At 40.5% G+C, this 71,782-nt stretch overlaps 6 protein-coding genes across 6 annotated transcripts; 2 read left to right on the top strand and 4 right to left on the bottom strand.

The window, feature by feature from the left end:
* Positions 1-5,565: 5,565 nt before the first annotated feature.
* Positions 5,566-12,351, bottom strand: pcyox1 (prenylcysteine oxidase 1). Its single transcript, XM_080742987.1, has 7 exons — positions 12,170-12,351; positions 11,456-11,600; positions 10,840-11,046; positions 10,389-10,563; positions 9,349-9,560; positions 9,037-9,189; positions 5,566-8,203 (listed from the first exon to the last, which is right to left on the bottom strand). The coding sequence occupies exons 2-7, from the start codon at positions 11,574-11,576 to the stop codon at positions 7,533-7,535; spliced, it is 1,539 nt and encodes a 512-aa protein (XP_080599113.1). The 5' UTR covers positions 11,577-11,600; positions 12,170-12,351; the 3' UTR covers positions 5,566-7,532.
* Positions 12,352-12,842: 491 nt separating this feature from the next.
* Positions 12,843-15,076, top strand: fam136a (family with sequence similarity 136 member A). The gene is made up of 3 exons (XM_080743164.1): positions 12,843-13,094; positions 13,541-13,681; positions 14,224-15,076. The coding sequence occupies exons 1-3, from the start codon at positions 13,008-13,010 to the stop codon at positions 14,410-14,412; spliced, it is 417 nt and encodes a 138-aa protein (XP_080599290.1). The 5' UTR covers positions 12,843-13,007; the 3' UTR covers positions 14,413-15,076.
* A 13,376-nt stretch (positions 15,077-28,452) lies between these two features.
* On the bottom strand, positions 28,453-41,546 carry gmcl1 (germ cell-less, spermatogenesis associated). Its single transcript, XM_080742985.1, has 14 exons — positions 39,370-41,546; positions 38,738-38,861; positions 38,440-38,536; positions 38,259-38,356; positions 37,841-37,953; positions 37,671-37,736; positions 35,638-35,722; positions 35,246-35,336; positions 33,544-33,684; positions 32,863-32,932; positions 32,449-32,524; positions 32,180-32,325; positions 30,116-30,203; positions 28,453-30,005 (listed from the first exon to the last, which is right to left on the bottom strand). Exons 1-14 carry the CDS (start codon positions 39,543-39,545, stop codon positions 29,865-29,867), a joined length of 1,512 nt encoding a protein of 503 aa, XP_080599111.1. The 5' UTR covers positions 39,546-41,546; the 3' UTR covers positions 28,453-29,864.
* Positions 41,547-42,410: 864 nt separating this feature from the next.
* Positions 42,411-52,008, top strand: ggcx (gamma-glutamyl carboxylase). Its single transcript, XM_080743218.1, has 15 exons — positions 42,411-42,586; positions 43,452-43,691; positions 43,911-44,069; positions 46,008-46,173; positions 46,265-46,343; positions 46,456-46,562; positions 47,142-47,305; positions 47,749-48,050; positions 48,880-49,011; positions 49,197-49,348; positions 49,524-49,693; positions 49,896-50,026; positions 50,265-50,412; positions 50,995-51,199; positions 51,370-52,008. Exons 1-15 carry the CDS (start codon positions 42,562-42,564, stop codon positions 51,527-51,529), a joined length of 2,340 nt encoding a protein of 779 aa, XP_080599344.1. The 5' UTR covers positions 42,411-42,561; the 3' UTR covers positions 51,530-52,008.
* Positions 52,009-52,159: 151 nt separating this feature from the next.
* On the bottom strand, positions 52,160-61,524 carry snx24 (sorting nexin 24). The gene is made up of 7 exons (XM_080743219.1): positions 61,369-61,524; positions 59,932-60,015; positions 59,715-59,819; positions 58,346-58,440; positions 58,170-58,199; positions 57,896-57,960; positions 52,160-57,532 (listed from the first exon to the last, which is right to left on the bottom strand). Exons 1-7 carry the CDS (start codon positions 61,435-61,437, stop codon positions 57,462-57,464), a joined length of 519 nt encoding a protein of 172 aa, XP_080599345.1. The 5' UTR covers positions 61,438-61,524; the 3' UTR covers positions 52,160-57,461.
* Positions 61,525-63,637: 2,113 nt separating this feature from the next.
* loxa (lysyl oxidase a) lies at positions 63,638-71,039 on the bottom strand (the record flags this gene model as incomplete). Its single annotated transcript, XM_080742529.1, has 6 exons — positions 63,638-63,757; positions 64,341-64,436; positions 65,334-65,490; positions 68,966-69,103; positions 70,142-70,250; positions 70,355-71,039. 6 exons carry the CDS (start codon positions 71,037-71,039, stop codon positions 63,638-63,640), a joined length of 1,305 nt encoding a protein of 434 aa, XP_080598655.1.
* Between the last annotated feature and the right edge of the window lie 743 nt (positions 71,040-71,782).

The raw sequence follows: 71,782 nt of genomic DNA, 5'->3' as shown, positions 1-71,782 counted from the left end.
AACTTAAGCTTTTTTTAATGAAAAGGTGTCACACCAACAGACATCCAAAGTGGTGAGTTTGTCAAAGTTTCAACAAGATGGCATTTCATGAAAATGTTAAAATCATAACTCACCTCAGACACCTGTCTTGCAGTTGTGCTGGGAGTGCTGAATAGCCTTACAGAAGAAGGACCTCTCTAGCCAATAGGTGTCCAAATAATTGCCTGTTTAATTTGTCCAAACTAGTGTCACACCAAATGATTTTGGTTTGGGGGACAAAATGTTTTTGATCAGAAATGACTGAAAACATTATGCTTTGACTTTGAAAAGATATAGGCTCACAAATATAATTTTTTTTTTAGCCTAAATTCATTTTCAAATGATTTTTAGCAATTCTTTTTCTTAGTTTTATTCAAGTTCCCACTTTGAGAAACAGGGTCAGGACAGTCACACCATATGAGTTTTGCCATGTTTGGTTGAAAATTCTGAAGAAATGAGGAATGAAATGTTTTAATCTTGAGTAAGTTCACATAAAGCTTAATGTCCTGCACAATATTCAGAAGGTTTTTGACAAATATATTTTTTATTTATACATGTTTGACACCGAGGACAGCGAAAACGTTACGTCACGTCACCCACCCACACACACACACACACACACACACACACACACATCTGGGTGCGGCGCAAATGGCGTGAACAGGTATCTTCTTTATCTTCGCATCATTTGCATATTACATAGTAGATATAATTTCCTGTTTTTTGGTGAATTTGGGGAGTTTGATTCCAAATTCAGGAGAAATGACAATTCAGATGCACCACAGGAGATGGTGTCAAAATTCGTGAGAGTACTGCTGATTCAGGAGGGTTGGCAACCCTGTGTGAGAGATGGTGTAGTTGTATAGAGAGCAAACTCTCAATGCAGAGGTCCGATGTTCAAATCTCAGTCCTCCCACATTGCTGTAATACATTTTCAACATTAAAATACAAAAGAACATGTCAAAATATCTGTATTGGCATATGGTTTAGCGGCCTGGTGATTGGACTCTCAGTTCAAAGGATCCATGTTCTAATCCGAGTCCACCTAGGAATAAAGTTAATACCTCTGATGAGAGATGGTCTACTCTAGTGGTCTAAAGATCAGCCTCTCAGTGCTGAGGTTCCAGGTTCAAATCTCAGTCCTCCTGCGTTGCTGTATTACTTGGACCTTTTTCAAAGCTAAAATACAAAAGAATTACTCAAAAGCACCAGGAGCTATTTATGTTGAGAGATGGTGTAGTGGTCTAAAGATTAGACTCTCAGTGCAGAGCTTCTGTGTTCAAAGCTCACTCCTCCTATGTTGCTGTTTTACTTTAACATTTCTTTCAAGGTTAAAATATAAAAGAGTTAGTCAAAAGCACTGGAAAATGCGTCTAGTGGTCTAAAGATCAGACCCTCATTTTCAAATCCGAGTTCTCGTACAGATCATTGTTGTGTTTCTTGTAAGGTTAAAATACAAAAGAAGTATTCAAAAGCACCAGATAAAGTCTGCTGTGGGAGATGGTGTAGTGGTTGAACGCAGTGGTCGCATGTTCAAATCCGTTCCTATACTGCTTTGACCTTTTCAAGGCTAAAATTGAAGAGAACAACTCAAAAGCACCGGGAGATACCTGTTGAGGGCCCAAATGTGCCTTGGCTCAATGGTATGGTCGCTTGATCGGTTGTCCCTGCTTCAGGCAGGTTTCAGACAGGTTCAAGTCCCATGCCCAAGGTACATGGAGGACCATCGTGGAGGGGTGTCCCTCCCCCTGTTTCCTGAGAGCTAAAGGTGGGGGGTTATATCTGAAAGACCTCTGTCCAACAAACATTTTACAGAAAAAAATCTTAGTAACATGCCTTCAGAGCACTGGAAGAAGTTGAGAAAATTGAGACAATTTTAGCCTAAAAAAGGTCAATGTACTCCAGAGATGGACTGTAGGTCGAGTGAGATTTGAACATGTAACCTCTTATCTGAGAGTCTGAGCATTAGACCATTGGGCCATCTCTCGTTGTAAATGCATTCTGGTGCTTCTGAGTAGTTATCTTGTATTTTAACCTTGAAAAGATCCAAGTAATAGAGCAGCAGTTCGAAGGGTGACTGGGTTTTGAACACAGAACCTCTGCACCTTAAGTCTGATCTTTAGACCACTACACCATCTCCAACCTTAAAAAACATCAGGTTCTTTCGAGTAATTATTTTGTACTTTACCCATGAAAATGTCAAAGTAAAACAGCAATGTAGGAGGATTGAGATTTGTACATGGAACATCAGCAATGAGAGTTTGATCTTTAGACCACTACTCCGTCTCTCACTAACTTTTGAGTGCTCTTGAGTTATTCTTTTGTATTTGAACCTTGAAAAGGTCCAAGTAAAAGAGCAGTGACCTATGGGAGGACTGGGATTTGAACATGGCTGCTCTGAACTGAGAGACCAATCATCAGTCCACTAGACCAAATGCAGGGTTGGCAACATTGGAACGTCAGAACCAATAAGATTCCTATTTCTATTTTTTTAAGGGGGTAGGGGGGAGATTCCCTAAACGGGGTCTGAGGGTCCTCCCCCAAGAACTTAATCTTAACATATTTATGTTTTCCTGTGTTTTATTGAATTGAATTGAATTTTACACTAATGATTCACCATGCAACTCCTTGCAACAAAACTGTTCTAAGCTCAACCTCACCAAAGCAACTCTTTGCAACTGCCATAATGGTTGCATGATGTTGCAATTCAGTGGTGTGTCAGGGCATAATATTAAGAGATGGCCTGTTGTCCAGGACAACTAATACATACCGGTATCTAAACGTAGCCTACTGGCTTGTGGTTTCATCTCTACTGTGAAGCTCCTAGCAGCTTTGTGATGTGCAGACTATGGACTGAAAAATATACATATTTATAGGTGTGCCCTGAGACAAAAAAAAAAAAAAAGAAAAAGAAAACGTTTGGGAACCACTGGTCTACATAAATGTTCAAGTCCTGGTTGTCCTGTGGTTCAATGCTTTAGTGTTTAACTTTACTTTAGCAACTCAAAGCTAACATATTAAAGAACACTTCAACATTACTAAGAGACGTCTGATAGGTGTATGCTACAAACACAAACATAGCATGCTACTAGGAGCGATGCATACACCGATCAAAAATGATGTCATGTCAGAATCAAGGCGAAACACCTGGAAAAAAGTGAGTCCCAAAATCAAATCCCCAAAACATTCTGGGCCCTATTATGATCCAGGTCTTATGCCTTATGCCTTAACTTCTTTACCTTTTTTTCACTATTTTGAAAAACATTTTTAAATACTTCAAATGCTGATCTACATCTGCACGTTGTCAACTTGCAGATCAGCTATTTGAAATATTTAAAAAACTAAAACAAAATAGTAAAAAAAGGCAAAGAAGTTAAGGCATAGGGCATAAGACCTGGATCATAATAGGGCGTGTCTGCGGACAACATCGACGCTGATTGGCCGCTTCTTTCCTTGATTCCTCGCTTCCTCCTCTGTTGAAAGCCTGTGCCATTTCCTCAGAGGAGGCAAACTGTCTCCCTCCCAAATTATCGCTGTTTCCTTGGCTTCATAGCTGAGAAAATGAACTTGAAGCCGAGCTGAATGAATGAGAAGACACCGCTGAGTACCGAAATTAAGTCGGGAGTTCACAACATTTCGGCAGCACCGTGGAGCCGAGTTTAGTCGGTTGACCGCCCCCCCCCCCCCCCCCCCCCCCCCGAACCAGGGACGTCAGTGCCAAACCGAAATTAGTTAGGCTCCTTATTACAGTGTGAATCGACACTTAGTAGTGTTGAAATGTTCTTTAATTGTTTTTGTTTTTTTTGTTTCGACTTGAAAACGTTGAACTGTAGGAGAACAGGGATTTGAACATTTAATCTCTGAGAGTCTGATAATAGATCAAGTGCTGTTGACCTCAAAATACTCTTGTTGCAAGGAGTTGCATGACAAAGCATTGGTGTGGTTTGCACCACCACACCATCACTACACCACTTTGCAACTATGGCCAACACCAACCAATCAAAATACCACACTGCACCACACTCCCAAGCCCCAACTTCTGAGTAGGGTAGGTGAGTGCGTGCACTCAGCGACAACGCACCATGTGCACCGAATAAACGAACGACAACATGGCACACTAGTGCATTGAGTGCGCATTTCCGAACGCACCCAATATATCCTCTCCCTTATTATCTTTTTGTATAATTTCTTTTTTCCTCCTTTTTAGGAATTGTATTAGAGCTAACCAGTCCAGGATCATTCTATGCTGGCTCCTTCTATGTCTGTGAGAAAGTTTTGGTTAAAAACACATTTGGAAGGGGAATAATAATATCAGATAATACTATCATTATATGATCTGTCAATGTCATTTCTCCAGAGTTCCATGAATATGGACACACACACACACACACACACACACACACACACACACACACACACACACACACACACACACACACACAGCTGGTTAAACATGTTGCCTCATGCTAGATGCAGAATAGATATGCCTCATGCTAGATGCAGAATAGATAGTAGATACACCATAAAAATGCTAATATACAGCATATGATTTGTGAAAGTGACAAACGGGCTTCACAGTTATGTCAGGTGTGTTCATATGCTAATGGTGATGCGATTTCAGATCTATTGCTCCAGCCACTGAGGAGAAACGCTGTTTCAGACAGACAGACAGACAGACAGACATTCGGAAAATTATATGTTTCATATACTAGCCCTTACCCGTTCAAGTATATGAGGGATGGAAAGTAACTTTAACTGGTGCTTGCATGATATGTAGGAGCATCAATGTAAGAAATACCGAATGGCTACAGAGATACTGTGTCCCCCCCCCCCCCCCCCCCCCCTGCACACACACACCCACCCGCCTGCCTGCCTGCGCACACACACACACACACACACACACACACACACACACACAGCTGGTTAAACATGTTGCCTCATGCTAGATGCAGAATAGATATGCCTCATGCTAGATGCAGAATAGATAGTAGATACACCATAAAAATGCTAATATACAGCATATGATTTGTGAAAGTGACAAACGGGCTTCACAGTTATGTCAGGTGTGTTCATATGCTAATGGTGATGCGATTTCAGATCAATTGCTCCAGCCACTGAGGAGAAACGCTGTTTCAGACAGACACTCAGACATTTGGAAAATTATATGTTAGATTGTACTTGTAGTTGTAATGTAATGTGGTTTGGGAAAAACAAAACAATTGAATTAATATATTGTTGGGGAAAAAAGGTGGTTTGTGTGTTTTGTAATAATGAAATCTACAAAGTAACTAGTAACAAGTTTTCATATAGGAGTAAAAGTACAATATTTACCTCTGAGGTGTAGTGGGTTAGAAGTGTTGAAAATTGTAAAAGAAAGTAAAAATACCTCACAATTCCTTACACCACTGCCCTTCAGACTTGAGACTTGGTGTAAACAAGAGGGATCAAATTACTCTAATGCAATCTTTGTCAACACTTTATTGCAATTGTAAACAATTTCTAAACGTATTTGAAATGATGGAAGATAGTACACGACATTGCTTGAAATCACCAATAAATATCAAATTGAGAATTACACAATTTTAAGCTAATTAAAATTGTGCTTTTAGCCTATCTAAAAACAAAACTTCTACAGCCAATTTCAGTGTTTATAAAGGGACTATGCTTGCTGTATAACCCACTCGGTTGCATGGATTAAAGTGCAGTTTTGGATCTTGCTACAGTATTTCTGTCTCAACATAAAGCCTTTAGCTAAAGATCTCATAAAACCTATGTTAGAAATAATGTGGGGCAATGCAACTATGAACAAAATTACATTTGAAAACCTGTAGAATGGTAAATGATAACACTAAAGAGGAAAGAAAAGTATTCCCCATATGCCACAACAGTACAGTAAAGCATAAAGCATATTGCTTTGGCCCCACTGAAGCCACCACCAATTTTAAAGTGATTTAAACATACACACAGACATATTTCTTAAGTTATGGGGGAGATAAGCAATTAGACAAATACAAAGGCCAATTCGCTTGACATCTCTAAGGCACCACAACAGTCTCAAACAGTACATAGAATTACACTAACGCATATTGAAATGACATTAGGTGGCAAGTGCGATTAGGCTTCTTTAATGGCCTTCTATAATTAACCTTTATTATTATTATTATTAAAGGCTTGGATTCATCATTTATATTCAAATTGCATATTCTAATCATAGTTTTTTGTCACAACTCTTTTGATGACAATTGCCTACAGTAATCAACTAAAAACATACAGTGTTCTACTATAACCTTACGAGGTAGGTATAGAGCTTGGTATAATGTGAATCGATCAGCATGGGGACATGATCAGTTTGCTAAACATTCTAGAAAGGATTAGCCACAAGGTAAGGTTGACTAGTCTATTGGTAAAAATGAACTGATTTCTTGGAGTTATCAAGTCTATAACGGGAGAGTGTTTTCTGCAGGTCGTTCAGTCCGAGTGTATCAAAGGGTGCGTTCGGAAATGCGCACCGGGTGTGTGCTCAGTGTAGTGAGTGCCTAAACCCAACCCTAATCCTAACCTCAGTAAAAGTATGCCTAAACCTAACCCTAGCCCTAACCTTAACCTCAATAAAACTATGCCTAAACCTAACCCTAACCACACCCGGTGCGCATTTCTGAATGCACCCTTTGATACGCTCGGACTGAACAACCTGCAAAAAAGGCTCTCTCGTCTATAACACATAACACTATTTAATAGTACATTTGTACAATACCCATATAAATAAAACATTTCCACATCTGTCCTGCAATTAAGCATATCGCTCACAATGCATACAGTAATTCAATGTCATCACAGTAATAAGAATAAAGAACAGTGCATTGTTATTTACATATTATGTTACTGTTGCTGCCTGGTACTGTCAGTGGTTACTGTAAGTGTGTGTTTATGCTTGATGGATATTACTTTTGCTATCTCAACATAAAAGCCCTGCCTCTAAAACACATAAGGGGAAATAATCCATGGTGTGTCAAAACAAGCAAGCTCTCCCCCCCTCACCATCACATGTGCCCAATGGACTCGAGAGAAACTTAATCTGTGGCCCTCTATACTGCATCAAGCTAGCAGTTAGTGTTAGTTACTCAAATAGCTACTGTTAGGCACTTTGTGCTCTTATGTTCAACAAATTATAATTTAGTGCAGAATATTTCAGAATCAGAATCAGTACAAGAAGGGCATACTTGTTCCCGACGAGTGAATACTACAGTGTGCTGTGGACTGCTGCTCACAATATGATCCATGTACTATACATCATCTGTACTTAGTTTTGGTAAGAGCACTAAAATGAGTTTTGGTAAGAGCACTAAATTAGTTTCCCCAAAAGACAGATGCGGAAGGAATCAGACTAACGCTATTTCTGAAATTAAGAAGAGGGTCAATGGCATTTACCTGCATCTACCCCACAAGACGTACAACCCTACTTGAGACTGTCAAACATATCACACAATATTATGTACACTCTTCCTTCTCACATATCAAAGTTCCCCTCTTAGTCTGGTATGTAGGTCCTCCTGGTCTACCTTTGCTTTCTGCCCATGCCAACGGTGGTGCGCCAGCAGGGCCACGTTCCGGGCTGAGATTGCGCTCATCTCCATGGCACTGGCTGCCCACTCAATAGCGTTAACATAGTAGAGCCGGTCGTGCAAGATGAAGGGAGGGGTCCTGCGGTGAGGTGGCCGATAAGCAGGGTAAGCCAACCACCGTGTCTCTGACACTGAATCCCAGGACAGGAACATCTGATGCATCTGCTCCTGGGACAGAGGCTGCGGAGAGAACACCTTCCACACCTTGGTGTGGCTGGCAGGGGGTCGCTTGTAGCCCTCGGGGATGTGGACAGGATCAAGGGAGCTCAGGCTGTTTATAACACAGCCCTTAGAGTCTGTGGTGAGGACATCAGACAATGTGACCTCTGAGGCTGGCTCTGTGGTCCCCAGGTAGGACACATTCAGCAGACCATGGACCAAAGTGGAGACAGTCTGGTGGAAACGCCCAGGGTAGTGAGAGGGGATTGGTGGAGAAAAGCCTGGAAAGGTGATGTCAGATTTGCCCTGGTGGAGGGGGGTGGCTATGACCACTATGTCATACAGGGAATGTGCAGAACCAGACTCCCCAACATAAGTGATCTCGTAGAAATTGGCCGTGGTGCCTGAGAATGTGAGAAGATAAGATGGGTTAGACTGCGAAGGATATGGTTTATATGGCAATATTTAACATTGACAAGAGTAGTGTGTACAGGGGAGAAAAATAAATAAACAGCCAAAATGACCAGCTCTATCAAACATATAATTCTCTGAATGTCTGTCTGTCTGTCTGTCTGTCTGTCTGTCTGTCTGTCTGTCCGACTGTATCTCCACGGTGGCTGGACCAATTGATCTGAATCTGCATGACCATTAGCATATGAACAGACCTGACATAACTGCAAAGCCCGTTTGTCACTTTCACAAATCGTATGCTGTATATCAATTTATCTATCTAATTTATCTATTCTGCATCTAGCATGAGGCATATCTATTCTGCATCTAGCATGAGGCAACATTTGTAACCAAAATCTTTGCTTCTGGGCCGGGGGTCCCCAGAAGAAAAAAATCAGATTGAGATGGGGTCTGCGGCCAAACAACACAATATCTTTTTGGGGGCCCTTGACATGACACAGTTGGAACCACTGATATATAGCATATGTTTTTCAGAAAACTTTTACAAGACCTGATTCAAGAATGCTGTGTCTGCTGGGAGGTGTATGTGCGTGTGTGTGTGTGTGTGTGTGTGCGCGCGCGCGCGTGCGTGCGTGCGTGCGTGTGTGTGTGTGTGCGTGCGTGTGTGTATGTACTTTCAACACATTTTCATGTTATATTGTTTTTATTATATTACAAATTGATGCTTTTTACATTTTGCTGGGTTCTCCAAAATGTCTTCTGTAATTTGAAGCACATCTTTGAACGGGTAGGACTAGTAAATTATATTTGAGAATCTCTTCCATACCTGACTTGGATGGCCTAACCTTGACGGTAATGGAAGTGACTTGGGCAGGGATGACCTCAGCTTTACTGTGGTATAGAAGTCCTGAGCACACCATTTTATTACCTCCATCCACAGCCCACAGACCTGGATCTGCTCCTGCCAGAGAGACAGCCCCTAGAGACAAGAAAACAAGACATTACAAGACAGTAATGAACAATCCAAATATTTGGGCTTAAATCAAATTAAAAACAAAAACAGAAATGAAAAACTTAGAAATAGAAACATTGCACACAGGATGAAGTAATCCAGTCTTGTTTATACTGTGAAACATACCCACAAACCCATTGATGCGGACACTCTGGCCATAGTTGACACGCATGACTGGGGCCACAATGTCATTGAGGAAAATCTGTGAAAAGCCCTCTGCCAACATGCTTTCTTCCACTGTCTGGTTTGCCAGGGTTAGAAAACCATCTCCACCCATAGCATGCAAGAGCTTCTCCACAGTGGAAAAGGAGTAGGAAAACTGCTGGTACTGGTAGATCCTGTGAAGAACAAACAAGATTGGGTCCATGTCCAACTAATGTCCAACAAACAGCATGGCTTCCATGTTGATCACAGACATCCCAGTTTACGATGTCACTAGGGCTGTCACAATTATTACTATAATCGTCTAATCGTGATTATTTGACATAATCGCGATTATTTTTCATAATCGTTTCCATGTTGAAAAACTTTCATATATTAAAAAAAAGAGTCAAAAATAGTGGAAATAGCAGATCTACAAGCTCACAACGCGTCGAGCTTGTAGATCGGCTATTTCCACTATCAATGTTCTTTTTTAAGTATAAAGTTGTCAAATATGTCAGTAATTTCTCTGTATATTTAGGTTATGTGTCATATCTATCATGTGCAACTTAAAAGCCTAAAAGCCAAACAGAAATGTAATTGTCATTGACAAAAACACAATTAAATCGTTAATCGCAATGATTTGAGGGACAAATAATCGTCATGTAAAATGTCATAATCGTGACAGCCCTAGATGTCAGAAATCTCTGAAGTCATTTACTATCACAAAAGTCTTCTCCACTTCACATTGGGCTACGTTTCAACTCACTTCACCCTCCACTGACTTCCAGTATAAAATAAATAATAAAGAGAAAGTATAAAATTCAGTGAGTTATTTCCTTGAAATGTAGCACTGACTGGGCAAGTGGCTTGTGGCAAGTGGCTTGTCAGATTAGCCACGGAAAGACACACAAACACTCTTGTAGACGGCCTGCCATTTCTAGGAGCCACGTCGTAAAAAATGAAAACCAAAATATTAAGATGGCCATCCAGAGTAAAAACGCTATGCTGTACTACAGCCTCACCTCATAAACTTGTCCAGAACACCCTCCACCCACATGTGCATGCGAAGGAAGTTGAATCCATAGCGCCAAAGCAGGCGCAAAAAGTTCACAATAAACCAGTCACTCTCTTCAAAGGTGATGGCCTTTCCATCAAAGATGGCCATTTTGGTAGGGACATCATTTCTCGGAGGAATTCCTTGTAAACAGAGGGAAGAGAGAGTGTTGAGCTCCACAAATAGGCCTACTACAGATTTGGCACATACATACAGTATGTCCCTATTTTCGGCCATGCCCCTTATCCTTAAACTTCTTTGCCTTTTTTTTACTATTTTGAAAAAACATTTTTACATACATAAAATAGCTGATCTACATAGACACGTAAGCTTGTAGATCAGCTATTTGAACTAATTAAAAACAATATATATATCATAGTAAATAAAATTAAAAAAAGATTTTAGAGAATTTGTATTACCTAATCTATCAATAAAATGCTTCATGTGCAGGTTTAAAGGATGAATAACAGAGCCCCCCGTCTCATATTCATAATCGCCTATCTTCACAGTGGCCAGTCTCCCGCCAACTGTGCCTGGCTCAAACACGTCAATCTTCACACCAGGTCCGAACTCCTGTCTCAGGAAGTATGCAGCTGCAGTGCCACCGATGCCAGCCCCAACAACAGCTTTAAAGAAGAGAAAGTGAAACAACACAGCAATCATTCTAACCACACCCTGTTATACAACACTTCATTTTATGATAAATAGCCAAAATAACTGATCTACAATGTAGTAGGCCTAACACGTTTTAACATTTGCAACTCCGTAGATCTATTTTTGCTATTTTTTGTAAATTTACAAAATGTCCTATAAATGACAAAAACAGGGATGCCAGGTTGACAGCATGGTTGAACGTGATTAAAACAGCTGTAACTGAATAAATTCCCTCGTTGTCTAATTCATACACTATATGAATTTGATAGTATACACACATCTAACCTTGATTGCTTGGATATAATGTGTGTGTAGGCTATACCATAACATTATATATTTGTATTTATTTATGTGGGCTGTGATCTACTGGAACTGGCTTACCTATCTTCTTGGGCTGGTCTCGTAGCTCTGGAGCGGAGGCTAGACTTCTTCTTCCAGTCTGACAAAGCCCCAGAAACAGCAAGGTCCTCAAGGACAGGGTTCTTACACTCATTGTGGACATTCAGTTGTTTACAAGAATGTGCATCTGTACATGCAGGAAAACACATACATTTATTATTAAACCAAATCATTACAGGACTATACGTTATACAAAAGTGACCAAGACTTTAGACTTTAGCCCTACCCTCCTCTGCCCCTTCAAACAAACCTAGCCCAGCCCAGCCCTACCCTCCCCTGCCCCTTCTTTGTATATACTTACTGTTTGTATTGACTTAATGTATTTTGTTCTTTCATTTTTTTACTGACTATATCTACTGCATAGTACTGTGTTCTATTCGTCTGTCATTCAATGTTATATGAGATACTTAAATGGTTTCCTGTGGAAATAAGCTTAGTCTTTTCTAGGATCTCCTTTTAGTAGACCTTGAACCAGTGAACTCAGTGAACAGTCATGAAACAGTCATGAAACTGTACCCTTTCCTATGCAAACTTCTAATAAAGTCTTCAATCAATCAATATAGTAGCCTATATACGTATTGACGGCAAAAGGCATAGGTCATGTTGTGTCTATGTTTGTACAACTGTCATAACACTCAAAAGTCTGGAGAACGTTCATTCCATAGGGATGTAAGAAGTTAACAGCGCAGTGCTCACCGTTTAAATTCCGACGAGGGTCGAGATTTGAAGTTGTACAGCAAAACAACGTTTGAAGCTGAGTGGTAACTATCTGTATGTGTGTCAAAGTCCTGGGTTGATCAAGGTAAAGCAGTAAACTGAGGCTGAATAACAATAACTTGACTGAGTGAGAACGTCTAGCAGCTGCAGTGCAGTGCAGTATGGATCAAACACTTCTGGTTTCAAGCTGTTGTCGGCCTTCACAATAAAGGTTTTGAAATGAGGAAGCAGTAGTTGTATTAATTACGTACACTAATTTATTGCCAAATTCTCTAGACTTAAAATAGAATATATGTGAAATAAGTAGTATATAAAATATGTGTACTCTATTAGCCTTGGATCAAGACTATCATTTATGTATTTTATTGATTTTATTTGCATATCTATGATAGCAAATGTCAAAATTGATGCAATGTCTATAAGTCTTGAGCCAAGAAGGCTACTACTCCATCATCTGTTAACTGACATTTAATTTAAGTCATATATTAAATAGTCACATCATGGAGGAAAAAAATAAGAAAATAATAATAATTATTACAAAATAAAATAATAATTAGTCTAAAATAAAACATTCCCCACAAAACGGAACCGGATGTTTAGTCAATTGCGGAAGAAAGACGGAAGTGATGTGATTATTGTTGAATGAAGCATGCTTTGCGTTGCAGGAGGTCACCTTAGGTATTATATCTTCTAATTGTAATGTAAAGAAACGCAGGAAACCCTAGAACTACACGGTCCCGTGCAGATAGACTGTACCTACCCCGCACGATCTGAGCTAAGCGTTTAACTGAGAGTATAAACAACACGACGGACAGCCATGGCAGAGGCACACCAGGCTCGCGTGCAGACAGTAGTGGAAGACATGGTCCAAAGCCTAGAAAGGGACCATATTCGCAAAATGCAAGTAAGTGCCCCCTCCCTCCCTCCTTTATTATTTTCAGTGGTGGTATCAGTGGCAATAAATAGGCCTACTGCAATGTAGAAATACTCTTTTAAAAGTACATTTTTACATTTACAAAGGTATTTAATTGGCATCAAAATGTACTTAAAGTACCAAAAGTAAAAGTACTTGTTTTGCAGAATGTCCAATTTAAAGTGTATAATAACAATCTTTTGTTTTCAAATAAATGTAGTGGGGTAAAAGTACAATATTTGGATCCGAGATGTAGTGGAGTAGAAGTAAAAGTATTGGAAAAGGGAAATACTCAAGTAAAGTACAAGTACCTCAACATTGTACTACTTACATTACTTGAGTAAATGTACTTGGTTACTTTAAACCACTGATTATTGTAAATATGTAATATTAATTTGTCGCACTATTATAAATCAAACGTACCGTGTGAATTTCAGGGTCGCATGTTCAGTTGCAGCGCGGAATGTTGTGAGCGCTCCTCGGATTCCATGACACAGGTGCACCACTGCATCGAGCGCTGCCACACGCCTCTGGCTCAAGCTCAGGGACTGGTCACACAGGAGTTAGAGAAGTTTCAGGTTTGTACACCTCTATTAACTCAGTCTCTCACTCTCACACACACTCTCACACTCACTCACTCACTCTCTCACTCTTTCTCACTCTCACTCTCTCTCTCTCTCACACACACACACACACACACACACACACGTTCTCTCTCACACACACACTCTCACACACTCTCTCACACACACACACACACACACACACACATTCTCTCTCACGCAGGCGCGCGCGCGCACACACACACACACACACACACACACACTCACACACTGTCTCTCCCTCTAGTTTTTATAGTTTTTGTCAATGAACATTTGAATAAAAACCTAATTTATGTTTGCCTTTTAGGATTTGTAATAAAAACGTGCACAGGGCAGACATGAAAAATAACTCGAAATGAATTACATGGCTTACAATACGTTCATGACACTGTGTGTGTGTGTGTGTGTGTGTGTGTGTGTGTGTGTGTGTGTGTGTGTGTGAGAGAGAGAGAGAGAGAGAGAGAGATCTCATGTCATTAGTAGAAGGCCTAATCTGTTTTGTATTGTTTTGCCCTCAGGACCGTCTGACTAGATGCACAATGCACTGCAGTGATAAGGCTAAAGACCTGTTTGATTCTGGGGCCAAGGAGCCAGCCGTACGAGCTCTGATGGACCAGTGTGTTGGTACCTGTGTGGATGACCACATTAACCTGATCCCCAGCATGACCCGCAGAATGAAAGAGAGCTTGGACTCTATACCACAGTGACGAGGGGACAACATGAAGCTTGTTGTTCATTATAAGAGGCCCTGGGCTCAGTCAACAGTATAACAAATAGGGTTAAGTAATTCAGTTAATTTGCACTGTAAATGCAGTAAGAGGACGATCACACCATAGTCTACCGGGGAAAGTAATAAATTAAAAAGTGAACCAAAAGGGAGCATGATATACACACAGGTCAGAGCTTGATGACTTCATTGAGGCTGATATTGCAGTGGTGGGAACTGGCATGCACTTCATAGATCACAAACTGAAACTATTTACTGTGAGTGACTACTACTACTGTAGTCTGAAGTTAGCTCTGGGCCATATGGACCAGAGCTAGTCTGAAGTATGTATTGAGACTGGGAGCTGAACTGTTGGTATATCTGTTCATGTACAATTTGCACCATTGGATTGCACATTGTTCATGAAATATAAGAGGGGCTTTTGTTTGAATGGTAAAGACATCAAAATCTTACTGAGATGTATACTAACAATACCTCGTACATTAATTTAATGTTGCATCTTTTTTTTGTATGAGACCTTAAATTGTCTGTAAACTGCTACATTTCATCAATACCTCTCAGCCTCAATTTCTGTACGCCATTGTCGGGTCTCTTTAATAATCGTATGCTGTTATACATGGAGATGTTCGATACGTGCTGTTTGTCTTTCCTCGTTCAGAACTGTTTCTTAAAAATAAATGCAAAATATAAGTAATTTTGCTTTACTGACAGCATTGTGAGCATACTAATCAGTTGGTGAGTGCACAAACCATTTGATCTTTGTGAGGACCGGAGTTTGAATCCAACTTCGTATTGCCACCCCCACACCATATTTACCGGTAAAAGGTTTGCTCGATATATTATGAGGAAATTAATTCACATATTGCTTTTATTGCATCAAATATTTGACAATAAAGCATATCCAGCAGTAATTCTATTATATACAATTAAGATCTCCATCATAGCAGCTTGAATAACAGCAGGCAAATTATTATACTGTATAAGAACCAGTGACTGACCACTTGAGATGTTAATGTCAAGGTCTGTTTGAATTGGTCCAGGAATATCATTCTATCCAATGTGATATTCCAGATGGGAAAATAATGCCTTGCTTTTGAATATCAAACATGTGAGACCAGTTTATTTTTTCCCTATACATTTATCTTTATCCCACAAGTTTGTTACTTTTTCACCTGGTATCTAATGTAATCCTGGGAACTACACTCCCTCTGCTAACCTGGGGAGACAACGGACTGACCTCATGCATCCTTCTGTGCCCATACCCCAACTAGGGTATGGGCACTGATGACACGGAGGAGACACAGTGTCCCTGGCGGGAATCGAACCCAGGACTTTAGCTGTGAGGTGAGCACTACCGACTGCGCCACCGTGCCCCCATTGAGAGAACAGTTTAGATTTTATCTAGACAATAAATTATTAAATACTGTTATGTCCAAGTAGAACAACATTTCATGGAAATAGTATGTATAGGAGGGCAATGGGAAAAGACAATAATTGAAGAGAATTAACCACAACCATGCAAGATTGATGAGATTGCCACAAGATGTTGACTGAGAGCTTATTCATCAAAGCTCTACACAAAGCATTGTAAATGCTCAGCTGTAAAGCTAAACAAAAAACAACCAGTAAGACTCCCTAATCGGGAGATAAGCGACCGTTGGTCGCTTATCTCCACAAATAGGCCAAAAGTTTGTTTTACCAATTATCAAGACATATGGGCAGTTGACAGTTTGCCATGGTTACTCATTGAAGTTGAATCTCCATATATGGAGATAACCTACGCATCACACTAAGTCTGACCTCACCAGCCCATATTTGGGCATGAGCAACTTATGTCTCCATATATGGAGATATGATGACATCACACAGTCCTCAGCCGATGATGTGGCGTGATGTCATACAATACACAAACGAGCCCTACAGTATAAAGGGGCAATTCTTGCCAGGAAAGAAGCATTTCTTCGACTCAGACCTTATCGCCAGGGTTGGCTTATAGCAGCTGTCGGTAGGACCATATATGGATTCTGTTAGTGTGGATCTCCTAACAGGGCATCATCTGGGATACAATCCCTTTTATGCCCATATATGGAGATCCCTAACAGAATCCCTTTCATGCCCATATATGGAGATCCCTAACAGAATCCCTTTTATGCCCATATATGGAGATCCTAACAGCATCCCTTTTATGCCCATATATGGAGATCACTAACAGCTAACAGAATCCCTTTTATGCCCATTACATATATGGAGATCCCTAACAGAATCCCTTTTATGCCCATATATGGAGATCCCTAACAGAATCCCTTTTATGCCCATATATGGAGATCCCTAACAGAATCCCTTTTATGCCCATATATGGAGATCCCTAACAGAATCCCTTTTATGCCCATATATGGAGATCCCTAACAGAATCCCTTTTATGCCCATATATGGAGATCCCTAACAGAATCCCTTGTATGCCCATATATGGAGATCCCTAACAGAATCCCTTTTATGCCCATATATGGAGATCCCTAACAGAATCCCTTTTATGCCCATATATTATGGAGAAATCCCTGCTCTGAGTATCTGACATCAGTGTGATGTCACCTGTTTATGCCCATATATGGAGATCCCTGCTCTGCGTATCTGGTTGCTATGGTAAACAGTTGGTTGCTAGGGTAAAAAAACATGGTTGCTATGGTAAACAGTTGGTTGCTAGGGTAAAACCATGGTTGCTAAGGTGGTTGCTAACATACACTAACAAACTAGCAACAACAGACTGTTGCCACAGCAACGTACACAAAGGTTTGTGTACACATGTGGTGTGATGTCATACTGATGCGGAGATATGAGCAGGGCAAAGGTGTGACGTGTGACGGACGGACGGACGGCCGGTGGAGGTTTTCATAGTAAACTGCTCCCTGACGGTCGCAATCAATACCAGTAAGACTCCCTAATCGGGAGATAAGCGACACAAATAGGCCAAAAGTTTGTTTTACCAATTATCAAGACATACGGGCAGTTGACAGTTTGCCATGGTTACTCATTGAAGTTGAATCTCCATATATGGAGATAACCTACGCATCACACTAAGTCTGACCTCACCAGCCCATATTTGGGCATGAGCAACTTATGTCTCCATATATGGAGATATGATGACAACACACAGTCCTCAGCCGATGATGTGGCGTGATGTCATACAATACACAAACGAGCCCTACAGTATAAAGGGGCAATTCTTGCCAGGAAAGAAGCATTTCTTCGACTCAGACCTTATCGCCAGGGTTGGCTTATAGCAGCTGTCGGTAGGACCATATATGGATTCTGTTAGTGTGGATCTCCTAACAGGGCATCATCTGGGATACAATCCCTTTTATGCCCATATATGGAGATCCCTAACAGAATCCCTTTCATGCCCATATATGGAGATCCTTAACAGAATCCCTTTTATGCCCATATATGGAGATCCCTAACAGAATCCCTTTTATGCCCATATATGGAGATCGCTAACAGCTAACAGAATCCCTTTTATGCCCATATATGGAGATCCCTAACAGAATCCCTTTTATGCCCATATATGGAGATCCCTAACAGAATCCCTTGTATGCCCATATATGGAGATCCCTAACAGAATCCCTTTTATGCCCATATATGGAGATCCCTAACAGAATCCCTTTTATGCCCATATATTATGGAGAAATCCCTGCTCTGAGTATCTGACATCAGTGTGATGTCACCTGTTTATGCCCATATATGGAGATCCCTGCTCTGCGTATCTGGTTGCTATGGTAAACAGTTGGTTGCTAGGGTAAAAAAACATGGTTGCTATGGTAAACAGTTGGTTGCTAGGGTAAACAGTTGGTTGCTAGGGTAAAACCATGGTTGCTAAGGTGGTTGCTAACGTACACTAACAGACCAACAACAACAGACTGTTGCCACAGCAACGTACACAAAGGTTTGTGTACACATGTGGTGTGATGTCATACTGAAGATATATGACATCACACCGTACACAAACAAAGGTGTGACGTGTGACGGACGGACGGACGGACGGACGGCCGGTGGAGGTTTTCATAGTAAACTGCTCCCTGACGGTCGCAACCAGTAAGACTCCCTAATCGGGAGATAAGCGACCGTTGGTCGCTTATCTCCACAAATAGGCCAAACGTTTGTTTTACCAATTATCAAGACATACGGGCAGTTGACAGTTTGCCATGGTTACTCATTGAAGTTGAATCTCCATATATGGAGATAACCTACGCATCACACTAAGTCTGACCTCACCAGCCCATATTTGGGCATGAGCAACTTATGTCTCCATATATGGAGATATGATGACATCACACAGTCCTCAGCCGATGATGTGGCGTGATGTCATACAATACACAAACGAGCCCTACAGTATAAAGGGGCAATTCTTGCCAGGAAAGAAGCATTTCTTCGACTCAGACCTTATCGCCAGGGTTGGCTTATAGCAGCTGTCGGTAGGACCATATATGGATTCTGTTAGTGTGGATCTCCTAACAGGGCATCATCTGGGATACAATCCCTTTTATGCCCATATATGGAGATCCCTAACAGAATCCCTTTCATGCCCATATATGGAGATCCCTAACAGAATCCCTTTTATGCCCATATATGGAGATCCCTAACAGCACCCCTTTTATGCCCATATATGAAGATCACTAACAGCTAACAGAATCCCTTTTATGCCCATATATGGAGATCCCTAACAGAATCCCTTTTATGCCCATATATGGAGATCCCTAACAGAATCCCTTTTATGCCCATATATGGAGATCCCTAACAGAATCCCTTTTATGCCCATATATGGAGATCCCTAACAGAATCCCTTTTATGCCCATATATGGAGATCCCTAACAGAATCCCTTTTATGCCCATATATGGAGATCCCTAACAGAATCCCTTGTATGCCCATATATGGAGATCCCTAACAGAATCCCTTTTATGCCCATATATGGAGATCCCTAACAGAATCCCTTTTATGCCCATATATTATGGAGAAATCCCTGCTCTGAGTATCTGACATCAGTGTGATGTCACCTGTTTATGCCCATATATGGAGATCCCTGCTCTGCGTATCTGGTTGCTATGGTAAACAGTTGGTTGCTAGGGTAAAAAAACATGGTTGCTATGGTAAACAGTTGGTTGCTAGGGTAAACAGTTGGTTGCTAGGGTAAAACCATGGTTGCTAAGGTGGTTGCTAACGTACACTAACAAACCAGCAACAACAGACTGTTGCCACAGCAACGTACACAAAGGTTTGTGTACACATGTGGTGTGATGTCATACTGATGCGGAGATATGAGCAGGGCAAAGGTGTGACGTGTGACGTGTGACGGACGGACGGCCGGTGGAGGTTTTCATAGTAAACTGCTCCCTGACGGTCGCAATTAAGCCCATATCTTGGAATCCCCATATATGGACTGTGTCAGCCTCATGTGGTCTATGATGTCATGGGCATCATCTGGGATACAATCCCTTTTATGCCCATATATGGAGATCCCTAACATAATCCCTTTCATGCCCATATATGGAGATCCCTAACAGAATCCCTTTTATGCCCATATATGGAGATCCCTAACAGCATCCCTTTTATGCCCATATATGGAGATCACTAACAGCTAACAGAATCCCTTTTATGCCCATATATGGAGATCCCTAACAGAATCCCTTGTATGCCCATATATGGAGATCCCTAACAGAATCCCTTTTATGCCCATATATGGAGATCCCTAACAGAATCCCTTTTATGCCCATATATGGAGATCCCTAACAGAATCCCTTTTATGCCCAGTTGGTTGCTAGGGTAAAAAAACATGGTTGCTATGGTAAACAGTTGGTTGCTAGGGTAAACAGTTGGTTGCTAGGGTAAAACCATGGTTGCTAAGGTGGTTGCTAACGTACACTAACAGACCAGCAACAACAGACTGTTGCCACAGCAACGTACACAAAGGTTTGTGTACACATGTGGTGTGATGTCATACTGAAGATATATGACATCACACCGTACACAAACAAAGGTGTGACGTGTGACGGACGGACGGACGGACGGACGGACGGACGGACGGCCGGTGGAGGTTTTCATAGTAAACTGCTCCCTGACGGTCGCAATAACCACCAGTAAGACTCCCTAATCGGGAGATAAGCGACCGTTGGTCGCTTATCTCCACAAATAGGCCAAAAGTTTGTTTTACCAATTATCAAGACATACGGGCAGTTGACAGTTTGCCATGGTTACTCATTGAAGTTGAATCTCCATATATGGAGACATAAGTTGCTCATACCATAGCAACCATGTTTTTTACAGGGCCTGGGATTGATGACATCAGAAATCTCCATATATGGGCATGAAAGGGATTTTGTTTCTGGAAATATGTCTGTGGGGTGCCACATTTGGAATAAAACACTTACATCACACATCTGGATATCCATACAGCCCATCTAGTTTGCCTGTGTCCATTTATGCCCATATATCTGATGACATTGGGACAATGATCTCCATATATGGGCATAAAACTTATGTTAATTAGTAAAGCCTGGGGATCTCCATATATGGGCATGAGGGGTACCCTAAAAGGGCATCATCTGGGAATAGCAAATATAGTTATCCTAGAAAGTGAAAATCTTACATCAAAGGCCATAACTACCTACCTACCACCATACTGCATTCCTCATTAAACTACCTACCAGTAAGATGCCTATAGGGAGAAAAGCAAAGGGCGAGGTTGCACCATTTCTTGGTCTTCTGGCCAGTGATGTATATCGGACCATTTAACCATATATGGAGACATCTGGTACCCAAAGATATTCACAGATATGGGCTTAATATTGATGACATAAGGGATCTCCATATATGGGCGTAAAAGGGATTTGGTTCCCCTGGCATCACAGGGATCTCCATATATGGGCATAAAATGGATTTGGTTACCCTGGCAACACGGGGATCTCCATATCTCCATATATGGGCATAAAAGGGATTTGGTTCCCCTGGCATCACAGGGATCTCCATATATGGGCATAAAAGGGATTTGGTTCCCCTGACATTACAGTGATGTCAGTGGCTGGTTCTACAGAGGGGATCTCCATTTATGGGCATAAAAGGGAATGTATGTATGATGATGTCAGATATCATAGACGTCATAGGACTTTCACATAACGAATAACTGAGTAAGCATGTAAACCCGTAAAATCTATATTTGGGCATGGCTGATTTATTACCTCATCATGATGACACGAGCAAACACAGCTGAATTGTATAAATGATCAGTGCAGAAACCAACAGAAGTATTTGACCAAGACTCTTCGATTTAAACATCAACAAAGGTGTGACGTTTGTTGATGGTCACAAAGGTGTGACGGACGGACGGACGGTGGAGGTTTTCATAGTAAACTGCTCCCTGACGGTCGCAACAACAAAATGTGACATAGCTGACATGTGCTGTACCCACTCCAACTGTATACTGTATGTTCCCCCTTTTCAACAGTTTTTATTATATTTTGACACTTGCGTTGGCAAAGTAAACGTATGTTTTCTCATGCCAATAAAAACCATATATGGAGACATCTGGTACCCAAAGATATTCACAGATATGGGCTTAATATTGATGACATAAGGGATCTCCATATATGGGCGTAAAAGGGATTTGGTTCCCCTGGCATCACAGGGATCTCCATATATGGGCATAAAATGGATTTGGTTACCCTGGCAACACGGGAATCTCCATATCTCCATATATGGGCATAAAAGGGATTTGGTTCCCCTGGCATCACAGGGATCTCCATATATGGGCATAAAAGGGATTTGGTTCCCCTGACATTACAGTGATGTCAGTGGCTGGTTCTACAGAGGGGATCTCCATTTATGGGCATAAAAGGGAATGTATGTATGATGATGTCAGATATCATAGACATCATAGGACTTTCACATAACGAATAACTGAGTAAGCATGTAAACCCGTAAAATCTATATTTGGGCATGGCTGATTTATTACCTCATCATGATGACACGAGCAAACACAGCTGAATTGTATAAATGATCAGTGCAGAAACCAACAGAAGTATTTGACCAAGACTCTTCGATTTAAACATCAACAAAGGTGTGACGTTTGTTGATGGTCACAAAGGTGTGACGGACGGACGGACGGACGGACGGACGGACGGACGGTGGAGGTTTTCATAGTAAACTGCTCCCTGACGGTCGCAATAATATATTGTATAGAAACGGCAGCAAACCGTGGATAATCCAAAAGCAAACATGTTGTAGTTGTATTGTAAATAAGCAGCAGCAAACAGTAGATAATCCAAAATCAAACATTTTGCAGTTATCGCTCAGATTTAGCCACTTGGTTACCCTGGTATCCCTTTGAGATGTTTTTCTTCTAAAACACTCAAAAACAGCAGATCTACAAGCTCACATTGTGATGCAAAACATTGTAGAGTAGATTGACTATTTCAGCTATTGTACTTGCCATACACTTATCTATCTACCAGTAAGACTCCCTAATCGGGAGATAAGCGACCGTTGGTCGCTTATCTCCACAAATATCACAACCTCCACCTCTCACGTCATACGGGTAGCCATATAGTTACACCTGGAATGTTGAATCTCCATATATGGAGATAACCTACGCATCACACAAAGTCTGACCTCACCAGCCCATACTTGGGCATGGACGACTTATATCTCCATATACAGAGATGGCCATATATGGAGATACGATGACATCACAGAGTCCACAGCTGATGATGTGGCGTGATGTCATACAATACACAAACAAGCCCTATATAAAGGGGCAATTCTCACCAGGGAAGAGAGCATTGCCTGGAATGTTGAATCTCCATATATGGAGATAACCTACGCATCACACAAAGTCTGACCTCACCAGCCCATACTTGGGCATGGACGACTTATATCTCCATATACGGAGATGGCCATATATGGAGATACGATGACATCACAGAGTCCACAGCTGATGATGTGGCGTGATGTCATACAATAAACAAACAAGCCCTATATACTGATGCGGAGATATGAGCAGGGCAAAGGTGTGACGTGTGACGTGTGACCGACCGACCGACCGACCGACCGACCGACGGACGGCCGGTGGAGGTTTTCATAGTAAACTGCTCCCTGACGGTCGCAACAACAGGTACCAGTAAGACTCCCTAATCGGGAGATAAGCGACCGTTGGTCGCTTATCTCCACAAACAATATGTCAAAATCGTCTAGGAAGGATGGTGTGAGTCATGCTGGCAGTATGACATCACACCGTACACAAATGACCCTTATATAAGACCGGCATTATCTACCGACAGATTAGTAACAAGATGTCAAAATCGTTGAAGGTTGAATCTCCAGATATGGAGATAACCAACACATCCCTCCATATATGGAGATAACCGACGAATCTCACTAAGTCTGACCTCACAAGTCCCATATTTGGACACGAACAACATATAACTCCATATATAGAGACATATATGATACTACTCATTGCGACTTTTATGCCCAATTGCCCATATATGGAGATATCATCAGCCATGCCCTTTTATGCCCATATATGGAGATATCATCTGTCTGTCACTTCTATGTCCAAATATGGAGTTCTGTGTCAGCCATTCCCACATCTATCTATAAATGCGACAAATCTCTGTCTGTCTGTTTGTTTGTTTGTTTGTTTGTAATCCGCGTATCTCGAGAACCGTTCGTCCCACCGGCTTCAGATTCGGCACGCGCGTTCCCCGCTGCGGCGCGGAGTGCAGTGCCGGGCCTCGGCCCGACTCGGCATGCGGTTTTCCCGAAGCGGCGCGAAACGTTCGGAATCTCCTTACGCGGAGCTGATTGTTAACATCAGGCTGTTCCTGAGGAAATCGGCACAATCGCTGACTCATTGTGACATCACTTCATAAAAGGCTCTGACATCACGTACGCCAGGAGTCAACAAAAAATCTTTGTGAATGAGTATGTATGTATGTGAATCTCGAGAACCGTTCTTCCCAGTATATTGGGGTTTGCATTAAAGGGTGGGGCAGGCATAAAATGGACGCAAATAGACAGATATCTCCATATATGGGCATATGGGCATAAAATGGACCCAGAACTATATCTGCAGTGATCTCCATATATGGACATAAAATGGACGCCGACAGACAGACAGATACAGATATCTCCATATATGGGCATAAATGGACACAGGCAAACAGATGGTCAAAACGGGTCCTATGACAACAGGTATAATGGGGTTTGCATTAAAGGGCGGGGCATTCATTCTCTATTTACATCGTTCCCGAGTTGGCCAGGTCGCCGACTAGACGCTGGGCCGCCCGAAGGGCGGCCCAGCTTCTAGTATTTCAAATTAGTGACATACTACAAGGGGACAAATACTCATATTTGTTGATTATTTTGGTTTCTATGGTTACCAGATAAAGATATTTCACTTTGCACAATTTGTTGATTTTTAGTTGCTATGGTTACTTGATAAAGGCCTTTCACTCGTTTGTTGATATTTTGCCACACATGATCTCCAAATTTGGGCATGGTGCACAGTCACAGTGACATCATAGCTAGTGACATCACCAGCAGCGAAGCTAGCAGTGTGATTGCGGAGATATGAGCAGGGCAAAGGTGTGACGTGTGACGTGTGACCGACCGACCGACCGACCGACCGACCGACCGATGGACGGCCGGTGGAGGTTTTCATTGCGACCGTCAGGGAGCAGTTTACTACCAGTAAGACTCCCTAATCGGGAGATAAGCGACCGTTGGTCGCTTATCTCCACAAATATCACAACCTCCACCTCTCACGTCATACGGGTAGCCATAGTTACACCTGGAATGTTGAATCTCCATATATGGAGATAACCTACGCATCACACAAAGTCTGACCTCACCAGCCCATACTTGGGCATGGACGACTTATATCTCCATATACGGAGATGGCCATATATGGAGATACGATGACATCACAGAGTCCACAGCTGATGATGTGGCGTGATGTCATACAATACACAAACAAGCCCTATATAAAGGGGCAATTCTCACCAGGGAAGAGAGCATTGCCTGGAATGTTGAATCTCCATATATGGAGATAACCTACGCATCACACAAAGTCTGACCTCACCAGCCCATACTTGGGCATGGACGACTTATATCTCCATATACGGAGATGGCCATATATGGAGATACGATGACATCACAGAGTCCACAGCTGATGATGTGGCGTGATGTCATACAATAAACAAACAAGCCCTATATACTGATGCGATACGATGACATCACAGAGTCCACAGCTGATGATGTGGCGTGATGTCATACAATAAACAAACAAGCCCTATATACTGATGCGGAGATATGAGCAGGGCAAAGGTGTGACGTGTGACCGACCGACCGACGGTTTGCAGAGAACCGTTCGTCCCACCGGCACGCGCGTTCTCCATATATGGGAATAAAATGAATGCCCGTATGCGGAGCTGATGTCTGACATCAGCGTTTTCCGCAACCGGTACTGTGTGTCCAGAGATCTTCATATATGGGCATAAGTGGACAAAGACAAACAGATGGTCAAAACGGGTCCTATGACAACAGGTATATTGGGGTTTGCATTAAAGGGTGGGGCATTCATGGGGTTTGCATTAAAGGGTGGGGCATTCATTCCCTATTTCAAATTCGGCACGCGCGTTCCCCACCGCAGCAGGTAGTGCAGTGCTCGGCCTCGACCCGACCCGATACACGATTTTCTGGAACCAGCACGAAAGGAACTGGCACTGTGTCTGCATAGATCTCCATATATGGGCATAAAATGGATGCAGACAGACAGATACAGATATCTCCATATATGGGCATACATGGACACAGGCAAACAGATGGTCAAAGATCTCCATATATGGGCATAAAGTGGACGCAGACAGACAGATACAGATATCTCCATATATGGGCATAAATGGACACAGGCAAACAGATGGTCAAAACGGGTCCTATGACAACAGGTATAATGGGGTTTGCATTAAGTTTGTCTCCTCCTCCATCTGTTTGTCTGTGTGCCTTTATGCCCATTATGGAGATCTCTGTATCTGTCTGTGCCTCCGACTGTGTTGCAGACACAGTGCCGGTTCCCCCTTTAATGCAAACCCCATTATACCTGTTGTCATAGGACCCGTTTTGACATCAGGATTTTCCGGAACTGGCACTGTGTCTGCATAGATCTCCATATATGGTCATAAAATGGATGCAGACAGACAGATACAGATATCTCCATATATGGGCATAAATGGACACAGGCAAACAGATGGTCAAAGATCTCCATATATGGGCATAAAGTGGACGCAGACAGACAGAGCAGATGGTCAAAACGGGTCCTATGACAACAGGTATATTGGGGTTTGCATTAAAGGGTGGGGCATTCATGGGGTTTGCATTAAAGGGTGGGGCATTCATTCCCTATTTCAAATTCGGCACGCGCGTTCCCCACCGCAGTAGGTAGTGCAGTGCTCGGCCTTGACCCGACCCGATACACGATTTTCTGGAACCAGCACGAAAGGTTCGGATTCTGATGTCTGACATCAGGATTCTCCGGAACTGGCACTGTGTCTGCATAGATCTCCATATATGGGCATACAATGGATGCAGACAGACAGATACAGATATCTCCATATATGGGCATAAATGGACACATTGTGATGCAAAACATTGTAGAGTAGATTGACTATTTCAGCTATTGTATTTGCCATACAATTATGTTATTAATGTGCAAGGAATATGACTTTGGAAACAAATTTCATGTATCACTTATTAGTAACAGATTCCCTAAGTCAGGAACAAAGTGGGGTTCCACCGTGCCTCAAGCCAAGTTCAGGCTGGTCAGATGCATCTGGTGCATGACACATACAATAGCAAGTATAAGGAAGGCACAGTATTTTCTTTTATTAACAGAGTGCACAGAAATAAATGACAATTCAATTCAATGAAAGTAAAGACTCCAACTGTCAAAGGTGGTCCAGTGGTTCATTCCACTCCCTAAAAGTTTACTTTTATTGTATGAACATGAGCAAACACGCAGATTGTTTTAGAGTGGCTACAGTAGATAGTGCTGGAGTGCATAAAACATAGGTATGGTCCCACTTGAACCACTTAAAGAAATTGGTTGTTGGGGTCCAATCGGTACTTAAACTGCTCTTTTTCACCCAGTCTCCTCACTGAAAATAGCTTAGATTTTTGTGGACCCCTCACTCATGACATGTTGTGGCAGTCATGTACTGTCGCTCACTCTTCTGCTGTGGTACAAAACAATTCTCTATCCAAGGGTCTCCTTTAGTGCTTTGTATACGGTATTGCATGACTATAATCTTAACACATTCCCCGCCATTTAACAATACCTTCGTACTCTATGGTGCCTCTGGTCTCCATAGACTTCCATGTAATTCATAGTGCACGGATCATGCACACCCATGCCTAGATAATGCATCCGAATGGAAATCCGTTCAGGCATTCATGAGATACAAGCCATTATGTTTTCCTAAAATGTAAACAAAGATGGCTGCCATGTTTGATAGATGGGGTTGCTATGGGGGTTAAACATGCAATTTCGCGATTTCTATCATGCCTACTACATTTTTTGGGGTCCAAAAATTTTTTTGAAAAAATTTTTTTTTGATTTTTTTTTTTTTTTTTTTTTCCAAAATGGCGGAAATTCTCGGGACTATCGGGCCTGGCAGGGAAAGACATTGAAAAAATCTCGGGACTATCGGGCCTGGCATGCAATGAGTTAATGAGGGTAAAGGTAAAACCTTTGAGTTTGTTTCACAACCCGTTATAAAATAATATAAAATGTTTTCTTGCCTATCATTTCCTCCTGTTGGACAAAGGATAAGGTACTATAACCAAAAAGCCAGGTAGACATGCCCAAACTTTGAACCATTACTGTTTATTCTGCAAAAACCACATTATTCCAAACATAAGACAAAAAAATGCAATGACAACATAACTTAAACAAATGAGATATTTACAGTACTATTTTGGGGCAGGCAGTGCCAGGCACACAGGCATGAGGTGGGGCAGAGGCACAGGTGTGTCATTTACAAATCAGCTGCTGCCCACCTGCTTGGATCTGACCAACATACTGTATGCCAAGGAACACAGTCATCTTTTGTGCTATTGTTGTTGTGCAGGTGCACAGATAGTGGTCTCTAAAAGCACACCTTCTCCAGTCTGTTACTACCTACCACCATGCTTTGACTGCAGTTGGCATCGGTGTGCCCGTTTACCTAAAATAGGTCCCATAGCATGACTAAGTGATGTCCTGTTGTAGATGATTAAAGGCACTATTAAATTATGTGTCTCTATGTCATTACTAGTGGACCCTGGTGAAGGGCTCAGGCCAAAACACATTGGTCACGGTCTGCGTTTTTACATTTTTCCTTGCTATGAAATGAAATAAGTTGAACAAAGCTGCCCTTATCTCACTTTTTTGATACCCACTACATTGGAAATGAACTTAAGAACTCTTGTCCTGTAAGGTCCCATAGCATGTTGGATTACCTATCTGAAGCAAGTCCCTTCAAGTTTATTTTCAAGCCATACTGAAAAGAATGGAATCCAGTGGCCTCCAAGAAAATCAAACACACACGGTATGCTTTGGATAATGTTTGGCAGCAATGCTAAGTATACCGCGAGCCGCTGTCATGCTTTAATGAAATGAAATTACATTTACAACAGCTACAGCATTACAGATGTGATCAAACAGTGATAACACAAAGAAAAACACTCTCTGATACTTACAGGAATGTCACTCACTCGGGTTAAACTGATCACAATGACTTGTGATTGTGGGATTATGAATTGAGTCAAACTGTTTCAAGGATTTCAACTATGACAGGTAGGTCGAGCATGTGCCAATTTAAGTTATGGTTATGGATCATTTAATAAAAAATACTTTCGCAGAACACACGTTCAGTATCACTCAAGAATCAAAAGAGGAACTGGAACTATCAAATGAATGGAAGATGTAACAGAGATATGTTTTGGATAAGGAGATTTTCTGATAGCACCGCTGCCCACTTGTGTGGACCTTTTTCTTGGCAGTTGTTTGTACCCATTTCCTTTCACATAAAAAAAGAAAGAAAAGAAAATGAAACAAATACAAATATAATAATATATTAAATAATCCAACAAAGGCATTCCAAGGGAATAACACATAACTGACTCAAAAATGTTATAACTTAAATGTGAACTTGTATAAAAAATACAAAAAGAAAAAAAAATTAAAACATCCCCATCACCACATCACAATGCTGGTCTTGCAGGCACCATGTCCCATGTCAAAGTTGTTGATGCTGGTGGGTGAGAGGGATGGTAAACAAAGTGATGTCAACAGGGTCACATGTTGATCATTACCCAGGGAATGGTAGAGGTCATTGGATGTGGAATGAGCATCAAGACAGACATTGAGCACTACTCTCAGGCTCTGAGGCATCGGTCTTGCGGTCCAGGTTGGGTGACGTGTACAGGAAATTACAGCACACATAAAGAGGAAAAGACAGCAGACGGCTGTCCAAGTTCATCACTACATACTCCTAAGAGATTATAGGGAGAATGATGAATGTTTGGTTAGCAACTGACATCTAGATCTTAACAGTTTACCTACAGTATCACACCAAGTAATTGGTTTGTATTGGGCACTGACCTGGTCTTTTTCAAGGGTTAGCAGCTGGTAACCTGTGGAGACCTTACAAACCAACTTCCCACCACTGTCAAATGAGGCAAGCCGTAACCTTGACAGAAGAAGAGGGACAAATGTGTTTACTAAATCGCATACTGTATGGGCAAAGGTAAAGCATTACATGTAACAGTAAGACAGCATGATTCGGTTCATATGATATGAATGATTAATGCCAGTGAGTGAACCAATTAAACCCTCGAAACTTAGTAAACTAATAGTTGACCGCTGACGTATCTGTACTTTGTCTGCGCAGTTTTCCTCTACACCAAGTCTCTTTGCTGGAAAATATTACACCATTATAACCCAGTCAGAGCGACCAGGGATGGCCGTGCCTTTGCGGTGGCTGCCACTTGGGTGTGGAATAGCCTTCCCCTTCACATTAGATCCACCCAGTCCATCAAAGCTTTTAGGTCTCTACTTAAGAATTACCTTTTTGTTTTGGCGTTTAACCACAGTTGAACTTAACTTATTTTTTTTAATCTCTCATCTTTATTTGTGTAGGTGTGTGTGTCTCGTTCACATATAACGCTAACGTAAGTCTGAAGAAACTTTTAAAAGTTGCAACTTAGTGGAAATGTCTATTGCCTTAATTTTTTCATGAACAGTACAAGTAATTAAATCCTACTAGTCCTATTTATTTTCTGCAAATTTGCAACTTCTGATCTGCCCCATCAGAACCTCGAAATTTGAGGCCACAGCATATAGAAATATCTGACTACACACTTTTACTGTAAATTCTTGCTTAACTCATTCGTAGTTTACGGCCGTAAAGCCCGTTAATTTCTCTATGTCTTTCACTGCCGGCTTCTCCGAGTCCTACCTGTTAACGTGGGCGCTCGTCCAGTTCCCATCGTGCGTGATCGGACACTGCTCGTGTGTTCGCGTATTCCATCAGCTTCTCAAATCCGTTGAAACTTTTTCAATTGATCAATAAGTTCTCCATCTGTAAGCCACGGAGCTCAGACAGTAAGCTGGGCCAAAATAGAGGACGGACTTCCGCTTCCGGTTCAGGGACTCCAATGTTAAAGGTGTCCGCTCAATAATGTGTCCGTGTAGAAACCGATCATGGAGCATTAGTTCCGGCCTATTTTAGTTGCGCTTCGATAAAAAAATGTTTTTTAATTAATTTTTATTACATTTACGGGTTCTACGGGCATGGCAGAGAAGGGGTACAAAGGGGTATTTTGATGGCAGAGTTTGTGTTAATGTCCATTCCTCTTCTTCTTTCAATTCAGTGTAAACGTTTTCCTCTTACTTTCTTTCTTATCTTCCTTCACTTCCTACACAACTTTGTGCAGACTGCTTAACTGCAGCAAAGCAACTAGAAGTTTAAGTTGCAACTGTGAAGTCCACAGTAAATTATTCACTGAATTTAGTTATTCTCACATTATACTATAGAATAAAACTCACTTGTGCCATGTTTCTTCCTGCTGTAATGACATTTTACAGCTTGGTGACCTGACAATTCTCTCGCTAGTCATTCATCTATCCACCTGTTTCCGCGGGAGTTTACTGGAGATTATTTGGACCACACTTCCGGTTTAACAGCAGACATACAAGCTCACGTCGCGTCGCGTCGCAGATGCAGCCCGTTGTGAGCTTGTAAATCACACTCGGCTGCGGCGCCGGAAGCTCGCTACAACATCTGCACAATGCACTATGGGGCGTTGGAAACCCGTGGATAAGAAACATAAGAAAACTGGCAAAAACACCCAATGAATGAATAAATAAATAGGGCAATTAAATCAAATGTTACATCACCTACGTTCTGGACATATCCACCAAAACAAACATACCCTGTTTAAAGTTTCAGTATACATAATGCTAACTTGTAATACCATTCATAGTAACGGCGGAACAAGGCAGCAGACACCTCAAATGATTTCCAGTCAGGATATGTCCAATATCTACTCAATCAAGCTGGAGAAAGCCCTAGAAGACCATGGGATTCTCGAGATACTCAAGTGGGAAACTTCCCTTCGGTTCAGACATACAAACTCTTTGTGCTTATGGCTGATGATCACTGACCTGTATGCCAGATGCCTCTGAGGCTGCAGACTCACAGCTCCCCCACATGGCTGACTCAAAGTATTCCTTTTGAAGACTATGAAGCGGTTTGTGTAGGTCACCAGCAAGTCAAACCCAAAATTAAATCCTGTCCATCGCCAGCAGTACTGAAGAGAGGACATCATTTTATAATGCAATTTTATAATTCCACAAGACTGTATTACACCCAAAGTATAGGAATTTATAACAAATATAGGTCCCCATGATAAGGGAGACACTGTACAACTCACATCTCCATCTTTGGTCAGTTTCCTGCCACAACGCATACTGCTCAACTCAAACTCCTCCTTGTTTGCCTCCTGTGGACTGCAGACACATTACCAGTCAAAGGTTTGGACACACATACTCTAGGTTTCTTTTCTTTATTAGGACAATTTCCTACTTTGTAAAATAATGGTGAAAACATCAAAACTATGAAATAACTACACATTGCTGAGGAATTGGCAATTTAAAAAAGAGAAATCCAGATATTAATGAGTATGATAATAGAGAGTGTTAAAGTGTATAGAGCTTGTTTTAATACTGTAAAAAAAAAACTATAATAAATAGTTATTACAGATTAGTAGAAAACACCAATATGGTGTTCACAAAAAAATATGTAATCATAGGCCCAGAGTTTCCTACAGTATATAAGTGGTTCTCACCCGTTGTCATTGTCAAATTCTGTCCGAAGCATGGCAAACCACTGGTTCTTGTACACTGATGTTAGCCAATCTATGAAATTAATAGAAATAATTTACCCATTGCACATACAAAATAAGAATAGCAATGTAATTATTTATTATTATTGACACCTAGATGTGTGTCAAAGTAAGATGTCCTTAACTCATTGAATGCCCTTTTCAAGATGGCCGCCAAGTACCAGGATGCCACGTTCCTAAATTTCTAGTGCACGGATACATTTTTAGTGCACGGATCGTGCACGCCCATGCACCATATATGCACCATATGTGTAGTACTTTTTAACAGCTTTCAAACAAAAAAATCCGCTTGGAAATCCGTTCAGGCATTCATGAGATACAAGCCTTCAAAGTCAGACAAAACAGCCATTTTTGACATTTTGAAAGATGTGTTTGTTATGGGGCTAAACATGCAATTTCGCAATTGCGATCATGCCTAATACATTTGAGGCATTTTTAGATTTTTTTTTATAAAAAACATTTTTGAAAAAAAAATTTTTTTTTTTTTTTTTTTTTTTTCAAAATGGCTTCCAACTCGGGAAACTCGGGCTGTGGCACCCTGTTACTACTGTAATAACTCGGGAAACTCGGGCCTTGGCAGTCAATGAGTTAAATAAAGGAACTACAAATGGAAGCATAAATTACCAGGGGACAAAATGTTGTCTCTCTCCAGAATCCGTGCAGATGCAAGGTCATTGATGATATACTGGAGGCGAACATGTTTGAAAACCGAAGAGAAGGGTTCACCTTCCTCTGTATTCAAGAAGGGCTCTTTCTCATACAGCTCTAAGAAAAAGGAACACAAAAATGGAAATTAATTGTCTGTTTGCTGGGATTGTGGTGGCCTAAAGGTTCCAGGCTCGATCTCCCCTGGACCGGCAGGATAAATCAACCACCACTCACCCCTCCCTCAATACTGCTTAAGTATTAAGTACCCTTGAGCAATGCACTGAACCCCCAATTGCTGCTCAGTGGTCAACAGTATAAAGATTGTTACAACCCGGGAACGACGCAAAAAACTATTATATGATGCAAAGCGATTATTTCACATCCAACTATTACTTTGGTGATGTCTCATTCATACAGGAAGATTTTAATTACGGTGAAAAATCAACCTGGCTTCAAAAAATAAATAAGTCTCTTTCAAGCCTTTGCAGACAAAGCTTGGTGCGTTTTTCTTTTTGACGCATGAATAAATCATGGTGGACAGTGCTTTTTTTTTAATTAGAGCTGTCACGATTCCGATTCAGTGAATCGAAATCTCAACACGAATCGTGATTCACTTCCATGCATAAAACCCAAAGTTTATATTGTTTATGTTAAACCTTTTGCTATTCTCATTCTCATTTGTTATTATTCGAATAAAAGTGACTTATTGAGAAACAAGAGTTTTTCTTTATAAATCAAGACAATGGCCTAAATGAATAGTCTCAGTGCTGAAAAAAGGAGGTTAAAAAAGAAAAATAGTATCGAAAATCTAATCGGATCGAACCGTGACCTTAGAATCGAAAGTTGAATCGAATCGTGGTTTAGGCATGTCGTGACAGCCCTAATATATACACAGAATAATCTCTGACTCTTTCCCTTGCATGGCCGTGAACAGTACAGTGCTGTGCTTGTGAAGAGTGCAGTGAAGCAGCCAGACGACTTCCACCGTCGGCCGGCCATGCGTATTTGGCCACTGTCTGCATTCCTTCAGTGTTTGCCAGTGGGCTTGCAAGGTATTCAGTGAAATATCTTGTGTCATGACTCACACCAATATGTTTGTCATAATTGGAATAGTGTCTGAATATGAATTTTACACATCACAGAGGAAATCATCTACTCCACTCCCCTTCAGTATTGTGCTAAATCATTTTGCCCAAACGAGGGAGTTGTGGGTCCCTACCTTCCCCACCACGTTTAGGAAAGATAGCCTGGAAAGGATAATATCACAAATAACATTTATGGAGTGATAGTTTAAAAAGTATTTAAAAAACGATGTCGCAACCACTTGTCGGATGACAATTTCGGAGCAGGGGTGCAAGAGATCATAGAGAAGTGTCGGCCATTTTTTATGCGAAAAATCGGACAGTGCCTGCAAAGGCCTTTACTGTTGCGTTATATTCACATTATGTGTGAATGTTCTCATAAAATAAACAGCTATTTACATGAACGCATATAATCGTATGAAATCAACGCTACGAGTGTGTACGGACCTTTAGACTGTGTTTGAACTGAGACATTTTCCAGGTATTAATGTGTGTGAGTCTGAAGTGCAGGGTGTTGCTGAAAAGAGCATTCGTGCTCACTCAGCATATCTACCCTGGCTACATGTCTAATCTCATAACACTAAAGGGGATTTTACCTGTCCTGCGTTTGCAAAGCCAGGCATCGGCATCAGCAAGAAGCTGCTTGATGGGGCCGTCCCATGATGGGTTGAGCTGCAGGAACATCCACTTAACAAAAACAGGAACGATTATTTATCAAAGACGCATTTGTGTTCATTTATTTTTGGCTTATGAGTTAAATGTTCTCAAATATAAACAAAATAATTCAATCAATGTTTTTCAAATTGGTTACAACATTGTGCACTCCCACTTATTAAAATGATTTCGGTCAAAAAATTGTTAATTCGAAGGCCAAGGGCTCTCCAAAATCTGATTCGGCATCGGATCAAAAGATCTGGCATCAATTGGGCTTTACAGTTTACTGAGTGTATAAGGATATATATCAATTATAGGTCTAATTTCTTTGTACCTTCTTCAGAGCTGTGTATACATCCATCTCCACCTGCATGACAAATAGGTCAGATGACTGCACAAGTTGCTGCATCACTTCCGCTCTGAAAATACATAACAGAGACAGTATATACATAAGGGTTCGCTGTCCATAGAGACATATACACTTATGTATTCAAGGGGTGTCAAACTTATTTTAGGTCACGGGCCGGACTGGTCGAAATGTGACTTTGTGCAGGCCCAAATAAGTTTTGCTCCCAATGTGGAAAGGCACAAACGCTTGGTCACAACACATGATGAGTAACATTCTTACTGTCTTAAACTATTGATCTAAGGTGTAGTACTAAACAAGAGTGTGTGTATATATTTTAAGTATCATGTCTATACAGTAGCTTTCTGCTTGCAGTATCTAAGCATCCAACAGTCTTTCAGTGCACCTACGTATTCTATGACAGAGCAAGTGTTCGCAAACTCTTCATGGCACTGTTTAATATGGTTATAATCAGATTGGTCAAAGCAAGATTGAGGGACCTGAAGTCAGCAGATACATCTAAAGGCCACTTTTAACCAAAGAGATTCGTGGCCGAATCGGCGGCGGATAGCGTCTGTTGCCGAACGGGAGCTCATCGGTAGGTTTTCGGCAGCGGGTCGGGAACGCTATCGACCAGTATCGACGGAAAACTGGAAGACTGGACTTGCTCAGTTTTGTAGAGTCGCCCCTGGACGTCGGTGAATTGTAGCGAGTTGTAATGGACCATTAGTTTGCTACTGCAGCAGCAAAACCAAGCCTAAATAAGCCAGAGACATTTTCCCGTTGCACAATCTCAACTCTCAATTTCCTAATTCCTATACTAATCAACTCCAAGGCAACGCTAGTAGACTAATAGTGATGTGTGTTGTTTTGGTGTGAGGAGAAGAAAACACCGGACAGGAAGCATCTCCGCTTCTGCTCCCCGGTTGCCAGATTATGTGAGTTAAACAAGCGACCAGGTCTATGAAAACAAGGCCTAAAGAAGCGTCCAGTTTCACCTATTGAGCTCTATTACATCAGCTATTTTCTAAAAGAATGTTGAAAGCTAGGCCAAATAAGCAACTACAATTCAGAAACATGCCCAAACAAAAGTAACCCACAACTAGCAACATTATAGGAAAACAGGATCAAAGTCGCTTGTAACGAGCCGATATGGCAACACAGTGCGCATGCGCAAAACTGTACAGTAATTACAGTCGGCATACAGTCGGCTGGAAAATTCAATGTGCTTAGTTTTTTGCAGTTCTTTGCAGTTCTTTGCAGTCTGTGAACAGTTTGAACAAGTCTCCTGTAGTATTTTCGGTGTGGAGGCACCTTAAGCTTCACCATATTGAAGATCCCAAGGATGTTTTAGCCGGCACCTCCCCCGAAAGCAATGGACAACCCTCAACTGCCTGAGGACAGACGTAGGACACTTTGGTGCAGCAATGCAGTAGTGGATTCTCACGGACACCAGCTCAGTGGCATTGTGGTTAGAGTGTCCGCCCTGAGACTGGGAGGTTGAGGTTCGATCTCTGGCCTGGTCATACCAAAGGACCCAGAGCCTCCCTGTTTGGCACTCAGCATCAAGGGTTGGATTGGGGTGAGTCCCTGCGACATACTAGTGTCATGTCCAGACAGAGGGTGTACTGGTGCATCAAGCCGCCTCATGCTACAGAAACAGGAGATAGGCTCCTGCCCTGTGGGCCTCATGGCTCTGCAAGGCTTACTTATTATTCTCACGGACAGTGCCCAATGCGGATGTGGGCATCCATTACAAACTGTGGAACACATAATAACCTGCTGCCCCAAACACAGGCCACCAAATGGCGATCATGGTCTAATTGACCTTAATGATGACACACTAGACTGGCTTGTCTCAACGGAGCTTGTGCACAGCTGATCTATTACAAGCCACCAACCATAATTAAGTAAATAACTAGTTTGAAATGGAAGGACTACTTCACATACAAGTTAAAAGACTTAGCAAGAGATTTACAATTGTCTTGTGCAACCACATGTAAAAGACGAATATCATTTACCCAAGTTCTTTCATGAGGTCAACATTCTGGTGAGTCATAAGGTTGTTCAGAAGCCATTCAAGACACCTGCCAGAACAGACATACAAATACAACTCATAAAAGTATACACCATTATTACACATTAAAAATGCCTATTGTGATTTGAAGTAACCGAAAAGATTAATTCTCACTTTTTCATGACTGAATCCAAGCCATAGATACTAGCAGAGGTATAGTAACAACACACCGTCTTCACACTGATATTCTCCTTCATGGTCTCTCCGCACTGCAGGATCAAGCCATCCTGGATACATAAATAAGCCATATGAATTAATTAGGTTTGATCGTATTTGAATGAAGATGCAAATAGAATACAGACATTTTTATACAGACAGTTGCCACTATTGTGGCAACTGTCAAGGGTTAGAAGCTTTATCTGCAAAGTCAGTCTAAATCAAAACACCCTTTTTTGACTATGACTGTTATCCTAATCATTAGGGGCAGAATGTAAGAAATGGAAAAAATGATATCAAGTACTCTGAAATGTCAATTGAAAATGCCTAGATTGTATAGTGTTGAGGAAGAAGAAATTCTGTCAAGTCTACTCACCAGCTGAAGCATGCAAGCAGCAGCAAGAATACTGACAACCCTACTGGGTTTGATCAGCACATCGTCCCGGTACAAGGATCCAAATACCACCTGTAGAGCTGCACACAAAGCAACATATTTTTGGGGGATAGTGCTTTTAGAACGATTATGACAAAAACCTTTCAGTGACCTAGATCCTTACCTTCTGTATCAATGTTCTGGTCGGGAATCTCCAGTTCAATTACCATCATGTTGGACTCTTTCCAGGAGCCACTGAACATGCTGGAGAAATACCCTGACTGCACAATCATTAAGGCACAGAGAGAAAAGTACGAGAGATACAGGAAAGGGTGTGTTAAATAACTGACTGACCAAACTTTTGAAGTGATGTAGACATAAGACGGTGATAGGCTTGGTATAAGAAAAGATGTGAGAGAATAAATGAATAGAAGAGACAAAGAAGGGTGGGGGTTGTGAGAAAGATAAATGCATTGATTTACCTGGCAGAGGTACACCTTATGAAGGTTCCAATCCTGTCCCAGGGCACAGATGCGAATGTCACTGTTTTCCCCATTTAGGAACAATGTTTGATAGATGTACTTGGATGTGCTTTTTAGTTTCTTCCTAATATTTGGAAAGAAGAGGACAAACAAAAATAAGGATTAGACTTCAAATAAGGCAAAGTTGATAATTAGATCAGTGGTTCTTAAAAGTTTGAAAGGCCAAGGCCTTTATAACTCTTGAGAGTTACAGACCTGTTAAGGGTCCATTTGGTTCCTAACAACCAGGAATCCCCTTGAACCCCCTTAAGGACCTGTGAAGGTCCCCAGACCCCACTGAGAACCACTGTACTAAATCACTCTTCATAGAACACTTTCTATGAATTCCCCATCTATATAACGCATTGTAAGCGTAGTGTATATGTATTACAATCTTCTTATAACACTTCATAATTAGTTACTATGAAATGCTTTATAATGTGCTGTGATAAAAAATGTATAAGGCACCATGAATATATATGAGCAGTTATCTATAAAGTGTCCTAAGCGGATTTAAAAAGCCATTGAGCTTGTTTATAAAGTTCATTACAGACATGGTTTTCATAGACATAAGTATATGATTTATCTCTCACCTTCGAGGAGTATCTAGTAAAGGATCGTCCTCATGTTCACTGTCACAGTCACACGAAGATGCATTTCTTTTCCTCTTCTTACACTCGCATCCATGTTTGCGACTGTGGCACACTGCCTCTGCAACTTCCACCGATCTCAGAGAGGGGGGCTGGAACCTGCTGCTCCAACTTCCCATATCTATACTTACAACTAAGATCACACAACACACAACCAAAACAAAGCTCAGACTTGTGTTAGCTGAAGATTTGACTGAGATTTCCCAAACAGAGGGTCGGGACCCATTTGTGGGTCACAGACCAATTTTTGTGGGCCACAATCTCTTTCGGGTCTACACCTGAAAGGTTTGGGAACCACTGGTGTATGTGCATTGTGCACAAGCTTAGTAAAGAATATTATAAACCTGATGTTTACCAGCTCTATCCCTTGGAGCCAAGACTTTCTTACAGCTCCGACTTCTCCAGGATAGTGCTGTGACATCACAGTCATAAACACAAGTAGCAACATTAGGTCATAAAGTAGGTCTAGCCCTAGAATGTCTGATGTTACATAATTATTACACTTTGTGTAATATTCCAAAATAAATACACAGTCATAGATCGGTCCCATCCACTTGCGGTTAGCAAATTGATCTCTGCAGAGATTTAAGCATCCGTGCTACTTGTGTGCTCACTGCTCACCCAATAATTAATTCCTAAGACTTTGAGTCCGATATAGTTTCATATCCCATTGAAAGTTCTGGCAGAAAACGTGTGTTTAGTCAAATATCTCCACTTTTCCACAAGCTTCACATGGACGACTTTCTCTGTCAGCGACAGGGTAGGACCTGAAATGACTGCTGGACAGAACATATGAAAACCTCCTTTGAGAACACACGTTTTTGGGACCCATCGATCTATGGCTTTGTATTTGGAAAATTACACAAAGTGTTATATGTAAGATCATTCTAGGCCTAAAGGTAGGTCATAATTGTGTCACTTGTCAGTCAAAGCAGCAAAACAAGAATATTTCAGCCATATATTTTGTTCCAACCTCCACCTCAAGCACTCTCTGTGATGGGAAGTCTCAATTCGTATCAGAAACGTAGTTCCCACTCAGCGTGAAGGCATATACGTAAACTTTAGTGAACATCACCCCAATATGTAGGTATTATATTGATATTGTGACTTTGTGAGTGACTAGTAAATATTGTCCGGGATTTTGGATATGATCCTAATATAGTGATTTTGCTTAAGTGTCATCTTTTCCTTGTTATAAAGGTTGCATTGTAGTAAAGTGACTGTACTACAGTAGCTGTCTATTATTCGTCTTTACCCAGCACTAAGTTATATCATCACAATGTCAATAGAGGCATTTGGTCAACAATGTTGGGATATTTGATTTTTGTCCCAGGCCAGCACTAGTCTGCTACCCTGCAGTGCTTTAAAAATCAAATGACAGAAACAGAATAGAAGAAAATAAAGGATATGGGGAGATACAACCACTTGTTACTACACGTCACACTTGCTACTACATATTGTACACTACCAAGTAGTCTTCCCCTAAACCATGCACTGTTTTAGCCCTAGAATGGCTGTGATATTTAGGTTTAGTACATTTCTGCATCAATGTCAGTTACTTACATGCCAAAAATGTAAAGGAAATTGGATCAATGCTACTGTATGTAACGATTATTAGGAACCCTATATAAAAGCAAGGATGGGAATTATAGCCCTAGAATGAGCAGGCTAGTATGGCAACATTGAGTGTTTCTATAAACTAACAATGGATACTGTATACATAATAACTATGATCATCATCAGCTGGAAGCTCTATTTGACTGGAATGACAGTGGCTTACCTGATGATCAGCCCAGTTAAATAAAGGCGAGGGGGAATTACAGCTAGGTTAACAACAAAAAAGTAAACGGGTCTCCTGTCTGGGGTCAGTTTTTCAGACGTAAACAAGGCAGTCTCTGCGTGGAGCTGGAGCCGACGCTATAGCTACTTGTAAACTGTAACGATTTCAAATTCAAACTAAGGCGGCCCGGAGAGAACTCTCTGAGGTTGCTCGACCTGACAGGTCTTCTTCCGAACATCGTTTTATGAAATGCGTTATTTGTCTCCAAGTCCCCGGTGCAATAAACAATAATTACACTACTACACCTAGCGCTGGCTAACAACACTAGCCTGCAGTGCTGCCATCCTGACGAGACCTGGACGAGACGCGATTATACTTAATCCCATAGTCCGCATGGATGAGACGCTCTGTGATTGGCTGGTTGGTTGTATGGCAACCGAGAGTTGAGTTGAGGTTAGCACACTAGACTAGAGGACATCCCAGTCCAGAGAAAATACTATATTTTCTAAATGACAACGATTTATGAAAGTCATTTAAATATAATGAAATTGTCATATATTGTATCCCACAGTTTCTTTTTTGTTTTTCTGTCCAGTACGACTGTCCTTCCAGGCTATGGAAACCAGGCCAACCAGACTGTCTTGTCTTCTTCACAGTAACCAAAGTTACAAGCTAGAGAGAGGGATACTTAGCTCAATGCTGCCATCCATGTGTCTAAATAGGAAATGTAAAGTTTATGTAATGTTATCCTCACTGTGCTTCTCCTTCGTGGTCATTCTGGTCAATAATGTATTACATTTAAAGCACTCATTTTCATTCATGTAAATGTTAACTGGTCTGATATTGATATTATATTTACAAGTGCAGCAGCTTAAATACAGATTCAACTGACAACTAAACTTTGCCATATTTAATGATGTTGGCCAATACAGTTATAGGCCTATATTTTTCTTCTTCAGTGAGATAATCTAAAAGATCAAAACAAAATATGTTAAACAAATATTACATTCTTATATGTATATAAAAAATAGAGGTGTCTCATTCCTGACCACCGGAGGCAGTAGATGTATGAATATATCTCGAATATGCTCGTCGACCTATCAGAGGCGTGGTCTAAAGAGGAACCAACCAATAAACAGAGAGCACTTGTTTCACAACATTTCCAACCCAATCCCACTGCCTTCCTACTCTCTGTGCTGCTGTGCACAGTGACACGTACCTTGTCCAACTATTTGCGTGCGTGGGACAGCTTTACCTGGCACAGGGGAAAGAAAGGAGTGTGTTGTTATTATTATTTTTTTATTCCCTCTCCCAAGATCTTCCCTGCACCCAGCTACTGTAGATGATCTGGTACTATGGAGGCAACTGACGCTACTGCAGGTAGGTTGGCACTACTATTTGCATACTATTACAGTTCCCAAAGCAGGCAGCCGTGAAGCTGGGTGCAAGAAAATATAGTGAATTGCTCAGTGCTCAGGCATATACTACTAAACACCTACAAGGCACTAAATCCTCTAATCAGTCTTGCTCCCCCCTACCTCTGCGACCTCCTCGAACCTCATGCCCCCAGGCCCTCCTGCCCCCTCAGGTCTGGTGACTTGATTGATTGAATACTTTATTAGAAGTTTGCATAGGAAAAGGTACAGGAGAGGACAGCACAGTTCACTGATATAAGGTCAGCTAAAAGGATGAAGAGTTGTGAAGACCACTAGAAAGCTCAATGGCTTGTTTAAATTGGGGTCCTTTTGTACTCAATACATACAACAATAAATGACAGACAAATAAAACACAGTACTATGTAAAAACGATCATCCTCTTTGAGGTCTCCTCCAAGACCAAATACCGTACCTGGCCAACCTGGAGCGACAGAGCTTTTGCTGGCCCAACCCTGTGGAATGCTCTCCCCAAAACCCTCAGAAATGGCCCTACCCTCCAAACCCCCACCTCTTCCATATTTCTTTCCCCAGCTAACTCATTCCACTGTCTTCATTGTCTTTACTGTTTTTATTGTTTCTATTCCATGGTCTTCGTGTTCTTCTCCCCTAATGAAGTTGTTGTATTCTTATTTCTGTCTTGCCCCCCATTTAAAGTGTCTGTGGGTACTCAGAAAAGTGCTATATAAATTCGAGATATTATTATTGTTATTACTGTGTATTACTGTTATATGTGGTTCCAGACAGCATCCTCTGCATATCATCAAGACTAAAGTGCAGACAGAACCTTACTTGTCCTGTCCTCTCTGTAGGGGCTCCTTTTGTTGAGCAGACCTCAGGAGATGTCAGCAGTGATGATGATGGGAAAGAAGAAGAACAAACCACAACGCAAGACGCACCTCCCAGAGAAGAGGGAGGGCCACCGACTGAGAGCAGGATGAAGCGTCTTTTTGGCTTTGAGAAGGGAGACCTTTCTTCTTGGCACCGCCTGGTGTGCCTCCTGAACCGGCCCACGGACCCTGCGTCGCTGGGCATCTTCCGTTGTCTGTTTGGTGAGCTGTCTGTTCTGGGCCAGACCTATTAGCCTACTTTCAGGGACTGTAATCAAGGAATGAGGTGGAAAATTAGCTCCAATAGTTCTTCTTTATACACAGTACACACAAAGTTAAATCTTCTGAGACTGTACAGTATCTCAGAGTTACAAATTGATCAATTAAGGCTGGAATTTACCGTGCACTATCGTTTATTCTCTGTCTAATTTTTAACCACAGGCATGCTGATGGCTATTGACATCACCCAAGAGCGTGGACTTAGTCACGTAGACTTCAGGTTCCTGGACGGGGCCCCGGTATGCCGTTTTCCGCTCTTCAATTTCTTACAGCCATTGCCAATGGATTGGATGTACTTTGTCTATCTGGTAATGTTCTTTGGTGGGTATTACCTTTATGTATTATTTAACGTAATGTTGTATGTCTCGGCTCAACGTTAACTTTGATGTTGGTATGCTGCCTTTTATTGAGACTGGATGAGATGAGGTTATTTGAAGCCAGGAGAAGCTAATCAGAAATGGCCTTTCCACAAGTAACAATATATCGTCGTTGTCGGGTGAAAACCTTGTATGTCCAAAACCGTTCGTTTTGCGTTTATCATTTTAAAAATGATTTAAACTAGTGAAAACAGCCGATCTACAAGCACACAACGCCTCGCACCGCGAGGCGTTGTGTGCTTGTAGATCTGCTGTTTTGTGCGACGGCCTTGTATGATGAAGCAGGGCTTTGCTTTGCAAAAAAACGTACACATTTGAAATTTGGAGATACGAGGTTTCTGCCCGACAGTGACGATATGCTTTCTTTGGGTCACTGCAAACATTTTCACAAGAGCTGCCTCCAATGCTCCCCCTAATCACCCCCCTGCACCAGATGTTTCACACCTGGAGATTGAGCCTGGGACATACTCCCCAATTTTAAAGTCAACTGCTGCTCTAAACTAAAAAGACTCATAATTATCTTCTGTCGTGTCTACTCCACCAGTTGCCTCAGCCCTTTTGACTTACTTGAGGCTATTAACAATTTATTGGCGGTTCTTTAGAGATCTTCCACCCAGTTGAGCCCACTCTCAGACATTTCTGTTTGGACACTTTGTGTACAGGTTTTGTTATATAGTGTGTATAGTGTCTTGTCTGAGAAAGGCACTCTTTAATACAATCTATTATTATTCATTGTAAGTTAACTAACATTGTCAACCATATCCATGTAACATTGTAGACAACAGAACCAGCAGCAAAATAAATTGGAAATCCCCAAATTAAGTAGAATGCTAAGTGCACTTTATGAGGATAAATTCAGTGTGGGGAAACCAGTATTAATTGGCTATGTACTCATTGCCATGATAGCTTTTTGCCATGAAGTGGTTCTACCTCCTTATTTCCATTGTTTCTGAAAGTGTTCCTCTATTCTTGCTCTGATCTGTTAGAGATGTGTATCCACTACAACAACCCAGCCTAGGGGCCACAAGGTGTAACAAAAAAATGTACACCCTCCTTCCCAGTCAGTCCCCAAACAGCCAGTTGACACAGATTTAAAATCCCCAAAGTCAAGGATTTGTTTTAAGAAAAGAAAACCCATAAACATTCACCTCAGGGTGGTACCATAAACTCTTAAATACAAAACAAAATACTATTCTTAACTAACATAAAATAAACCAAAAATAGGCATTACTAAACACCAGCAAGGCACCAAACAATCTGATCAACAAAGAGACATCTGACGCACTGGAGAGGAGCATCTTTATAGTCCAGTTTCACCTCCCACACCATCATACCAGCTGGCACTCAACAAGTCGCTCATCACCGCTCAATCTCAAAGAGGGGAAAAGGACAGGTAGCGGGTAAATCAGCCCACAATACAAATTACTATACACTTAGGAGTCGGACCCTAGAGCTCTAACACTCCTTGTAGTTCTCTAATGAAACAGGACTTTCATTTTATAAATTCATTCTTTTGATCATAATATGTTAATCATAATATGTAATTGTGTTCATTTCGTGTCATTTCTTGTCTTCTTCCTCTTCTTTTTTTTAAGCACATTGAGTATGAAATGTGTTAAATAAATGTGACTTGACTAAATACAAATGTCATGTCCCTGTCCCAATCTCACTTAGCCATTTAGCTTGGGGTTGGCTGAAGATTGTTTTTACACTAACCTATATAGACCATTCTAAGCTACCATCACTTTTGATTTGTTTCTTTGTCGCATATGCAAATTGACTAGCTACTGTATATGTTTTTCTGTCTGTCTGTCTGTCTGTCCGTCCGTCCGTCCGTCCAACACACAAGTTCAGTTAAACATGTATATGTTTCTTTCTATAGGTGCTGTGGGTATTATGCTTGGATGTTTCTACCGTCTCTCCTGCCTTATGTTCATATCCACCTACTGGTATATCTTTTTTCTGGATAAAACGGCATGGAATAATCACTCCTACCTATATGGCCTTATTGGATTCCAACTCACACTCATGGATGGCAACAGATACTGGTAATGTATATATATATATTTTTTTGTGATTGATTGAATTCCTCTCTAATTGTTAGTTCACTTGATGAATGCATTTATGTTTTATGTGTAGGTCAATTGATGGGCTACGGAAACCTGCAAAAAGAAATGCCCATGTGCCACTTTGGAATTATACTCTCTTAAGGGCGCAGGTTTGTACCCTTACCCTTACAAGGAATGTTGTCCATTATAGAATCAGTTAACTAAGGCCATGGATTGGAGTGTTGCTCTTCTAATGAAGTTTATATATATTATCATTTACAGATATTCATTGTATACTTCATTGCTGGAATAAAAAAATTGGATGGAGACTGGGTGGGGGGTTACTCGATGTCATACTTAGCACACCATTGGCTCTTCGATCCATTCAAGTGAGTACAAGCTAAAGCAAAATTGTTTTACTTTGCCATTATGTAACTCCAAATATTAGCAACATACTGTATCTTCAATAGTTGTGCCATAGATAAAAACAATTATGATCCAATATATTCTCCCCATTAACTTAAATTGCACAATGAAACGGGGTTCAGTCTTTCTTTTGTTTGTTGTTTTTTGGGGGTGTTAGCAAGACAGTGATCTGGTTGATGAAGCATACATACCAGATCTCCTTCCTACTTAAAATAGTAAGATCCAATTCGGATTTTGTGATTTCATACATTGGCAGAATCCACTTTGTTCACATTCATTTCATTTGTGCATTCAAGTGTGACTTTGACACCTGTTTCCCTGTGCAATGTAACTCATTGGGGTGACAGTTTTGGATGACCAATTATCAATGCACAATTGAAGATGCATAATGTTGCCATTATTTAGAGTTCTATCATGGCAAGGTAACTGCACAACCCAAACCTCTACCAAAGTTGAATTGTAAAGTGTTGCTTCTCCATATTCGGTTATATATTTAGATGTCTCACATCTGATCTTTTATTGTTCTCCAAATGTCCTTCCAGACTGATTCTTCCAGTGGAGATGGTAAACCTGTTGGTGGTACATGGCGGTGGTCTTATTCTGGATCTGACTGCTGGCTACCTGTTGTTTTTTGATGCCACGCGACCATTTGGAATCTTCTTTGTCAGCTACTTTCATTGTATGAATTCACAACTGTTCAGCATCGGTGAGAGAGCTCATTGATAAAGCCACCTGGCGGCACATAGCCTTCTATTTAGTTGATCCAATGCCTGATTTATAAGTGCATGTTCATCGTGTCACACATCATTAATAGCAGATCTACAAGCTCACAATGTGTCCTATCGTAATGTGGTGAGATCGTTTGTAGATTGGTTATTTCCGGACGGTGCATGACACGATGCATAACTCAATCAGGCATTATATGCTGTGGATAGAAGTAGCCAGTGTTCAGAATTAATATTCACTAATGTTAATGATGATTGGGGCTGATTGTATCATTGTATTTCAAGAATCAAGAAATGTGATTTTTTTGAAAGAACTTGTCTTTGTCAAAGCTTTGTATGAATCTGATATTCTTTCACAGCCATTTGTATGAGCACACTTTAAGCTATTACCCTCCTTTGATTGCAATGTACAAATTCTTTACAGGAATGTTCGCCTACACCATGTTGGCCACCAGTCCCCTCTTCTGCTACCCTGACTGGCCTAGGAGATTTTTTTCCTGCTTCCCAGAGTCCCTAAAAGTAGTTCTGCCACTTACATCTCCAAACCCTCAGCCCAGTACTTCCTGTGTTTACCCTGAGATCCAGAACACCAGCACAGAACATCCAGAGACCCCCTCTCTCCCCAAAGCTTCCAAACCATGGTTTAAGCACAAGCTGAGAGCTGCGTTTGTTGTTCTCTACCTGGCTGAGCAGTTCTTCCTGCCTTATTCTCACTTCGTCACACAGGTATACCCTCATAAGCCGGATTTATTCTTTGTCGCACGACAGTCTCGCCCTGAAAATAGCTGATCTACAACTCAATGATTTGTCGTATTGCAAGCTGGTAGATCTGCTATTTTTGGTGACCAAGTATAAATTAAGCATTATTCCTTTCCAGTAATTTCTTTTAAATTTATATATATGTATCTTACTTTGGTCGTAATGTTGAACACTGCATGTCGTTTTTTTCTTTTTTCTTTTTTTTAAACCATAAAACATGAACAGATTTATTTTAAAGTGAGTGAAATGTAAACTTTGATCACTCGAGTCATGTCTGTCTGTAAGCGTTTTAACCTCACTAACCCAGCGTGGGGATGGTTACTCAATCAGTGTCAATATTGTCATGGACGTGCAGCAAACAGTAGCTCAGATTGTCTGTCAGCTGGAGGTGAAGGGCCTCGGCATGATCAGGACATTACAAAAACAGATACTTATCTAAATCGCCATATAGTGTTGTGTTAATTTGTTGTGCAAGTAAGAAAGAATTATACAAATGTGCAAACATGTAATAAGTTGCTTAAAGAAGTGGCAAGCAAAAGATCTAAATGTGCACAATTGATAAGCAAAACCACCAGTAGTTCTTGTACAATTTAGTACTGCAATTTTAAAACAAAACTATTTCAACTAGCTTTATAAGAAAGGTATTCCGATGCTGTGATGACTCCCGCCCTTAAGTTGGAGATAAAACAATCTATTTCATAATAATCTATTTCATATTCAATTTGCAGTATGCTGCAAGAAAATAATTGCAATCATTTTTTCCACTATAAGCTCTTGTATTTGTACTTGTATTTAGGGCTACAACAACTGGACCAATGGCTTGTATGGGTACTCCTGGGACATGATGGTTCACTCTCGAAGCCACCAGCATGTCAAAGTCACCTATAAAGATGGGAAAACGGGAGAGGTTGGATATTTGAACCCTGGGGTAAGACATAGAGAAAACACAGTCTAAAGATGAATTAATACAATTGTGAGCATATTATGAACTTTGTGTGTGTGTGTGTGTGTGTGTGTGTGTGTGTGTGTGTGTGTGTGTGTGTGTGTGTGTGTGTGTGTGTGTGTGTGTGTGTGTGTGTGTGTGTGTGTGTGTGTGTGTGTGTGTGTGTGTAGGTGTTCACACAAAGCCGCCGCTGGAAAGACCATGGAGACATGTTGAAACAGTACGCCACTTGCCTCAGTAACCTCCTACCTCGCTACAAGATCTCTGAGCCTGAAATATACTTTGATATTTGGGTCTCGATCAATGAGCGCTTCCAACAAAGGTATGCTTATCAAATCAAAAATATATTATAAATATATATATTATAAATTAAAAAGGGTTTATCCTTTTTTTAATTCATAAGACATATTTTCATTTGTTTTACTTTAGATTTACCAAATAATAGACAAACTATTTGTCAGTGTGGTGCTCATATTTGCTCTGCGCTCCTCTGCAAGGATCTTTGACCCGCGTGTGGATATTGTAAAGGCTGAATGGTCACCTTTCCGTCCCAACCCCTGGCTGATGCCCCTTCTGGTAGACCTCTCACCTTGGAGGACCAAGTTTCAGGAGATCGAGGGCAGTCTAGACAATCAGACAGAGATCGTCTTCATCGCCGACTTCCCAGGTTACACATTCCGTTCTGTCTCTTTGTTCTGAGGGGAACCAGTATGTTTACCTTCTTTTTATCTACAGTACCTTCTCCCTTTACTTTTTTCTCATGGCGGGCCAAGTTAAGACTTTTTTTGCACACAGACAGGTTCTGTGTGCTGCTATATGTTATCAGCTGAGTCATTTGTGCTAATTGCAAGCATGAATCTTGTACACAGGGCTTCACTTAGAAAACTTTGTAAGTGAAGACCTGGGCAACACCAGCGTTCAGGTGCTACAGGGCCAGCTGATGGTTGAGATACTAGCGGAGAAGAAGAACTACACTCTGCAACCTGGAGAGCAGATGAAGGTAGCGCGATACAATATGATCACAGTTGGCTTTGTACTTCATTCCATGATACGACAAGTATTCATTGTGTGTGTGTGTGTGTGTGTGTGTGTGTGTGTGTGTGTGTGTGTGTGTGTGTGTGTGTGTGTGTGTGTGTGTGTGTGTGTGTGTGTGTGTGTGTGTGTGTGTGTGTGTGTGTGTGTGTGTGTGTGTGTGTGTGTGTGTGTGTGTGTGTGTGTGTGTGTGTGTGTGTGTGTAGTTACCCGCTGGAGAATATCACAAGGTATACACAGTATCTGAGGAGCCATCCTGCTACATGTACATCTATGTCAACACTACAGAAGCAGCCCTACAGGAGAACTTCACCAAGCTGTTCGAGCTCCAAGAACGAATTCGCAATGGAACAGGTGAAGCCTTTATCATGTCACTATGGAGTAACAATCACCATAAGATAGTCCAATACTGGAGTGCATGACAAATAGCATATACAAAAAGCCAAGCAATTCAAAGTGCTTTACATAGGCATAAAAAGTAGCCAAAAAACGAACTATACTGTAAGACGTAAGTATTTGTGGTAAGGCTGTCACAATTATGACATTTTACATGACGATTGATTGTCACTCAAATAATTGCGATTAACGATTTAATTGTGTTTTTGTTGTTGACAATTACATTACTGTTTTGGCTTTGAAGTTGCACATGGCCAAAATACACAAAGAAATTACTGACATATTTGACAACTTTATAATTAAAAAGAACATTGATAGTGGAAATAGCTGATCTACAAGCTCACAACACGTCGTGATGCGACGCGTTGTGAGCTTGTAGATCTGCTATTTCCACAATTTTTTACTTAAAAAAAATATCTGAACATTTTTCAACATTAAAAAAAATAATAATCACGATTGTGTCAAATAATTGCGATTAGACGATTATGTAATAACTGTGACAGCCCTAATTTGTGGTTCTTATCTCGTTTTTCTCTACAGAAACGGAACCCCTGCCTCCAGAACTGCAGCCACTTGTCACTGTAGGTGATGATGAAGGGGCAGAGGTCAATGCCACTGATCCAATAGTTCGCCTGTTCCTGAAGAGGCAGCGGCGCATGAAGGAGGTAAAGAAGCGCAGGGAGGCCAATGTCTTTGAAAGACTGGATCGCTTTGCGGTGAAAAAGTATTACATGATTCGGAGGGGGTGAGTCTTGCCATTTTCTTCTTTTATTCCAATTAAACCGAATTATATATCATATTCTGTATATAAAACACAGGAACTTCACATCGAACCCTTAAATATTTGGTTTATTAACCAACATATCCATAGACCTACTTTAGTTTGCATATCATTTTACAATCTTCCTCTTATAGATTCTTGATGACAGCCATTGCAATGCGGAACCTGGCATTTGGACTTCCTCCTCTGGAACAACTGACCAGGGAAGTTAACTTTGCGAATATGAAAGAGACACAGGCAGAAGGCAACCAAGATCAGCGCCTCAACGATGAAGTTGGTCACGGGGAACTTTAAAAAAAATTATTGTGCAGTAAGTACTGAATGTACAGGTCAATTAACAAATTTGTGGGCAATTACTACTGGACTGTTACTACACTGGGTACACGGCTGCCCACAAGTTGATTTAAATTCACACAATTATATGAACATTTTGAATGTTTTTAAAGTCAGTATTTGTTTGTTAACTTCAATTTGTACAGAGACATTTCTGTAAATTAGAGCGGTACCAAACAGAATAATTATTCTAGGATATTACGTTTTTGCTGTGCAATATCATGTTTCTCGTTCAGTGTTCTATCATTAGCTCGAGTATTATTTTGTGTTGCCAATATACAGTATGACCAAACCCTACACGTTCACCTTTGTACACTGAATCAGCAAAGGCTGAGCTGTAGATTATGCTCTCTCAGTGAAAGGTCCTCTGAGAACCTATTAGCAGGCTGTCAACTATTTTTCTTTTGTATTTCCTTCTTTAATAAAATGTGAAAAACTGATTCATGCTGCTTCTGTGGTGAGGCAGGGTCCACGCTGTATTGTCCATAAGGCTTAACTTACACATTTCACTGACACTCGGAGTAAACACATTTGTGGAAATAATCATCTTTATTCATGTCAGTCTTAATACATATTTAACAGATTATAGTGCCCTTACTAAAGTGCTACAGTACAACTCTCCACAGTGTTGTTCAGAGTAGGGTGTCATTATGGCACACAATTGATACATATACAGTCAGAGCACAATCAGTACAAGGTTACACAATATAAATAAACTCCAAATATAAATCTACCATACAGATATCTAAGAAATTACTTAATTTGTTATAAAACACAGCAATCATGATTTGTTTGGCTTAGATGGGTTATTCATAATTTCTTGTGGTTTGCACAAACTGTTTAAAGACATGTCATCTTCACTTTGCCATAGTGCCAGTCAAGTCAGACAATTGTTTCCACTGGAGTATCTATAGAACAGGTAACCAATTACTGGCCAAATGGTGAGTGCAAATTCATACATTAAACAAAGTTCAGCAATGATGGCAAATGTCCACAATATGAGATGCTTTTCAGTTCCTTGTTGGGCACAGTAAATTAAAATGTTAATATACAGACATTTAGAGGTTTATTATATTTCAAGATTAATTTGATTGTGACATAGCCCAACTCTGTTAAAAATACACCTTTGTGACAAGTGAATTGTCTCTCCTCGGTTGGAAAACATAAGCATTGGCTTACATAAATGGAACATCAAGTGTAACATTACTGACATTAGTGTTAAATGCTGGTCCTTAGCTAAACTAAATTAAGTGTCATAGTCTTTCCCTTCTCCCCTATGTGATATCAACATGGGCCTCATTTATAAAGACTACTTGCATATGTAAAAAAATATATATACAGCCTGTAAATTACTCACAATAATTCATGCACAAGCTGAGATGTATAGAACTTCAACTTGACATGAGAAGGTAGCTAAGAATGCACTGGTTTTGTATATACTGTAGACATGGTAGTCATTGGCCACCAGTGGTCTGCATCAGACAGCTTAGTTTATCCAATAGTCCTTCCTGTCTCTGGGTTAGGGTTCCATGGTCACATTGAGACATGATTACCCTAGAAAACATGACACTAGTCACTGCACCCTCCGTTGCATTCAGGTCATGGGGGCAGTAGAACTGGTTCGACACAAATTCAAGGTCAATTTAATGCCTCCTGTTCACCGTTGGAGCTCTCCGCATCTGCAACTTCTAAAAGTCTCTCCAACTGGCCCTGCAGTCTCTACATGTCACTGTAATTAATTTATATGCTGGTTCTGAATGAAAATGAATTCATTTGGAGAAAATCTTGACAATATAGTATGCATCAAGCAGCAGCTTGTTTTGATACGATGCCTTCTTCCTAGAGTATAATGACACAGATGTTTCAGGCTGCTAATATGTTTTGGCCTGGACTAGAGCCTTCATCAGAACGCACCCAGCTGACGTACTAGTAAAATAAGGGAATGTAAATCCAAGCTTAAGTCTTGCATTTGGACTTTACACTCATCTGGTGTTTTTATACTAAGCATTGACTGTATCTCTACTATAAGATGGTTGAGTTCAGGGCTTGAAGTACAAGAAGATGCGAATGTATCAATATCAACAGCAGCACAATCTCCCTTTTACCTCTACTTGACAAAGACCATCACTGCATCTTTCCTCATTTCTATCCGATCACCCCCATGTAACCACCACACACCATACTATAAATCTTTCCCCATCTCCATATCAACCTGCCCTTTTCTCCTCACTCTCATCCTTTGACTCTTTGCTTTCCACAGACTCTTCCACTTTCACATTTTGATCTACCCTTTTCACCTTCTGGACAGTTTGTCTAAACCCTTTTGTCCATTCTCATCTGCTCGTTGGCTGTCCAACATCAGGTTTTCAGGGTGTTCAGATAAGTAAGCCTTGTTAATCTCTCGTTTTTAGCGTGCGAGAAATTGTTGGCAAACAGAACTCTTTCCACAAGATGTTTTGCACATATAGTCCATTGACAATGTGCATTGTTACAATAGCAACCCCACGCCAAGCTCAACTGGCATTTACATTGCGTGAATCAGAATATGACAGCCAAATGCCTTCAATCGTCACTCCACAACTCCTCCCTTATGTCAGCCTCTCTCTTCAAGTCAGACATAATTCTTCTCTTGAAACCTAACTTAACCCATCTGATGTCATACTATGGAGACTGGCATTAGTCCTCTCAAACCAGTTTGACTTCAAGGTAGATTTATCCTGATTTAAATTGACTGTAGTTGCATGCCAGTGCACTGAAAATAGCTGATCTACAAGTTCACAACATGCATAACTAATGCATAACCAAGTATAAACTAGGCTTGCTAAGACAATTCTTACTTTCACTGATGTACTCCTCACCACAACTGCTGCTCAAACGTGCAGTTCTCTGCCATATGCCTTGAACCTGAAACACCTGATCAATCTTTTTGCCCACAAAATGTATCATGTTCCCATCAGAAAACAACATTACTAAGGCCACTGAATGAAAATAACTTCTTGGGGGGGAAATCTTGTTCACATGGTGTAATTTTAGGATGGGTTGTGGGAATATGCATTGCCCTAATGTAGAAAAGGGATATACCAACTGTATTTGTATTTAAGCAAAGCAGATTTTCTTTTTGTGCTGACAAAATAATTTAGTGTTCAACTTAAAGATACATTGTGCGATATGGGGCCCCCTACCAATGTAGAGGGGGAATTATGGTAACAAGCCATTGTTTTTCAAAATAAGCCAGATCTCCCCATCCCCTGTGACACTTTCCTCTGGCTCCCCATACTCAAGTAATGTCTTATCGTGCACCAATAGACTACAACAGAGAAATTGAGACAAACCTAGCTACTACTACTAGCCTGTCTTTTGTTAGCATGTCAAGTGAAGAGGTAGGTAGTTTAAATGTATTAAACAAATACATTATCAGTTTGCACACTGCAGGCCTCCCGTAGCACAATTTCTAAAGTTGATAATATTTTTAAACCCCCAAACTGGGACCTTGAATGAACCTGCACATTTATGCACACGCATGTTCATGTATGAAAAGATTCAATTGCAGGCGCACATACAGTATACAGTATGCACATCATAGTTGTTTTCATAAGAATGGGGGACAATTGTTTCAGCTCTTAGTACATTGTTAAATACTTAACACACGAGCACCTTTCAACAGAACAGAACAGAACATGATAAACGTTTATGTAAGTGTTGAAGTAAAAGCAAAGTATTATTTGCATCGTGGTGAAATGGTGAAAATTGAATACAGGAACATTTTAGTGTTGATATTTGTCAAGACCAGGTTTTGTCTCAGACAAAACAGAACAATTTTCTGCATGCAGGCCATTAAGGAAGAGACTGAAGTCTGAGGAAGAGCCTGCTTTCACTCACTCTTTATATAGTGCTATGGAGGCTAACGGTTGATTATTTCACAAGGATTTTATACATTCTATGTATTATCCAGCATCTGTCCTGATGTTTTTTGGATGTGCATGCTTTTATTTTGATAACTTTTTTGCCCTATTCAAAAGTAAAAAAAAAAAAAAAAAAAACTACAATTGCACAACTTGTTGCATTGTAGAGCAATGCGAGTTAAAGCCAAGACAGATTTACATGTTGGCTGATAGGGTTGGTTGTTACTTTAAAGCAGGGGTTTTCAACCAGGGACCACCAACCTGCCTAAGAATCAACCTGGGGACCACTGTTGTGGTGGGAGGGGATATGGGCATGGTGTTGGGGGAAAAGCTTAAAATGAAATAATGCTTGATTTAAATGTGTTGCACGATACAATACTACCTTTATAATATGGTCCCCACTCCTTGTTTTTGTCACAGTACATTTGCACACACTTGAAATGTGTCCTCTACCATCTTCTAACTATTAGGAACAGTGGGCTATTGCCATCAATACAGTGGTTAGCAATTAGGGGTTAAATGTCTTGCTCAGACACAAACTGGGCCGGGGGTGAACCGGGGACCTTCTGTTTCCGAGGCGGCCTCTCCACCCATTCAGCTATGGCTGAATTTCATTCGGTTTATGTGATGCTTCTGAAGCAGTCAAAGGTGTGTCTGGCTTTGCGTTGTATTATGTGTCCAGGCCTCTTCCACTCCAGCAGAGCGGATCTTTTCCAGTGCAGGAGATACAATAGGTACAAAAAGGTTATGTCTGGCTTCAGAAAGAGCAGACTTGTTTATGTGAAGACTTATAAGTGGGACGAGGCACTCGGATGGCACAGTGGTAAAGTGCCTGCCCACCACCAGGGACACTTTCCGTGGTGCATCCGGCTGTCGACACAATTGGCCTGTGTTCGGGGGAGGTAAGCCGGGTGGGGAGGGTGATATTTGTCACAGCACATACTCCTACACCTACAGGCTTCTGTCAGCAGGAGGTGTTGGGCCAGAGAGGAGGTCTGTTGGCTCTATATCCTCCCAGTGGGAGCTACTCACTGGCAGCAGGCGAGTCAGTATGATACAACAGCAGTGACAACACACATGTGGGGAGGAATTAAGTGGCATAACATAAAGCAGAAAACAAAAAAAATAAATGGAAAAATAAGTGACTATAACTGAAGCAGCATATCCGTTCTGTCAAGTCATGTCAATTATACTCAATTTATGATGTTTTAACCACTTAAGGCCTACGTCATACAGCATTGTATGATGGTTAGAAAATGTTTGCCTATAATGACATGCCCAAATTATGGACGCCAGGTGGGAAGTGGTTAAAATGGCCGTTTGGTTTAAATGCATATTTTATTCAGTTAAATTCAAATTACTTTCTGTCAGTCTGTGACGTCAGTACTATGACGTCAGAGTACTGTAGAAAGACGGCGGACAGACATTCCGTAAATTAATAGTTAGATGATCGTTTAACAATTTCAGCACTGTCAGTAGTGTAGAGTGATGCTGCGTGTTGTACTCAAGTACTTAGAGTTACAGTACATGACCGATATTCAAATCAAGTACTCCTTTGGTATCAGAGCCATTTCAAAAGACACAAGTATTCAGGCTGGTATTGTAATTTTCTAAACAATGCCCAGCCCTGTTGGTCAGTAGCGTTACGTCTTAATGAAACTTTCATTCTGTACAACGCATAATCACATATTATTTTCAGTCCTTATATGAATATCTTTCATATATATTGTAAGAAACTCTTGACGTCAACGTTATGTCAGTCTCAATTAAACTGCTGCTGCTGCTGAGCAGAGTGCAATATCTTTGTTTGTGATTGCTTCACAGGCCTTATGAATATAAAACATATCGCACAATGCAGATTTAAGGTGTGTTTTACAAATGAGGCCCAATGCATCTACATGTAACATACACACAAGAGCACACCTACATATAGAGTTTAAATCAGAAGCAACCTTTTTGTTGTATTGACCCCTCAAAACTTCTTTGTATCTCTACCTTGGTTGCAGGTCTGGATAGAATACTCCGTGCATTACACCTTCAATCACAACATTTGAAAAGGTATCTATGGAGAAGACGAAAACAATATTTTGTTAAAAATATGCACTTCTATGTGTATGGTTGTAGTAAACAATCTTGCATGGTTAATCTTGCAAAAGATGCAACTGGAATATGGAAAAGGTAGTGTACAGTAGAGAAGTGGTTCTCAAAGTGGATTCCAGGAACTCTATGGTTTCTTAGGGGGTTCTAAATTGACCCATACAAGGCTGCAACTCTGAGAGTGTACAAATGGAACCAAATGAACCTGTGTGGTCAGAGTTAAGGGGAGACCTTGAAATGTGAACGTTTGAGAAACACTGGTGTATAATAGTGGTATGTTTGTGATAGTAGTGTGTAGTGTATTGTAAGTAAAGTGGTATGATCTTACCATGGGTGGATGGGAGCAGATAGGGGTCTCTCAGAAAGAGCATAACTGGTTGGTGTGAAAGTTTACTGTAAAAAGAACCCACAATCAGCTTAGTGGCTCAGACTGATATGAACAAATCAACAATACTGCAGAAACAGAGTGGTACAAAGGCAGTGGAAACAGCATATTTCAAGAAGTACAGAACAATTTAAAATGGGCAGAACACTTAACTCTTCTGAGCTTTTAATTATTCTGGAGAAGAAAAAAATTGATAAAGAAATGTAAAAAGACTTACCTTGATTCTTCAGATTCCGTTTCAAATGACCTTGAGTGAAAGAAAAACATATTATGTGTGATCTAGATCGAGAAAATGTATCTCACACTGTAAATGGGAACTCTAGACTCACTCAACAGCACAAAACTACTCAAGCGGCGGTTTCTTTTTATGGAAAACCCATAGCTCAAACTCACCCACAGCTTTCTGTTTTTGGCACTGAAGGAAAATGGCGGATATTCAGGAAATCCAGGAATATCTTTGGAAGAACCTCATTCTCCATGATTATAGTCTATAAAGAAGGGGAAAAAAGGCAAATTACAGTGTATATGATGGACAAGAACACAAACCTATCTGCATAGCTCGTGTTGGGTTAAACCAAATCGTTGTCATTTGTTATTCTTTTTAACTGTCAACTTTAGTCCACGTAGTTTGTATTGATTCAATGTTTCATGATTCAAATTACAGTCATATATAACATTATATAATATTAGATAATTTATTCCAAGACAGTATAATATTTCTAGACTGTACCCTGTTGTAACCCAAAGGTTATATGGGGATAGGGGCAACGGTGCCAGAGATATGAGTAGGGAAAAAGTGTGACGTGACAGACAGACAGACAGCCGGTGGAGCTTTTCAAAGGGGCCAGGGGCGAGTTGATAAAATGACAACATTAATGATACATGACAACTTCTGTCTTTCATTTAACAACTGACAATGTTTTCTGGCAAATGAATGGTATTGAATTTGCATGAGATGATAAAATTAAAGTGAAAGCATCCGTCCATTTTGGCTCTTGCTGAGGTTCATCTTTTCTGCTACTCTGAATGAGTGCACACAGTTTTCTGGATGATTAATCATGTAATAGTAACGTAATTAGGCTGTAATTACAGATAAGATAATAACTTTTTTTATTGATTCATTGATTGATTGGTGGGCCCGTCAAAATTGTGCCACGTGCCTGAGTTTAAGAATCACTGACTTATACCACACTTATTAGTCAGTCCATCCATCCATCCATCCATCTTCAAACGCTTATCCGGGAACACCTACTGTATTAGTGCGGTCATAATATTTTAATTGTTGCATTACACTATATTCTGTTGTTGATTAAATAAGCAATGTTTTGGTTGTTATTTTGAATTATTTTGTTTTGTTTTCCATGTCAGATAAGAAAGACATGCAACATAGAGGTATGTTGAGTTAGGGTTAGACATATGACATATGTTCCCAGAAGAAGAACTTCTGGGCTGAAACCATTATATCTCTGGGCCGGAAGTCAGCCCAGCTCAGAATCTGAGCTGCACAAGTATGGGTAACTGGAGGCAAGGCTGGCGCCGGAGGTTACCCGTGTCTCAGAAGAAATCGCAACACCCCTGCAGCCCACGCTCACAAGCTCACAACATTGCACTGCTACAACGCATAGCAATGCAATTGTAGATCTGCTCTTTCTGGGCTGTATTTTTATGCTTTCTTCAAAGCTAATTGAGGATCAAATTACATTCAAGCCTAATTTGTTTTAGATTTAAACTTCACACAGGCGTTGAGTGGAGATGCCGGTACCTGCAGATAGAGCTCCAGACCAAGCCGCCTCTGCTCCAGGACCTTGGGAACCCAGTTCCTCACATGTTTAGAAGGGATCTCAGGTGGCTTTATGCTCTTCTTTAACTAGTTGTGTTTAAAGATCAGATCACAAATTAAGAAAAATTAAGAAAAATCCAATCACAACAAGTACACAACACATAACTACCTAGTACTACTAGATTGCACACAAACTCACCATTTTATGCAGAGTATGAAATTCACTGTAGCGCTTCTCAACAGCATGCTGCCTACCATTCATGAGCACATCTATATTAAATACCTGAAAAGGGGGAAAAACAAAAAGAAACGATAGATTTGTGTGTCGCTACAAGCACTGTGAGTCAACTGTATTTTTGTTGTTTCAGTTTGGCTCAAGACATGATGTACGGTATGTCACGAGTTTCTCAGAAAATGTACACACCACTTCTATCTCACACAGTACATTATGCAAGGCAGGCAGTGATTATCTGTGTCAGCTAGTTATCAGGAAACATCTGGTTGCTCTTATGCAAATGTGAATGCACTAATGACTCCTCCTGACACTCTCCCACTTCCCTCAACTTGATCTGTTCCTTAAATTTCTGTAGGCCTCTTTGTCGTATCACCGTACATGTTGTTGTTCAAGATAAAGAAAATGGATTGCTTGGACCAAGACTGTCAGAGGTGTATTTAATCGATTCTGACATTTTAAATGTCAAAATCAATCAAAATAAATCTCTGAGAGTCCCATGGCTAGAGAATCACGCATACAAAAAAATATGTGTTATTCTTGTGATCTTTGAATAGAGCACAATCTCGATTTTGGAACTATCCTCAGTGGGGCGAACAACATAAGACAACATAATGTTAGCAAGTGTATCTGGTTGTCAATGTGACTCACTGTAACATTTTTGTTGTAATGTTTACACCTGCTGATGAATACAATACAGGATCACTCCCTAGGTGAATCAGACAGGTGCCCTCTGCCCTGCTTATTATTGCCCCTTTTTGTTTGTTCCCTTTTTATTCTGAGACCTGGCTGCACTAAATTGATTGATTGGATACTTTATAAGCAGTTTACATAGGAAAGGACATGACAGTACAGTTCAGATAAGGTCTACTAAAATGATTTAAACACCAAAAAGGTATTTGTACTTACTATAGTTAATAGTTAATTTGTAGATTTGGATTATTATTACAAAACTTACATTAACAACTTCAGCCCTTTCGGCCATTTGTAAATAGACAATCTACAAGCTCACAATGCGTTGCAGGTCTCTCTTTTCAAAAATATTTTTACACATTTGAAAACTTGAAATGGGACATTCTGCATAATGAGTACTTTTACTTTTGGTACTTTAAGTACATTTTGAAGTACATTTTGACTTGTAACAGAGTATTTCTACATTTAATCTACCTTTCCCACCACTGACTGTAGCATTGCTTGCTATAAAAATAATAACCCGAATCTCTTGTCAGCAGAGGCATAATCGTAGAGACAACTTGTCAAAGCAGAATGTTTGCTTGATGTAATTAATTAAACATTTGCAGTTTATCTTGAGGGCGACCATAATAACAAGTTGGCTGCCAATCCAAATATATGACAGCTATTAGGAGACAGACGACAGACAGGCAGAAATTGAGAGTATCTTACCGTGTATCCTTTCTCAATCGAGCTGTTTTCTGAACGGAATGATGGTATTGAAACCCTGACGGGATGCATTGTCACAAAACAACAACATCAAGGAGGACAGAGCATAGTATATAGCTATCTATTTATGGGACAGAGACACCAACCAAGCCAGCTTTGAAGCAGTACACAAGCAGTAGGCTAAATACTGCTGTTGGTCACTCTCCAGTCCAGTCCCCCTGATAAAAATAATTTCTTGTACCAGAGCAAAGCTGTTCAAAGCATCATCGCTGCCACCTAGTGAAGTGGAGTAAAGTGACACCCTAGTGGCTGGGGAGTGGGGACTCAGATTATTAGAGTGACACCTGGTCAAATTATAAGAAAAACTGTTTTTCTTTGCATGCCAAAAGAAAGTTGCCAATGAACAGTGGTGTAAAAAGTAATAACAATTCTTATTTAAGTAAAAGTACCAATACTTCATTGTAGATATACATATACTCTGTTACAATTGCAAGTAGTAAGTCCTGTATTCAACATTTACTTGCAAAGTACAAGTAGGCCTATTCGTATCAAAATGTACTTAAATTAACAAAAGTAGAAAGTAGACTACTTATTATGCAATGTCACAATTGTTTCAAATGTAGAAATATTTAATCACAATGCATCGATCTTGTAGATCGGCTATTTTCAAATGGCCCTATAGGGCTGAAGTTGTTAATGTAGGTTTTGTAGTTTTCAAATAAATGTAGTGGAGTAAAAGCTACAATATTTGGATCCAAGATGTAGTAGTAGTAGAAGTAAGTACCATATTGGAAATACTCAAGTCATGTACAAATATCTCAAAATTGTACTTAGGCACAGTATAAAGTAAATTTACTTAGTTACTTTCCACCACTGCCAATGACGAATGTGCAAAAAGCTAGGTTGCTTAGAAGGAAAAGTGCAGATTTTCATATAAGAAAAAGTGTTCAAATCCACCCCTGTCCCACCCCTGGCATATTGATCAACTATGCTCGTATTATGTTCTAAATACTGCCAGTATACAGTACATAGAGATGCATGCAGTAGATATGTTATGCAGTATACAAGCAGTACTGCCCAACAAGCTTTAGAAATAGATTGTGTGTGCACGTGCGCATCTGGAAGTTTAAAAAGAGTGTCACAATGTTTTATTCAAGTATATTTCACCAAAGGATTTGCAGTAAAATGAGCTTCCTTCATTCAATATAAATATAACAAATAGTTTCTTCAGCTTAAACAGTTCTATAGTGATAGATAGACTGCACCATTTGGGCAAGCTGGTTTGAGGGTTTTTATTTTGCTGGACTTAACTAGTTGTTGCCGTTTTCTCTTTAATTAGGTAAGGTAAGAAATGCAAGCACAAAGTTAAAATGGAATATAAGCTAATAAAAAGTTAACAAGATAAAACAAAATGAACGGGTGAAAGGCAAAGATGAAAAACAATATGCCTGTATAAAAATATGTACAAACAACTTTATCAAGCTCACATTTTGAGTCTTCAACTGTCATTATCTGGTACTAAGTACTACGTTTCTGGTAAGTTTAAATACCTGAAATCCATGTCAAATACCTTTATCAAATTTGCTATTATATATAATATAAAAAAATAACCCTCAATGCAATCCTTAAGTACTTTGAATATTTAATGTGTAGCTGAGTACAGAAAAAGTCATTTGGAAAAGAGCTAACATTCACAATTCATACTGGTTTCTTATTATGCAGTCCTCGTCTTCACTGTCATTATAGAACTGCTCCACAGAGTAGCTGTGAATGACTGTAATCAATACCTGAAACACAAAATATCATATTATATCACTATTTATAAAACAAATACCATATCATGTTTGAATTAATCCAAAATAGCATGCGTACGTTTCCTTAAAATTTAAATGGCAATTTGGCAACACACAAACATATTTGTCTCATAAATGTGAGACACATTATACAGTGTATGTGTCGACAAAGACCAGACCATAAGAAGAAATATCGGTGCATAGGAGTAAATATTCCTTTAGCAACAAGGGGCCTTCATGGCCCCAAATGCCAGGGACCCTAAAGTAAGAAGACTTACTAACAAGATTTGTTAACATTTTGCGAAAATAGCCTTTCAACAAGCTCACAAGGCATGTGGCTTGTTGTGAGCTTGTCGATCAGCTATTGTTGAATAGCCGAAAAATAAAATAAGTGTCAATCACCCTTAGGGTCCCCGCACCCCACGTTGAGAACCAGTGTACTAAATGTTTAAATTAATTTGAGAACAAAATAGTCATACTTACGGTGACATGTGGCAGCCTGATGCATAGGCATAGTTGCCAGTGTAGCGAACATCACAGCGTACTATGTTGTTGCTATAGTCCTGTTCTGGTACCTGATAGCTAGGGTTTACAGCGATCTAGAGAAAAAGAACAGAGGGGAGATCATATCCTCACTGCCAGGTGTCAACATTGAATGTCCGAACCGTTTGTTTTCAGGAAATGTGGGGAAAAAAAGAAAGAAAAATGTGTTCTAATGGATCCAATGTAGTTATTATTTAATAACAAGCTCTTGTTAATATGTTTCATTGGATAAACAGTTAAAACCCACAGACAGCCTGGGCATATTATTATAGGAGAAAACTTTAAATCTTAAACCTCTTCAAAATGTTTCACAAATATGTCTCAATGTGAGCTTGGACCTCAACTATTTTGTTATGTGACACTGTCACTACTTTTGTGTGACACTGTCATATGACAAGGTATAAAATACGGTAGTCATTTTGAAACCACACAGAAAGGAGATATATATTATATATTATATAAATGAACATTAAAATAGAGATAAAGTCACCCATGCTACTGTATGTACTGTAGCCTATAAGCTCAACTGAGATTCTCAAACATGCAGTAATTGTGCTTTAGGGGTAAAACTTTCTTTAATGGGGCGGGGCTCTTTAACGAAGAAGTGTGCCAGCTATGTCATCTGGTATTCCAACAAACCTTGAGTACATAGTTTCCAGGTTTCACATCTGTGATGTCAATCCACTGGCAGTCAATGTCAGCATTATAAGTATCATAACATCCTGGACTCAGCCCCTGTAATTTTGAAAAACATAATCGTAAAACAGCTGATTTTCAAATCACAATCACTGTTTATTTGCCATACAACACAATATTTAGGGCCAACCATTTTCAATATTGAACTATGTCATTAATATATCTTAGAGGAGTTGTGTGGAAATACAAAAATTCTGTGTTGCCTAGAACTGGAGGATTGATTTTGGGGTTTGTAGTACACCGAGACGACATCACACCGGTGTACTTTACAATACAAACCCCCAAATCAATCCTCCAGTTCTAGGCAACACAAAAGGGGGGAATGTTGTCTTTATTTCCACACAACTCCTCTAAGGTATATTAATGATATAGTTCAATATTGAAAATGGGTGGTTTTCCCCTTTAAGGTGGTAAAAAAAAAAATCTGTAAATATCTAACATCAAGATTTAGGACTGAGAGTTTGTTGTAGACCAGCGATTCTGAAAAATGACAAGGACCCCAAATCGCAGTATTTGGCCACAGACCCACATGAGAAGATTTGTCTACATTTTGTCAACATTTAGAAAATAGAAGTTCACAACATGTTTGTAGATGAGTAGCTATATTTTCGTCCCTGCCTTACCCCTTATCCCTAACTTCTTTGCCTTTTTTACTATTTTGAAAAACATTTAAAAATACTTCAAATAGACGATCGACACAAGCTTTTAGATCAGCTATTTGAACTATTTAAAAAAAATCAAAATAGTAAAAAAATGGCAAAAAGGTTTAGGGATAAGGGGTAAGGCATGGAAAAACATAGGGCCAATAGGCTTGAAGATTTGGCCATTTTCGAATAACATGGTTAAACCGTTCCTCATTTTTTGCTGGGGACCACCTGGAAGCCCCCTCAAGGACCCCTGAGAAACAGTGTGGTAGGTAGGAGTTTCAGAGGTCACCTGGGTGTGTGCAGTGCATGCAAATCTCCTGTAGTAGCCATAGTCACAGGAGGTGTCCTCCAGGCAGAAGCTGGCCTTGTGGCCCTCCGCCATCGACCTCTGAGTGCTGGAATCCAGTAGCTCATAGTGGCTGAACTCATCCATGCTGTGGTAATGCCTGAGAATACAGCAACGCTATGTTTAACCAGTGGTGGGAAAAGCACTTACATTTTGTACTTATGTAAAAGTATCAACACTGCAGTGTAGAAATACTCCGGTAAAAGTCCGGTAATCAAAATTGGCTTGAGTAAAAGTACAAAAGCATTGGCAACAACATATACTTTTTCCTTCTTATAATCTTTATCCCACGATTTTGTAAACCATTTTTTTCACCCAGTGCCTTGCCTAACCTGTAATCCTGGTTTCTGCTCTCCCTCTGCCACGCTGGCCAGGGGGAGGCTTTATAGAAACCAGGATTACTGCATGTTTTTGTGAGGGTATCTACCCTAGGAGAAATGGGGAGAACATGCAAACTCCACACAGAAGGGCCCTTTCGCCAACCCCACCTAGGGTGTGGGCGCTGATGACGCAGAGGAGAGACCACGCCCCCAGCGCCCACAGTGTCCCTTGGTGGGAATCGAACCCAGGACCTTCTAGCTGTGAGGCGACAGTATTACCAACTGCACCACCGTGCCCCCTTTTAAAAAAAAACATAATGATAAAACACCTGATTTTCAAATCACAATCACTGTTTATTGTTATCGTAATGTACCAAAATAAAGGTACTCATTATTGCAGAATGTCCAGTTTCACAAGTTATCATTTGTCTAAACTCTAAAGTGTATACGAATCTTTTGAAAATAGCAGATCTACAAGCTCACAACGCGTCATGATGCGACGCGTTGTGAGCTTGTAGATCGACTATTGCTGACGTGGTTAATGTATGTTTTGTAATAATAATCTAATTCTACAAAGTAAATAATAGTAACTAAAGTTTTCAAAAAATTGTAGTGGAGAAAAATGAACAATATTTGCCTCTGAGATGTAGTGTAGTAGATAACAAAATTGGAAATACTCATGTAAAGTAGAAGTAACTGAAAATTGTACTTACTGTAAGTACAGTACTTGAGTAAATGTTCTTAGTTACTTAGTAACTAAATGTAGGCTAAATGAATTCAGTAGGACCCAAGGTCATTATAGTTAATATTATAATAGCTCTGAACCATGTTGTTTTTCAGCATTCCAATAAGAATGGCTGAACATTTTGAATGATTTGGTCTCTTAAGCCCTATTTAGCACTGTTGTACGATGATGTAGTGCAAAAATAGCGGATCTACAAGCTCACAGCTCCATACTGTAGCTTGTTGTTGTTGCTGTTGTTTTTGAAGATTTGGGAAAATCTTTGAAGCTTTTCACCTATAACGACATGACCACAAGCACCATTAATGAATAATGTTATTGTAGTTACAATGTATAAACTAAACTAAAGTTGTTATCAAACTTAATCCAAATTATGTTACCAATCAGCTTGAACATTTTTACATTTTCTATTGAGTTTACTTAAAAAAAGAAAACAGCCAAAAAGTAAAATCTAAGATTTAGATTTTAGTGTGTACAGAACATACAGTATGTCGATCATTGGCGCTGTGCCAGATGTACTCCTTACTTGGGATTAGAAAAGTGGATTGCTTATGTTAGGACATAACTATGGAATGAGGTAGTCTAACCCTGATAGTGAGGAATTGAGATATGTGAGCACTTTCCCATGTGTTCACTAAAAGGAAGGTTCACCATTCTTCATTTCTCAGCTGGGTTTAATTTTATCGCAACTGTTTATTGCATTTCTTTGTGTAAACCGTATAGATATTTCAGTGGTTGGGCACACACAATGGATTTAAGCTGAAATATAAATAAATATAAGTATTACGTTTTAACCACTTAAAGGGATAGTTCACTCCCAAAATAATAATTTGTCTATTGATTACTATACGATTATATACGATTATATATATATATATATATATATATATATATATATATATATATATATATATTTTTTTTTTTTTTTTTTTTTTTTGGGTGAAGTTCTATAAGCCCTATATATTTTGTACAACACATAGTGACAACAAGTTGCAATGTTGTGAGCTTGTAGATCAGCTATTTGAACTATTTTTTAAATTGTCATTGTTTTGAATTAATGGTCACCTATAATGACCCAAAGTAGGGATTCCAGAGTGAAAGTGGTTCAGGATTAAACATAGTATGGTACTGTACATTTCAGCACAAATTATGTTGTTCTTGTTAGGCTACATTGATTAAAATGCTCCTTAACCCAAGTTATATGATTAGAGGAAGTGTTTTTCTTTTTATTTAAAATAAACTTATTATGTTTTAATAGTCATTCATCATTAAACAACATGCTATGTGAGTCTTAATTTAGAGGTGTAGGAAAGAGGTAGCCAAATGTTCAATGATGGCAATATTTTCCTTCAAAGGCCTTGTCTGTAATTGCACTATGGCACCCTCTGTTGAAACAATGTTGCCTGAGTAGCAGTTGTGTTAACATATTCTTGTATTAGATCGAAGACGTTTTTCCATAAGAGTTAAGCTCCAAGACTGGCTATGTTTAGGTTATGGCTAGCTGGGGCCTGCTACTGTTGATATACAGTAGTTCTGGCTGTGATTCTCTATCATTGTTTGGGCTAAAGTTGCACATGCAGGCTGTCTTCTCAAAGTCTAGGAGTTCCCCCAATACACACATACTGTGAACTACTCATCTGATGAGTGCTTGCTTCTCTCTTTTCATTTTATATGCCAGCTATTTCCCAAAATATATCTTAAAGCCTAGGCTTTAAACACTCCAAATTCATTAAAGGCCCAGTTCACCTCTGGGACTTATTTTATTGTTGTTTGGGACACGATCAACACAATCCTGAGTTGACCATGATGCATTTTGCATCATGTGATGCAAAATGCATCACTAGTCATGCTGAAATACAAAAATATCTCAAAACACAGATTGAACACAAAAAATAACTCTGGATTGTGTTAGATCGTGTCCCAAACAACAATAAAATAAGATCTGGTTGTCCCAGAGGTGAACTGGGCCTTTAAGGGCCTCAACCAGGAATTGATGAGAATCCTGTGTTGGTTCGCAATATATTTCATGTCAAGGACCACCAAATGTACAGTATATATTTGGATGCAGAGTTTGCAGACCCCCACCTGAAAATGTTTTGTGCCAGGGACCAGGGATACACAATTTGTGTTGTTAAACTATAAATCTGATGTATAATAGATGACGTATTTTGCTGGGAACCCCTGGAACCCCCTAAAGAACCCCTGGTTTACATACTTTTTCTTGCACAACGGTAAAAAAAAGTGGGGGGAATAAGAAGAAGGAAAAAAAGAAAGGCGATGAGGACAAATATTTTGTCAGCAAGAGCACCGCACTAAGGAAAATCCAATATCCAAAGCCAGAACATGTTCTTTTCCAAGCAGCGCTTGAATGTTGAGACACTGAGGCCTAATTTAATATATTGTTGTGTACATCGGTGTCGTGCGCCAAACATAACAACAGATCTACGAGCTCACACCACCGTATGATGGATTGTAAATCAAACGTTACATTAAAGACTGATGTGTATACTCACTGGTGACAGCTGTGCCATTCCCATGAGTAGCGTGGTCTGCTAGGCAGGAAGTCTGCTGTGCCCTGGTTCTTTACCCGCTGAGGGAATCTCAGCAACATACGAGTGTCATAGTCTCTCACCTCCCCTCTGTAGGCCGAACTGAATGTACAAACAAAACACCATCACAATTATTAATATATATATATATATATATATATATATATATATATATATATATATATATATATAGTATAAACTAACTAGTAAGAGGTCACCCCACAGTGATGTGGACGACATCAGGGATCTCCATATATGGCCATGAAAGGGATTTGTTCCCCTGGCATCACAGGGATCTCCATATCTCCATATATGGGCATAAAAGGGATTTGTTCCCCCTGGCATCACAGGGATCTCTCTAACAGGGCATCATTAATATTGATGACATCAGGGAACTCCATATATGGGCATATAAAAGGGATTCTGTTAGTGTGACATCACAGTGAAGCCAGAGCGTGATGTCAGAGCGGCAAACCCATTCTGGTAGGGTGGTTCCCCTGACAACACAGTGACATGAGAGCACGATGACATCATGATGACACATTGTTACGGTCTATGGGTTTGCCCATAGACCGTATACACGTCTACACAGAGACAAGCTGTGACGTCTCTCACGGTAAACTGCAATCACTGCATGCCATGAAGATAATAATCTCAGTAATCTCTTTTCATGTCAAATGCCTCCTCATCTGGGGAGCAGTTTCCCTGAATTAAGGCAGGCTAAGTGCAAATTGTGGATGGAAAAAAATATTCTCCAAGTAGGCCTACTGCATATTATGACTGTTTGGGTTTCGTTTAATGACTTTACCAGTGGTAATTCTTTCTCTCTCTCTCTCTCTCTCTCTCTCTCTCTCTCTCTCTCTCTCTCTCTCTCTCTCTCTCTCTCTCAATCTCTCTCTCTCCTCTTTCTTTCTTTTCTCTCTCCCAGGGAAACTACAGTGATTAAACCTCAGAGAATATCCCACCACTCCACCCTTAAGGATTAGTGGTAGGACTCTATTACTTTACTCCAGTGCATGGTACCACAAGGGCTACCCTGGACCACTTTAGGTGGTTGTTGTGGTCCACTGATCACACATGGGCCATGACAGTCAGCAAACCCACTTCTACTCTCCCACAGAGGTTTTGATTATGGCCTACCTTGACAAACAGTTTTCTTCGGCTGCACATCTGAGATTGTACATTGGAACCCTCTGAACATATATAGAGGACTGGATGTAGTAGGGGTCTGGCACTAGATCAGGCAGTCCTAAAAAAGAAAAAAAAAATGTTGCATAACTTTTTCAAAAATAAATCTTAGTAATAACAACAAGGGCAACTCCGTTTTTAGTTAGTCACTTTACATTTTCTTACCATACTGATGATACCTTGTGCCATATCCGGGTCTTGATCTGGGCCTCGGTCTCTCATACGCGTCATAGTAATTGTAATAGGGATTATCTCTATCAGTAGACTTGTATGGGTCATTATAAGGGTCATCACCAACCATCATGTCTTCTCTTCTCGGTAGCGGTGGGCTAACACTGGGTTTATCCACGGTGTCATTCTTTGTGTTATTGGCCAGCGTTTCTGCGTGGACCCTTGGATGGGCATCCTGATTGTGGCGGTGGTGGTCATGCCCTCCCAGACGTCTTGGAACCTGAGGTGGGAGCCAGCGCAGACCGTCGGTGCGCCCTCCGGAGTCGGAGGCTGTCTGCGCAGTAGCTTCGGGCTTCGGTACCTGGTTGGAGGTTTCCAGCTGTTTTCCTGCCACCCCTGCAGTCACGTCTCCATCGCGAATGATGGTGACAGGTCTTGCTTGCACTTGCTCCTTAGATGCGCCCCTTTGCCTCGGTGGCTGGTACTCGGAACCATGACTTAATATACTAAAAACCTTGCCGTTGTGTGACCACTGTAGCGTCTGCCGAAGAGCCGTCCTTTGGTTATTCCCTAGCCTTGTTTCTGGATTCCTCTGAGAATTAACATCTTGCGGTATGAAAACAAATAAACAGATGCATGTGTATGCGTAAAGTGGCGTGCCAAAAATGCGTAATCCCATGACGGATCCAATTTGAATGGATTTGTCTGTGCCCAAACAAGTATTTCGAATAATTGGAATATAGCCTCCCTTTAATTTAAAATGACTTAATTTCTAAAGCATGTCCAAACAATAGAAAAACACATCTGGACTCATACCTCTCCGCGTCAACTCATATCGTTCTGTTCCACGGCTTGCAGATGCGGGCCAAGTGAGATGGGGAGGAGGAGCTCAGAGTCCTGCTGCTCACATAACGAGTGGATAGCCTACGTGAGGAGTGATCATTCGACTTGTTTGATAACGCTTCAAGTTCCCGGAGCACGTGCACTGCAGCTTTGCTCGTGTTACATAAAGGTGAGGATGATATTGTAGGCTAAATAACATAAGAGCTTTGTATTTTCATAGTAACACTATATCCCCAATACTATCCCCTGGCCTGGATAGACAGACAGACAGACAGACAGACAGACAGACAGACAGACAGACAGACAAACAGACATTTAGCAATGTGAAAGCGTCTATACTTTTAGCTAATTCCTTGTACTTTCACTTTCTTAATTTTCTATATTTATAAGTTAAATGTCTTGATAAATAGCAGAGCACTCACCCTGACTGTTGAATGAACTCTTGCCTAAGTGCAGCGCACAGTGCCAAAAGGCTTTCTGCACATCAACTTTCTCATAGCAGGAGCTCAACAACCTAAACAGAATGGTAGTATAATGGCTCTGCAACATGTTATTTTTCTGGGAAACCATGAAACATTT

The sequence above is a fragment of the Nannobrachium achirus genome, assembly GCF_963921795.1.
Source record: "Nannobrachium achirus genome assembly, chromosome: 15".
Taxonomy (NCBI): Eukaryota; Metazoa; Chordata; class Actinopteri; order Myctophiformes; family Myctophidae; genus Nannobrachium; species Nannobrachium achirus.
Note: the sequence above shows the minus strand (reverse complement) of the source record. Positions and strands in the feature narration are given on the sequence as shown.

Excerpts from the sequence above, each read along its gene's own strand:
- pcyox1 (XM_080742987.1), bottom strand. The coding sequence starts at position 11,576 with ATGTCCACAATGAGTGTAAGAACCCTGTCCTTGAGGACCTTGCTGTTT. Across the intron at positions 10,564-10,839 it reads GCATTTTATTGATAGATTAG|GAATTCCTCCGAGAAATGAT; the intron begins GTAATACAAATT and ends TCTGTTTACAAG. Across the intron at positions 8,204-9,036 it reads GGTTAGGCCATCCAAGTCAG|GCACCACGGCCAATTTCTAC; the intron begins GTATGGAAGAGA and ends TCACATTCTCAG.
- fam136a (XM_080743164.1), top strand. The coding sequence starts at position 13,008 with ATGGCAGAGGCACACCAGGCTCGCGTGCAGACAGTAGTGGAAGACATG. Across the intron at positions 13,095-13,540 it reads ACCATATTCGCAAAATGCAA|GGTCGCATGTTCAGTTGCAG; the intron begins GTAAGTGCCCCC and ends TGTGAATTTCAG. Across the intron at positions 13,682-14,223 it reads AGGAGTTAGAGAAGTTTCAG|GACCGTCTGACTAGATGCAC; the intron begins GTTTGTACACCT and ends TTTTGCCCTCAG.
- gmcl1 (XM_080742985.1), bottom strand. The coding sequence starts at position 39,545 with ATGGGAAGTTGGAGCAGCAGGTTCCAGCCCCCCTCTCTGAGATCGGTG. Across the intron at positions 38,862-39,369 it reads TTACTAGATACTCCTCGAAG|GAAGAAACTAAAAAGCACAT; the intron begins GTGAGAGATAAA and ends TCCAAATATTAG. Across the intron at positions 32,326-32,448 it reads AACTGACCAAAGATGGAGAT|TACTGCTGGCGATGGACAGG; the intron begins GTGAGTTGTACA and ends TCCTCTCTTCAG.
- ggcx (XM_080743218.1), top strand. The coding sequence starts at position 42,562 with ATGGAGGCAACTGACGCTACTGCAG. Across the intron at positions 44,070-46,007 it reads CTATCTGGTAATGTTCTTTG|GTGCTGTGGGTATTATGCTT; the intron begins GTGGGTATTACC and ends TTCTTTCTATAG. Across the intron at positions 50,027-50,264 it reads AACCTGGAGAGCAGATGAAG|TTACCCGCTGGAGAATATCA; the intron begins GTAGCGCGATAC and ends GTGTGTGTGTAG.
- snx24 (XM_080743219.1), bottom strand. The coding sequence starts at position 61,437 with ATGCATCCCGTCAGGGTTTCAATACCATCATTCCGTTCAGAAAACAGC. Across the intron at positions 59,820-59,931 it reads TTCATACTCTGCATAAAATG|TTAAAGAAGAGCATAAAGCC; the intron begins GTGAGTTTGTGT and ends AAACACAACTAG. Across the intron at positions 57,533-57,895 it reads TCTGCTCCCATCCACCCATG|ATACCTTTTCAAATGTTGTG; the intron begins GTAAGATCATAC and ends TCTTCTCCATAG.